The sequence below is a fragment of the Triticum aestivum genome, chromosome 5B (assembly GCF_018294505.1).
Source record: "Triticum aestivum cultivar Chinese Spring chromosome 5B, IWGSC CS RefSeq v2.1, whole genome shotgun sequence".
Taxonomy (NCBI): Eukaryota; Viridiplantae; Streptophyta; class Magnoliopsida; order Poales; family Poaceae; genus Triticum; species Triticum aestivum.
In genome coordinates, this window is record NC_057807.1 from 189131694 (window position 1) to 189203782 (window position 72089).

The following is a 72089-nucleotide window of genomic DNA, read 5'->3' on the forward strand; positions in this document are numbered from 1 at the left end:
ATCATTTGAAGTTGGATTGCTTGTTTCTCTTTACATAGAAAACCGCCATTTGTAGAATGCTCTTTTACTTCACTTATATTTGTTAGAGCATGGGCATATCTTTTGTAGAAAGAATTAAACTCTCTTGCTTCACTTATATCTATTTAGAGGGATGACAGGAATTGGTCATTCACATGGTTAGTCATAAAATCCTACATAAACTTGTAGATCGCTGAATATGATATGTTTGATTCCCTGCAATAGTTTTGCGATATAAAGATGGTGATATTAGAGTCAAGCTAGTGGGTGGTTGTGGATTAGTAGAAATACTTGTGTTGAGGTTTGTGCTTCCCGTAGCATGCACGTATGGTGAACCGCTTTGTGATGAAGTTGGAGCACAATTTTATTTATTGATTGTCATCTTATGAGTGGCGGTCGGGGACGAGCGATGGTCTTTTCCTACCAATCTATCCCCCTAGGAGCATGCGCGTAGTACTTTGTTTTCAATGGCTTGTATATTTTGCAATAAGTATATGAGTTCTTTATGACTAATGTTGAGTCCATGGATTATGCGCACTCTCACCCTTCCATCATTGCTAGCCTCTCTAGTACCGCGCAACTCTCGCCGGTGCATTACACCCACCATATGCCTTCCTCAAAACAGCCACCATACCTACCTATTATGGCATTTCCATAGCCATTCCGAGATATATTGCCATACAACTTCCATCATCATCATATACATGACTTGAGCGTTCATTGTCATATTGCTTTGCATGACCGTAAGATAGCTAGCATGATGTTTTCATGGCTTGTCTGTTTTTTGATGTCATTGCTACGCTAGATCATTGCACATCCCGGTACACCGCCAGAGGCATTCATATAGGGTCATATCTTTGTTCTAGATATTGAGTTGTAAGTAAATAAAAGTGTGATGATCATCATTATTAGAGCATTGCCCCAGTGAGGAAAGGATGATGGAGACTATGATTCCCCCACAAGTCTGGATGAGACTCCGGACTTCATGAAAAATAAAAGAGGCCAAAGAAGCCCAAATAAAAAAAAGAGGCCAAAGAATCCCACCAAAAAAAAGAAAAATAAAATGAGAGAAAAAGAGAGAAGGGGCAATGTTACTATCGTTTTACCACACTTGTGCTTCAGAGTAGCACCATGTTCTTCATAGAGAGAGCCTCCTATGCTTTCATTTTCATATACTAGTGGGAATTTTCATTATAGAACTTGGCTTGTATATTCCGATGATGGGCTTCCTCAAATGCCCGAGGTCTTCATGAGCAAGCAAGTTAGATGCACACCCACTTAGTTTTAGTTTGAGCTTTCATACACTTATAGCTCTAGTGCATCCGTTGCATGGCAATCCCTACTCACTCACATTGATATCTATTGATGGGCATCTCCGTAGCCCATTGATACGCCTAGTCGATGTGAGACTTTCTCCTTTTTGTCTTCTCCACATAACAACCACCATCATATTCTATTCCACCTATAGTGCTATGTCCATGGCTCATGCTCATGTATTGCGTGAAAGTTGAAAAAGTTTGAGATTATTAAAGTATGAAACAATTGCTTGGCTTGTCATCGGGGTTGTGCATGATTAAATACTTTGTGTGATGAAGATAGAGAAACAGCCAGACTATATGATTTTGTAGGGATAACTTTCCTTGGCCATGTTGTTTTGAAAAAGACATGATTGCTTTATTGGTACGCTCGAAGTATTATTGTTTTTATGTCAAATGATAGACTATTGCTTTGAACCACTCGTGTCTTAATATTCATGCCATGATTAGACATATGATCAAGATTATGCTAGGTAGCATTCCACATCAGAAATTATTCTTTTTTATCATTTACCTACTCGAGGACGAGCAGGAATTAAGCTTGGGGATGCTGATACGTCTCCGTTGTATCTATAATTTTTGATTGTTCCATGCCACTATTATTCACTTTTATACACTTTTGGCAACTTTTTATACTATTTTTTGGGACTAACATATTGATCTAGTGCCCAGTGCCAGTTCCTGTCTGTTGCATGTTTTTTGTTTCGCAGAAACCCAATATCAAATGGAGTACAAACGGGATGAAAACGGATGGAGATTTGTTTGGAATATTTATGATTTTTGGGAAGTAAAATCAACGCGAAACGGTGTCCGAGGTGGTCACGAGGTAGGGGGGCGCACCCTACCCACCCAGGCGGGCGCCTGACCCTCGTGGTCCACCCGTAAGGCTGTTGATGCTCTTCTTCTGGCACAAGAAAGCTAATTTTATGAGAAAGATCTGGGCGAAAGATTCACTCCAAACGGAGTTACGGATGTCCGGATATTTAAGAAATGTTGAAGGGGTAGAATCTGAGAACGCAGAAACAGAGAGATAGATCCAATCTCGGAGGGTGTCTCACCCCTCCCAAGCCATGGGAGCCAGGGACCAGAGGGGAAACCCTTCTCCCATCTAGGGAGAAGGTCAAGGAAGAAGAAGAAGAAGAGGGGCTCTCTCCCCCTTGCTTCCGGTGGCGCCGGAACGCTGCCGGGGGTCATCATCATCACCTCGATCTTCACCAACACTGCCGTCATCTTCACCAACATCTCCATCACCTTCCCCCATCTATATACAGTAGTCCACTCTCCCGCAACCCGCTGTACCCTCTACTTGAACATGGTGCTTTATGCTTCATATTATTTTCCAATGATGTGTTTCCATCCTATGATGTCTGATTAGATTTTCATTGTCCTATCGGTGATTGATGAATTGCTATGATTGGTTTGAGTTGCATGTTTTATTATTGGTGCTATCCTATTTGTGCCCTCGTGTCGCGCAAGGGTGATGGATTCCCGCTGTAGGGTGTTGCAATGCGTTCATGATTCACTTATAGTGGGTTGCGTGAGTGACTGAAACACAAACCCGAGTAAGGAGATTGTTGCGTATGGGATAAAGGGGACTTGATGCTTTAATGCTATGGTTCGGTTTTACCTTAATGAATCTTTAGTAGTTGCGGATGCTTTCTAAAGTTCCAATCATAAGTGCATATGATCCAAGTAGACAAAGTATGTTAGCTTATGCCTCTCCCTCAAATAGAGTTGCAATAGTGAATACCGGTCTAGTAACATAGTCAATTGCTTAGGGACAATTCCACAACTCCTACCACCACTTTTCCACACTCGCTATATTTACTTTATTGTTTCTTTACCTTAACAACCCCTAGTTTATGTTTATGTGTTCTTTACTTTCTTGCAAGCTTACCCAGAAACACCTACAAAGTACTTCTAGTTTCATACTTGTTCTAGGTAAAGCGAACGTCAAGCGTGCGTAGAGTCGTATCAGTGGCCGATAGGACTTGAGAGAGTATTTGTTCTACCTTTAACTCCTCGTTGGGTTCGACACTCTTACTTATCGAAAGAGGCTACAACTATCCCCTATACTTGTGGGTTATCAGTAACACTATATTTCTCCCTTCAAAAAATACTATCTTTCTATCCTCACCGCTATCTCTGGCCGAGCACCGGCGCGGGAGGTCCTCCGATCCCTTGGTTGTTGCCCTAGTGTGGGCGGATCCGGCCTCCCGCCGCCCACCTATCCACATCCCGATGACCTTCAGGTATATCTTCCTTTGAAACCGCCTTAGCTCTACTTCCCCAGCTTGCTACGTCGCTGCATGTGCATCATTTTCTACCTCTCAACCCCTCTCGATAGGATGGTCCAATGTCACCTATTTTTCTTATTCTATTGTTAGAGGTAAAGCTACTTTATGGATTCGAATCTTGTACTTGGTTCAAACAAAAAATAGAGTGGGGTGGTGGAATTTAGTATGTACATCGGACTTGGTACAAACAAGAAGGAAAGGGGGTGAAACTAGTACAGACTAGTCATCCAACCGGTCTCTTGGTCGAAAAGGGAAATATAGGGGTAACGTTGTACAAAGTGGTATGACCAGGACTAGATTTGCTATCCACACATAGGAGTAGGTGGCTAGAGTGAAAAAATGGGACCAATCCAGATATGTTTCTTGGATGTTTGTTTCTCGGGGCAACAAACTTTGATCACCACTTTATGCCCCTGTTTAGGTATATGGTGCTGGACTGTTGGTGCACCCACTGTCCCATGCCCTTATACCAAATATTTAGCTATTCTTAATCTAATGCCCTTGGTAAAATGAAGCCATGCCACTGTTATAAGCCATGACAAGTTTAGCCAAATGTTTTTGCCTGTAATTGTCTGACACTTTGATTGTTTCCTCTGTAGCTTTTTGTGCAAACAGGGATATCCGTTTCACCTGGTTGCTGTTGTGACCTTTTGGTGCACTGCACAAAACACTTCTTAAAAGAAGTGTCTTTTGTGCTGTTTAACTGGAATGTCAGAATAGAACAGTTGGTTCATTTCGGTGGAACTGCACAAAGGGAGATCTGCGTTCCAATCCTCATCATCCATACTGGCACCATAACCTTCCTTTAGGTAAGAATGATATTTAATACATGTGTTCATCTCTATTTTGCGACTGCCTTGAGAAAATAATGCTATTTTTTACTAGTACACTTGTACTCCCTCACTGAAAAAACCAATTCTGAAATAGAAGGCCAATCATGTACTTGGTTTCACCAACTGGTGAGGAGAAAGAGAAACAGAGCATGAAGAGGAAGAATAAGAAGAATAAACAGTGCCAAGGTGATCTTGCTGAAGCCAGAGGCCTCAGTCGAGGCCATTCAAGGTCTCCGGCAACGTCTACCTTACATGTGAGATGATCCTCCAGGGAGCCCTTTGACTTCTGTTGTCTCTCCTGCAAGGTGACTTAATTAACTAGGAGTACTTAAGTACCACTAATTTATTGCTGCCTAATTTTCCTGTCGGAGTTAAACAAATCTTTAGTAGCACCCTATGCTGAATCATGTACGTGTGTATATTTGTCTATGGAGGTGAATCATGTGGTGGAGCTGTGGCACCCCGGTTTAGAGCGACCGATTTACCTTGCATTGCGAGCCCAGAGACCTTGTCTTCTAGCAACACACAACAACATGGTACAGAAAACAACCGCTTTATTCATGCTAGCGGAGCATAGTTCATATTACAACAGTTAGCGAGGCCAAGCGGCACACATGGTGCGGCTGAACAATATGTACATTATTTAGTGAACATAAAGGGGCCTCAATCATGACAACTACTCGGCAGCGGAACAACGTAGCGGGACTCCATAGCACAAGGACACCGACGTGGACACGGTCTACTCGGACAACACTCCTTGCCAACGAGACTTTCCTGAAATCTGGCATGCCACAACAGGTCAGTACATTGAATGTACTTGCAAGCTCACAATAAGCATAAACAAGAGGACAGACAATATCATGATCTTTATCCAATTAAACAACAATGCAACCATATATCCAACACTTTGTGGCTATGCTCAACAGTTACTCATTCTCCCGACTTGCTTACCAGATGTGACCAATAAACATGATAGTACCAAAACACACTCGTGATCCTTACGGCGATCACAACCCGACCAACTCGTGGCCCGTGATCCTTACGACGATCACAACCCAACCAACTCGTGGCCCGTGATCCTTACGTCGATCACAACCCGACCAACTCGTGTCTCATGATCCTTACGGCGATCACAACCCGACCAACTCATGGCCAACTCAACACGATGGCCTCACTGCCATCCTTAGTGCAATTTAGTGTGCATATTTATTAAGTGTTGACCCATGGTGTACCCTACTTTCGAGCGTGTCCGTAACCGTGGACTCGGCTATCGATAGATTAAAAACACTCTGCAGAGGTTAGTACACTGTACCCACGCTACAGAACCCATGGCCTCGCACTCCCAATCGGGTGGACCAACAACGTTCCGATGAAACCATTTCATTTTCATGACACTCTCCCGGCCCTTCCGACTCAGACCCCAACGGGCTAGTCCTGGGTGGCCCCGTGTCTACCTCTAGACACCTCGACCACCGTCGTGGCCACGATCTACTCTGGGACCCGGTACCAAAATTAACTTAACAATGGGATCACAAGGTTATGCTTGCCTACCGGGCCAGGGTGCAACACGCCCATAACCTTCCCTAAATGGAGGCACCGACCAGAGGCACAACAATGAAATGCATTAAGGCCATCCCATACCGGCAAATGTGGTTGCACTGGGAAAGACTCATTTCAGCGGCACCACGACCCGGTCAACAACATGTTCAAGTTGAATTATTAATCAGGTTCAACTTAATGTAAAAAAAATAACCGGTGTCATACTGCCATACTATGCATCACTTAACATGTGCATCACATAACCATGCAAATACTACACCAACCACACTCCTACGGAGCCATCATCAACTCATGCTACTATTCTGGTTAAAATCTCACTTTAATTATACCAGAACCATTTCTAGCATTATCATCATTATACATCATGCAAAATAATATTTAAACTACTCATCAAACTCTATGACCATATTATTTATTCATCACTTGCAACTAAGTTCTCCTTATCTTGACAACAATATTTACTTCAAACATTCTGAAGTTCAAGTATTTTAACATAACAAGCATATAACAGAATATATTTATTATATAACTAATTTAAATGCATCAATATTCATAAGTCCAACTATGAAAATCATAAATATTGAAGTGGCACCATGAAAATGTTACTGTGGCTTGCCTTAGTACTGATGAAGTTCACAAAGCTCCTGGTGATCCTCAAGACAAGCTGGCTCTACTGAAAATATTCAAAACCACAAAAAGAAAATATCAAAAAACCTTCTGAAAATTGCCAGAAAATCTAGACAACAAGGATAAATTCCATCTTTTGGGTGCTGTTAGATTTTTGGACATAGAACACGATGCAAAAATAATCACTACATTTGGACTTGTAGATAAAAAGTTCTGGCCATTTGAAGTCTCCTTGAATTTAAATGAATTTGAAATATTAAACAGAGGGGGGGGGGTGACTGATACGTCCATTTTGCATCATGCTTTTATGTCGGTATTTATTGCATTATGGGCTGTTATTTCATGTTATGTCACAATACTTATGGCTATTCTCTCTTATTTTACAAGGTTTACATGAAGAGGGAGAATGCCGGCAGCTGGAATTCTGGGCTGGAAAAGGAGCAAATATTGAAGGACTATTCTGCGCAACTCCAAAAGTCCTGAAACTCAACGGAATATCTTAGAATAAATAAAGAAAAATCGTCACCAAAGATGAAGGCCATGGGGCCCACACCCTGCTCAAGAGGGTGGGGCGCCCCCCCCCCCCCCCCCCCCCCCCGGGCGCGCCCCCTACCTCGTGGGCCCCCTGGCGGCTCTCCGACGCCCATCTTCTCCCATATGAAGTCTTTCGATGAGAAAAAAATAGAGGAGAACCTTTCGGGATGAGACTCCGCCGCCATGAGGCGGAACCTTGGCGGAACCAATCTAGGGCTCCGGCAGAGCTGTTCTGCCGGGGACACTTCCCTCCGGGAGGGGGAATTCATCACCATCGTCATCACCAATGCTCCTCTCATCGGGAGAGGGCAATCTCCATCAACATCTTCACCAGCACCATCTGATCTCCAAACCCTAGTTCATCTCTTGTATCCAATTCTTGTCTCTAAGTCCAGGATTGGTGCTAGTAGGTTGCTAGTAGTGTCGATTACTCCTTGTAGTTGATGCTAGTTGGTTTATTTGGTGGAAGATCATATGTTTAGATCCTTTATGCACAATATTACCCCTATGATTATGAACATGAATATTCTTTGTGAGTAGTTACGTTTGTTCCTGAGGACAAGGGATAAGTCTTGCTATTAGTAGTCATGTGAATTTGGTATTCGTTCGATATTTTGATAAGATGTATGTTGTCTAACCTCTAGTGGTGTTATGTGAACGTCAACTACATAACACTTCACCATTCTTTGGTCCTAGAGGAAGGCATTGGGAAGTAATAAGTAGATGATGGGTTTACCTTAATACTTTTGTTGGAGTTGCAGATGCTTGCAATAGAGGTTAATCATAAGTGGGATGCTTGTCCAAGTAAGGGCAGTACCCAAGCACCGGTCCACCCACATATCAAATTATCAAAGTACCGAACGCAAATCATATGAGCGTGATGAAAATTAGCTTGACGATATTCCCATGTGTCCTTGGTAGCGCTTTTCCCATTATAAGAGTTTGTCCAGGCTTGTCCTTTGCTACAAAAAGGATTGGGCCACCTTGCTGCACTTTATTTACTTTTGTTACTTGTTGCTCATTACCATTTATCTTATCACATAACTATCTGTTACCACTTATTTCTTGCAGAGAATACCTTGCTGAAAACCGCTTATCATTTCCTTCCGCTCCTTGTTGGGTTCGACACTCTTACTTATCGAAAGGACTACGATAGATCCCCTATACTTGTGGGTCATCAAGACTCTTTTCTGGCGCCGTTGCTGGGGAGTGAAGCGGCTTTGGTAGGTTGAATTTGGTAAGGAAAAATTTATTTAGTGTGCTGAAATTTTCTATCACTTGTTACCATGGAAAGTAATTGCTTGAGGGGCTTGTTTGGGGTATCTTCACCCCGTCCAGTTGAGCCAAGAGTTGCTCCTCAACCTACTGAATCTATTGAAAATGAAACTACTTTTCAGATTCCTTCGGGTATGATGGAAAAACTGCTAGCTAACACTTTCGCAGGAGAAGGAACAAAGCATCATGACGAACATCTACGCTTTGTGGATGATATTTGTGGACTATTTAAGCTTGCAGGTATACCCGATGATGCCGTTAAGAGGAAGGCTTTCCCTTTATCTTTGGAGGGAGACGCATTGACATGGTATAGGCTATGTGATGATACGAGATCGTGGAACTATAAAAGATTGAAATTGGAATTTCATCAAAAGTATTACCCTATGCATCTTGTTCATCGTGATCACAATTATATATATAATTTTTGGCCTCGCAATGGAGAAAGCATCGCTCAAGCTAGGGGGAGGCTTAAATCAATGTTATATTCATGCCCCAATCATGAGCTCTCAAAATTTACAATTCTCCAGAATTTTTATGCTCGGCTTTCTGATAATAATCGCACCATGCTCGATACTTCTTGCGCTGGCTCTTTTATGATGAAGTCTATTGAATTTGGATGGAATTTATTGGATAGAATTAAACGCAACTCTGAACACTGGGACCTCGACGAAGGTAAGGAGTTAGGTATGACACCTAAGTTTGATTGTGTTAAATCTTTTATGGATACCGATATTTTCTGTAAGTTTAGCACTAAATATGGACTTGACTCTGAGATAGTAGCTTCTTTCTGTGAATCTTTTGCTACTTATGTTGATCTCCCCAAGGAGAAGTGGTTTAAATATCATGCTCCCATAGAAGTAAAAGTAGCTGCACCTATTAAAGTTGAAGAAAAGATTGTCACTTATAATGATCCTATTGTTCCTACTTATGTTGAGAAACCTCCTTTCCCTGTTAGAATGAAGGATCATGCTAAAGCTTCAACTGTTGTTCGTAAAAGCAATACTAGGACTTATACACCTCCTGAGCAAGTCAAAGTAGAAACCAATATTGCTATTGTTAAAGATCTCTTGTCTGATAATATTGATGGGCATGTTATTCAATTCACTAGTGAAACAACTAGAATTGCTAAACCCTGTGATAGAGATAAACATAGACCTGTGGTAGGCGTGCCTGTTATTTCTGTTAAAATAGGAGATCATTGTTATCATGGCTTGTGTGATATGGGTGCTAGTGCTAGTCTTATACCCATTGACTTATACAAAGAAATTATGCATGATATTGTACCTGCTGAGTTAGAAGATATTAATGTTACAATTAAACTTGCCAATAGAGATACTATATATCCAATGGGAATTGTTAGAGATGTTGAAGTCTTGTCTGGGAAACCAAATATCCCGCTGATTTTCTTGTTCTTGGTTCTCCACAAGATAGCTTTTGTCCCATTATATTTGGTAGACCCTTCTTGCGCACCGTTAATGCTACGATAGATAGCAAAAAGAATGTTGTTACTGTTGGCTTGGATGATATGGTTCATGAGTTTAATTTTTCTAAATTTAGTAAACAACATCGTGAGGAAGAATTTCCTAGTAAGGATGAAATTATAGGTCTTGCTTCTATTGCTGTACCTCCTAGTGATCCTTTAGAACACTATTTGCTAGACCATGAAAACGATATGTTCATGAATGAACGAAGGGAAATGGATGAAGTATTCTTTAAACAGGAACCTATTCTGCAACACAATTTGCCTGTTGAAATCCTAGGGGATCCTCCTCCACCCAAGGGTGATCCCGTGTTTGAACTTAAACCGTTGCCTGATAATCTTAAATATGCTTATCTTGATGAAAAGAAAATATATCCTGTTATTATTAGCGCTAACCTTTCAGAGCATGAAGAAGAAAGATTATTGAAAACTCTGAAGAAGCATCGTGCCGCTATTGGATATACTTTGGATGATCTTAAGGGCATCAGTCCCACTCTATGTTAACATAAAATAAATTTGGAAGCTGATGCCAAACCAGTTTGTGATCCTCAACGTCATTTGAATCCTAAAATGAAAGAAGTGGTAAGAAAAGAAATACTCAAGCTTCTGGAGGCAGGTATAATTTATCCCGTTGCTGGTAGTCAGTGGGTAAGTCCTGTCCATTGTGTCCCTAAGAAGGGAGGTATTACTGTTGTCCCTAATGATAAAGATGACTAGATTCTGCAAAGAATTATTATAGGTTATAGGATGGTAATTGATTTTCGCAAATTAAATAAGGCTACTAAGAAAGATCATTACCCCTTACCTTTTATTGATCAAATGCTAGAAAGATTATCCAAACATACACATTATTGCTTTCTAGATGGTTCTTCTGGTTTTTCTCAAATACCTGTGTCGGCTAAAGATCAATCAAAGACTACTTTTACATGCCCTTTTGTACCTTTGCTTATAGACATATGCCTTTTGGTTTATGTAATGCACCTGCTACCTTTCAAAGATGCATGATGGCTATATTCTCTGACTTTTGCGAGAAAATTTGTGAGGTTTCATGGACGACTTTTCCGTCTATGGTTCCTCTTTTGATGATTGCTTGAGCAATCTTGCTCGAGTTTTGCAGAGATGTGAAGAAACTAATCTTGTCTTGAATTGGGAAAAGTGCCACTTTATGGTTAATGAAGGTATTGTCTTGGGGCACAAAGTTTCTGAAAGAGGTATTGAAGTTGATAAAGCCAAGGTTGATGCTATTGAAAAGATGCCATGTCCCAAGGACATCAAAGGTATAAGAAGTTTCCTTGGTCACGCCGGATTTTATAGGAGGTTCATCAAGGACTTCTCAAAAATCTCTTGGCCTCTGACTAATTTATTACAAAAAGATGTACCATTTGTCTTTGATGATGATTGTGTAGAAGCATTTGAAATACTTAAGAAAGCATTAGTCTCTGCACCTGTTGTTCAGCCACCTAATTGGAATTTACCCTTTGAAATTATGTGTGATGCTAGTGATTATGCTGTAGGTGCTGTTCTAGGGCAAAGAGTTGATAAGAAATTGAATGTTATCCATTATGCTAGTAAGACTCTAGACAATGCTTAAAGAAATTATGCTACTACCGAAAAGGAACTTTTAGCGGTTGTATTTGCTTGTGATAAATTCAGATCCTATATTGTTGATTCTAAAGTAACTATTCACACAGATCATGCTGCTATTAAATATATTATGGAAAAGAAAGATGCAAAGCCTAGACTCATTAGATGGGTTCTCTTGCTTCAAGTATTTGATTTACATATTGTTGATAGAAAAGGAGCTAAGAACCCCGTTGCAGAAAACTTGTCTAGGCTAGAGAATGTTCTTGATGACCCACTACCTATTGATGATAGCTTTCATGATGAGCAATTAAATGTCATAAGTACTTCTCGTAGCACTCCTTGGTATGCTGATATTGCTAATTATATTGTTGCTAAATTTATACCGCCTAGCTTCACATACCAACAAAAGAAAAAGTTTTCCTATGACTTGCGACATTACTTTTGGGATGACCCACATCTTTATAAAGCAGTAGATGGTGTTATTAGACGTTGTGTACCTGAGCATGAACAGGAACATATCCTATGCAAGTGTCACTCCGAAGCTTATGGAGGACATCACGCTAGAGATAGAACTGCACATAAGGTATTACAATCCGGGTTTTATTGGCCTACTCTCATCAAGGATGCCCGTAAGTTTGTTTTGCCTTGTGATGAATGTCAAAGAATTGGTAATATCAGTAGACATCAAGAAATGCCTATGAATTATTCACTTGTTATTGAGCCATTTGATGTTTGGGGCTTTGATTATATGGGATCTTTTCCTGCCTCTAATGGTTACACTCATATTCTAGTTGCTGTTGATTACGTTACTAAGTGGGTAGAAGCTATTCCAACTAGTAGTGCTGATCATAACACTTCTATTAAAATGCTTAAGGAAGTTATTCTTCCGAGGTTTGGAGTCCCTAGATACTTAATGACCGATGGTGGTTCACACTTTATTCATGGTGCTTTCCATAAGATGCTTGCTAAATATGACGTTAATCATAGAATGGCATCTCCATATCACCCGCAGTCTAGTGGCTAGGTTGAATTGAGCAATAGAGAGCTCAAATTAATTTTGCAGAAGATTGTCAATAGGTCGAGAAAGAATTGGTCCAAAAAACTGGATGATGCATTATGGGCCTATAGAACCGCATATAAAAATCCTATGGGTATGTCTCCGTATAAAATAGTTTATGGAAAAGCATGACATTTACCTCACGAACTAGAACATAAGGCATATTGGGCTATTAAGGAGCTCAACTATGATTTCAAACTTGCCGGTGAGAAGAGGTTATTTGATATTAGTTCACTTGATGAATGGAGAACCCAAGCTTATGAAAATGCCAAGCTTTTTAAAGAAAAGGTTAAAAGGTGGCATCACAAAAGGATACAAAAGCGTGAGTTTAATGTAGGTGATTATGTATTGCTATACAACTCTCGTTTAAGATTTTTTGCAGGAAAACTTCTCTCCAAATGGGAAGGTCCTTACGTTATTGAGGAGGTCTATCGTTCCGGTGCCATAAAAATCAACAACTTCGCAGGCACAAATCCAAAGGTGGTGAATGGTCAAAGAATCAAACACTATATCTCAGGTAATCCTATAAATGTTGAAACTAATGTTATTGAAACCGTAACCCCGGAGGAATACATAAGGGACACTTTCTAGAACGTTCCAGACTCCGAAAAGGAATAGGCATGTGGTACGGTAAGTAAACCGACTCAAGCACATCCAAGCCCAAATCTATGATCTGCAAAACCAAAACTGTGAGTATGAATATAGATTCAAAAGCATGAGTTTGGCTGCAGATTTGAGGATTCCGGAGACTCAATCATCCTTCTATGATGGTGAGTGTCGGTGTCAAAACCGGCGGATCTCGGGTAGGGGGTCCCGAACTGTGCGTCTAGGCGGATGGTAACAAGAGACAAGGGACACGATGTTTTACCCAGGTTCGGGCCCTCTTGATGGTGGTAAAACCCTACGTCCTGCTTGATTGATATTGATATTGTGGATGTTTACAAGAGTGGATCTACCACGAGATCAAGGAGGCTAAACCCTAGAAGCTAGCCTATGGTGTGATTGTTTTAATGTATGTCCTACGGACTAGGGCCATCCGGTTTATATAGACACCGGAGAGGGCTAGGGTTACATTGAGTCGGTTACAATGGTAGGAGATCTACATATCCGTATCACCAAGCTTGCCTTCCACGCTAAGGAAAGTACCCTCCGGACACGGGACGAAGTCTTCAATCTTGTATCTTCATAGTCTTGGAGTCCGGTCGATGATGATAGTCCGGCAGATGATAGTTCGGCTGATGATGGTAATCCGGCTATCCGGACACCCCCCAATCCAGGACTCCCTCAGTGAGCCTATGCCATGGAAGGTGGACGACAAGCTTGCATCATCATCAACACCTCCACCGCAAGGAAGGAGACATAATCACATGGGTATGGGCACTCCCCTTGGCAACTACTAATCTTGGGGGAGGTGCCCTGGTATCGTATCACCATCACAACTCCTATCTTTACCGTTTTTCTTAGTTCGATCCTATTAGTATTATCTTGATTTAGTAGAATAAAGTCATGGCATGATCTAGTTTTTAGTTTTGCTTTATGGTCCTTCTTTGTAATCAAGTCTGTGGGCTATATAATAAAGATTAGTGTTGAGTCAAGGGCTTGAGTATTTTTCCATGATCTTGGGTGATTAGAAGAAAAAAGAATAAAAAGAATCAAGAGTTCATATTGATCTTATTGAAGGTAATGACTTCACATAGAAAGAGTATGATGATTTAAAGTTGTTGGGAGTTGGAAAATATAGCTTTGGTCATCATTGCAATTAATAGGAAGTAATAAGGAAAGAGAGGTATCACATATAGATATATTATCATTGACATCTTTTATGATTGGGAGCACTCATTAAAATATGACATGCTAAAGAGTTGATGTTGGACAAGGAAGACAACATAATGAGTTATGTTCTCTTACATCTTCGATAAAGTATGTTGTCATGGTTCCTCTACCGTGTTGAGTTTGCCTTTCCCCCTCATGCTAGCCATTCTTCAGCACTAAGTAGAAATACTACTTGTGCTTCCAAATACCCTTAAACCAGTTTTTCCATGAGAGTCCACCATATCTAACTATGGATTGAGTAAGATCCTTCAAGTAAGTTGTCATCGGTGCAAGCAAAAAAATTGCTCTCTAAATATGCATGACTTATTAGTGCAGAGAAATAAGCTTTGTACGAACTTGTTGTGGATGCAATAAAAGTGATGGACTGCATAATAAAGGTTCACATGCAAGGGGCAATATAAAGTGATGTTCTTTTGCATTAAGATTTTGTGCATCAACCCTAAACGCACATGACAACCTCTGCTTCCCTCTGCGAAGGGCCTATATTTTATTATTATCCTCTACCCTATGCAAGAGTCACGGTGATCTTCACCCTTCCTTTTTCATTTTATCCTTTGGCAAGCTCAACATGTTGGAAAGAACATGATATATATATCTAATTGGATGTGGGGGAGCGTGAATTATTATTGTTGATATTACCCTTGAGGTAAAAGGTTGTGGGGCAAAAACTATAAGCCCCTATCTTTCTCTGTGTCCGATTAAAACTCTGTAACCACAAGTATCGCGTGAGTGTTAGCAATTATGAAGGACTAAGTGATAGTTTTATATGTGGACTTGCTTTTAAGCTCTAACATAGACTCTTTCCGATGTTATTATAAATTGCAATTGCTTCAGTGACTGAGATTATAATTTTTGGTGCCCAATAAAGTTTCTGATTCCTATTTTGGCTTTGTGAAAAGATCATCACTAGAACATAAGTAATCATATGACAAAATTTATATATGTTGCTGTTATGAAGTAATCATGATGCCTTCATGTCCATATTTTATTTTTTATCGACGCCTCTACCTCTAAACATGAGGACATATTTATTTGTTATCGGCTTTTCGCTTGAGGACAAGCAAGGTATAAGCATGGGGGAGTTGATACGTCCATTTTGCATCATGCTTTTATGTCGATATTTATTGCATTATGGGCTGTTATTTCACGTTATGTCACAATAATTATGGCTATTTTCTCTTATTTTACAATGTTGGCAGCTGGAATTTTGGGCTGGAAAAGGAGCAAATATTGAAGGACTATTCTGCGCAACTCCAAAAGTCCTGAAACTCCACGGAATACCTTAGAATAAATAAAGAAAAATCTTCGCCAAAGATGAAGGCAGGGGGGCCCACACGCTGCTCACGAGGGTGCCCCCCCTGGGCGTGCCCCCCAACCTCGTTGGCCCCCTGGTGGCTTTCCGACGCCCATCTTCTCCCATATGAAGTCTTTCGATGAGAAAAAAATAGAGGAGAACTTTTCGGGACGAGACTCCGCCGCCACGAGGCGGAACCTTGGCGGAACCAATCTAGGGCTCCGGCAGAACTGTTCTGCCGGGGACACTTCCCTCTGGGAGGGGGAATTCATCACCATCGTCATCACCAACGCTCCTCTCATCGGGAGAGGGCAATCTCCATCAACATCTTCACCAGCACCATCTCATCTCCAAATCCTAGTTCATCTCTTGTATCCAATTCTTGTCTCTAAGTCCTAGATTGGTGCTAGTAGGTTGCTAGTAGTGTCGATTACTCCTTGTAGTTGATGCTAGTTGGTTTATTTGGTGGAAGATCATATGTTCAGATCCTTTATGCACAATATTACCCCTCTGATTATGAAAATGAATATGCTTTGTGAGTAGTTACATTTGTTCCTGAGGACAAGGGAGAAGTCTTGCTATTAGTAGTCATGTCAATTTGGTATTCGTTCGATATTTTGATAAGATGTATGTTGTCTAACCTCTAGTGGTGTTATGTGAACGTCGACTACATAACACTTCACCATTCTTTGGGCCTAGAGGAAGGCATTGGGAAGTAATAAGTAGATGATGGGTTGCTAGAGTGATAGAAGCTAAAACCCTAGTTTATGCGTTGCTTCGTAAGGGGCTGATTTGGATCCATATGTTTCATGCTATGGTTAGGTTTACCTTAATACTTTTGTTGTAGTTGCGGATTCTTGCAATAAAGGTTAATCATAAGTGGGATGCTTGTCCAAGTAAGGGCAGTACCCAAGCACCGGTCCACCCACATATCAAATTATCAAAGTACCGAACACGAATCATATGAGCGTGATGAAAACTAGCTTGACGATATTCCCATGTGTCCTCGGGAGCGCTTTTCCCATTATAAGAGTTTGTCCAGGCTTGTCCTTTGCTACAAAAAGGATTGGGCCACCTTGCTGCACTTTATTTACTTTTGTTACTTGTCGCTCGTTACCATTTATCTTATCACAAAACTATCAGTTACCACTTATTTCAGTACTTGCAGAGAATACCTTGCTGAAAACCGCTTACCATTTCCTTCCGCTCCTCGTTGGGTTCGACACTCTTACTTACCGAAAGGACTACGATAGATCCCCTATACTTGTGGGTCATCAGTTACGTCGAAGGCGTAATCTCTTAGGGCGCCACCACTCATACCGCTTCGCGTGCGTAATGAGTGGCTGACTAGCGGGCCCCGCTAGTCAGGCCGGAGGGAGGGGAGAGGGAAACAGAGGAGTGCGGTGCTTCGCCAAAGCTCACGCCGGTGATGAGACTTCTTGGAGGCAAACTAGAGGGAGGGATCGATGGAGAAGGCGATTGCGCACCTGCCCATACCCGTAGCATGGCTAACAGTGGTCGGACGGCGTCAGATTTGACCTCTCCAGCGGCGACAGAAGGCAGAGGTTGCCAGAGTTGAGGAAGAAGGCGGCTTGGGGAGGCTCCAGGGGCTCTAGCTAGGTGTGTTGTCTTCACGGAGGAGAGGCAGGGTCGCCTTGGCTTGCGAGAGGCCGGAGCTGCGGGAACGATCTAGAGGGGATCGCCTGCGAGCTTGGCTCTGGGACGGAAGCCTGCGGCCTGCCCGGCCGGGCTGCGGCTTCTAATGGCTCTAGGAGGGAGTGGGAGTGGGTTACGATGCTCCAGGAGGCTGCGGAGGGGGGCTTTTATAGGCGGGGCGGCGAGGAGGGCTCGGGCTCCGCCAGAGGACACCTGTCCCCGGCGCCCGGCGACGAACGGTGCCAGAGAGCGACGGAGAAGGCGACGGAGGTCACACAGCCACTGTACGCGGGCGTGGACGAGCACAGGAACGAGGGGGAAAGAGACGAACAAAGTGCGCGCGCACTGTGCCGTTGGCCGGACCATGCCCGTGCTCACTGCAGCGAGCTCCGGGGTAGGCGAGCGGCAGGGTGGAGTTATGGAGGTGGAGTTATGGAGGGTGGAGTTATGGAGGGCAAAAACCAGGCTGTCACAGGAGCAGGGAGGGGATATTATTAGTGTCATGACATAATAGTGCTATTATTTTGCATGTCTATTTATTGCCATTGGTTCAATGAGGCAATGTTTTGCATATTGTCCATCATGAATTTGATGCTACTGTTAGAGTAATATGCTAATGTTTTTCTACCCTTTCTCACTAAGCTAATGAAGCTTTCACCTTGTTCCTACTTGTGCAAACAAGGATCATGTTGTGCCAATCATACATTTTAGTGGAACTACACAAGACAATACAATGAACTGTATCCCAGCCAGTGCTTTAACTCTGCTGGAAGTTCTTGATAATCTTTCGATATAATATCAGCACTGGTAAACAAGAGTGATTTCAACCATACATTTGAAGTGCACAAAAATATATACTATTGAGTGATTCCAGTGAGTGCATTATCATATCTTATGGGACTACATGAATAAGCTTTTTTGCTCAGGTTGGTACCAGTCTAAGGCCGTCATCCATATTAGTTTGCTGTCATCTCTATTTGTATCGTGCTACTGTCATGAGAGACTCCTTTATCTTTGCACGTTAAAGTTTTGCAACCTATGATAATGGCAATGCTTTGAGTGTTGAGCTAATTGGCACTGATTAAATAAACTAATACCTCTCTTTAAGCAAGACTACTATGTTGCTAACTTTACCCATTAGGATAATGAGGGCGCTTCTATTTGTTACTGTATGTTTCATCAACTAGTCCCACTATTACAGTAATCTCACTCTCTCAATATATGTGCCAAAAGGGATGCTTGATTTTGGTGGAACTGCACAAAAACTTGGGTGCTTCATTGCCTCGATAGTTTCCTTCCTTTCCTGTCAGTCACTAATCTAGGCTTGCTTTCTTCCTTTGCTGTCAGTCGCTTCGCTTATCTCGGCTTCGAGTCAAAGGAAATAATAATTGATATGCTACCTCACACAGGTTGGTACTAGTCTTTATCCTGATTATTGTTCTTGTCATATGTATTGGTAATTTAGTATTGTGCTACTGTTTGCCAATTTTATAAAGGAGTAACTTGGAGCCTGAACTCACAGGCAAAATCATTACATTGTGTGATTTCAGTAGAACTTCACAAAAAGATCAGATGGACAGATACTTATGCTGCTACTATGTACTCCAAAGTTCACTCAGACAAGCATCAATGTTGACAAGAATAAGTGCCTATATTCATTCGAGTATCAACTGGCATCAACCAGTTGTCAAACTCCAAGTATTAGGAGAGTGAACGCCAAAAATATTGCTTGGTGCATAGCCTAGAAAAACACAGTCCAGTCTTTGGTCCCAACTTGTGCCTTTTGGTTATCGACACATATGGTAGTGAACTGTATGGCATGGAGGCTAAAGATTCTAGACAAGTTGGTTGACGTGTATATTCATCTGGCATTTAATCAGTCTGCATTCTAGGGATGCTCCATTTCAGTTGAAGTGCACACAAAAATTGGGTGGTTCATTTTCTCAACCGCCTCCTTTCTTGTTTGCAATGTAGAATTTTGGCGAGCTACAGGACCAAGATGAGCCAGTAAACTAGTTGGATGAAAGTAGTGGCCAAGTTGCTCATACCTCCCTCGGCACGAGGCCACTATTTGAGGATAAATCTAGAAGCAAAGTTCAGATTGTCTGTGCTGCCTCTTATGTACTTGAAAGTTTACTCGTACAAGCATTAATTTTAGCAAGAAGTACCTCCGACTGAACACCATTTACCAGTCTGTACCCCAGGTAATTAAAGTTCGTCCATGGATGATATTGGCTGTGATCTCAATCATTTGGTTGCATAATCATACTAAACATGTGTATATCTGAATCTTTTTGTGAATTATCTATGAATATTGTCGTGTGATCTATCAATCATTTGGATGCATAGACATGTTGAACTTGTGTATATATGAATCTTTTGAGTTGTTGATTGTGAAGGTTGGCTATGAATTTGAACGTGTCCTGTGAATCCGACTTTGATACAAATGTTTACCTTTTCTATTGTACTTCTGTGTGAACTTGTTAGTATGCCTACCGTGGGATTTCTGACGTGTGGGTGTCAACGGCACACCTTCTTCCCGAGAAGAATTGCACCTGCTTTGTTAGGGTAGCAACGGTGCATCAGCTCTTTTTAATCGTTTTGCTCTGTCTTTCCCCCTCCCCTGCTAAACCCCAGTCGTACTGTTTTCAGCCTCAAAACAAACATAGTACCGCGTTGTTTTTGGGGCTTGATGAAAAATTGGGTGCTGGTTTCTGTAGGTTGGCCCACCCAACAAATGGGCTGCTGGTCCACCACAGACTGGATGGCTAAAATTATAAGTTGTATGGTGGAGAGGCAAGTAAAAAAACATGAGAGCCATCCACTGAATAAAAAAATCGCTCCTGATGCGCTTCTTCAGACGTGCCGCCGGCCCCCTCTTTAATCCAGTCTGCTCGGGGATCTAGCTGGTATCATTTTTTTCCAGAGGGCGAACTAGTATCAGCTAGGCCTAGGTTTGGTTTTTTAACATGCGTCCCGACGACATACGGAGACAGTGGTTTCAAATTATTTTTTAGGTCCATACCGGCCTATGGGCTTTTTCTTAAAGATCGGCAACCCAATGTACTTTTTTTAATAAAACACAAATCTCTGTTCTATTTATCTATATATAAGAATAATAATGATGTGTCCAATTTATGTTTTCCCTTCTAACCACATTATATATATTTATATTATTACTATTATCGTATATTTTATAGAGACTTATATATGCATTATAAAAACAACCCACATGTTATTAACTTATAAAAGTAAATGTTTAACAGAAGTTGGCAAGCAAAATCCTGGTTCTTTTTGACTCACAGGCAAGGAAAATCTTAGTGATTGCGTACAAAAGCTTGCGAAGATTTTAAGGACCAATGTAATAATAACGCGCTCATTTTTATTTTGAGAAATAACTCGCTAATTTGTTAATTTTATATATAAAAAATGTGTCACTCCAGTTTATTTTTTGATTTAATTTCTCCTTTAACCTAACGTTATATATCGAACGAGCCTAGCTAATTCGTGTACTTCAAGAAAGTGCAAATGGGCTAGGATTTCTTAGAAAATATAATGGGCCGCATTGACGTGAAATTATTTGTTCACCCAGCCCAGCAAATGGACTGTACATTCTAGAAAACATGGGTTAAATATATGGCACATTTTTGCAGGCTGACATGTGGGCCAATAGGTCGAAGCCTACGCGGGGCGTTGTCAACTTGGTCAACAAATGATTATGACATCCACAACCATTGGATTTATATCCAATGGTCGGCATGCACCTTCAATCTCTCGTCTTCTTCCTCCAGCGTCGCCGCGACCGCCTGGTCCAGCCTCCGGCGGCTAGCGGCCATTCTTAGCACGCATCACTACGAAGCGCTACACCACCGCCAGCCAGGCTATCCCTCCACCCCTCCACACCTCCTGGTGTTCTCCACCGACTGGAGCCCCAAGCAGCACCAGAACCAGTTATAACCCTTCTCCTCCTCTCAATCTGTGACTCCACTGCCGAGTCTTCCCATATCCGGGCCGTTCCCGTCTGGGGCCTTGCCATCGTCCACCATGTCACTACACTCGGTGCGGCACGGTTAACAAATGAGAGTCATCGTAAGAGGACTGTACATGGAGAGCCTGACGACTGGGACCCACGAGGTCCATGGTCGCACACAAGGAAAGTTCCTCCTTATTAAGCTGAAAAAATGTTTCCTCCCCCTAGCAGCTGGGACCCACCGACTGTATCTTCGCATGGAAGGAAGTGCCTCCTTGTTATGCAAAAAAAATTATTCCTCCCTGAGGGAGTCCTGGACTAGGGGGTGTCCGGATAGCCGAACTATCATCTTTGGCCGGACTCCTAGACTATGAAGATACAAGATTGAAGACTTCGTCCCGTGTCCGGATGCGACTTTCCTTGGCGTGGAAGGCAAGTTTGGCGATGCGGATATGTAGATCACCTACCATTGTAACCGACTCTGTGTAACCCTAGCCCTCTCCGGTGTCTATATAAACCGGAGGGTTTTAGTCCGTAGGACGAACAACATTCGTACCATAGGCTAGCTTCTGGGGTTTAGCCTCTTTGATCTCGTGGTGGATCTACTCTTGTACTACCCATATCATCAATATTAATCAAGCAGGAGTAGGGTTTTACCTCCACCGAGAGGGCCCGAACCTGGGTAAAAACATCGTGTCCCTTGTCTCCTGTTACCATCCGCCTAGACGCACAGTTCGGGACCCCCTACCTGAGATCCGCCGGTTTTGACACTGACATTGGTGCTTTCATTGAGAGTTCCTCTGTATCGTCACCTTCAGGCCCGATGGCTCCTTCGATCATCAACAACGACGCGGTCCAGGGTGAGACTTTTCTCCCTGGACAGATCGTCGTATTCGGTGGCTTTGCACTGCGGGCCAACTCGCTTGGCCAACTGGAGCAGATTGAAAGCTACGCCCCTGGCCATCAGGTCAAATTTGGAAGTTTGAACTATATGGCCGATGTCCGCGGAGACTTGATCTTCGACGGGTTCGAGCCACAGCCAAGCGCGTCGCACTGTCACGATTGGCATGATCTAGCTCTGCTGCCGGACAGTGCCCTGGAGGCCCCACAAGCGTCCGCTCCGGCCCTTAGCTCAGAGCTGACTGCGTCGATCGAGGACGGGTGGCTGGACACCGCCTCGGGGGCCGCTACCTGTATGGCGATAGAGCCGAATACCAACCTTGTCCTTTGTGAAGCTCGTGATTCCAAGGTACCGGACTCCTCTCCGGACTCCGAACCTTCCGCGCCCCTGCCAATCAAATCCGATTGGGTGCCGATTATGGAGTTCACCGCTGCGGACATCTTTCAGTACTCGCCCTTTGGCGACATCCTGAATTCACTAAAGTCTCTCTCTTTATCAGGAGAGCCCTGGCCAGACTATGGTTAGGAAGGTTGGGATGCGAACGACGAATAAATTCAACGCCCCCCACCACCCATTTTGTAGCCACTGTCGATGATTTAACCGACATGCTCGACTTTGACTCCGAAGACATCGAGGGTATGGACAACGATGCCGGAGACGACCAAGAACCAGCGCCTACAGGGCACTGGAAAGCCACCTCAACTCATGATGTATATATGGTGGATACAGCTAAAGGAAGCGATAACGAGGAACAACGGGACGCTGCGAAGGATAATTGCCTCGAAAAGCAGTCAAAACGGCGACTTAAGCGCCGCTCAAAGTCCCGCCTCGATAAAGACAGGACCCATACAGACCCAGCCATAGAGCAGGGCGAACCGGTGGACGACGAACATGCCCTCGAGCAACCGTCCGAACAGGATAACTTGGATAAACAATCCGTCCCCGGCGAAGATAACAGTGCGGATGATCTCACGCCGGACACATCGTTGGAGCAGAAGAACCTCCACAAAAGGCTCGTCGCCACTGCACGTAGCCTGAAGAAGCAGAAGCGGAAGCTCAAAACAGCGGAAGACACACTCAGAATGAGATGCAGCAAAGTACTCAACACCGCAGACAAATACAGCGATAGTCGCCAAACAAAAGCTACCCGAAGCGCAAACTACTGCCCGAATTTGACGAGGAGGCCGTAGATCCCCCACAATCAAAGAACAAAGAGGCCGCCCGGTCGGATAGACGACCACATGGCAAACATAGAGTGGCAAGCGGCGCCGCACACAAGCCGGCACGCGATCCACATAAGGATCCGCACCAAAAGGATGGCCCAGTCAGGTCTATCTATGGGCCAAGAAAGCAAGCTCTAGAAAGCAATGCAACACGTCGAGTATTCGAACATCACGGCACACCCAAATACAGGGGCGCCACACACCCCCTATATTTCACCGATGAGGTGCTGGATCATGAATTCCCATCGGGATTCAAGCCCGTAAACATAGAGGCATATGACGGAACAACAGACCCTGGGGTCTGGATTGAGGATTACATCCTACACATACACATGGCTAGAGGAGATGACCTCCATGCCATAAAATATATACCCCTCAAGCTCAAAGGGCCAGCCCGGCATTGGCTCAAAAGCCTCCCAGAAAATACCATTGGAAGTTGGGAAGAGCTCGAGGATGCGTTTCGGGCAAATTTTCAGGGGACTTATGTCCGCCCTTCGGATGCAGACGATTTAAGTCACATAACTCAACAGCTCAGAGAGTCAGCCCACAAATTCTGGAACAGGTTCCTCACCAAAAAGAACCAAATAGTCGACTGTCCGGACGCCGAAGCCTTAGCAGCTTTCAAACACAACGTCCGAGACGAATGGCTCGCCAGACACCTTGGCCAAGAAAAGCCAAGGACAATGGCCGCACTAACAAGCCTCATGACCCACTTTTGCGCGGGAGAGGATAGCAGGCTGGCAAGATGCAGCACCAGCGACCCAAGTACATCCGAGGTCAGGGATGGAAATGGGAACCACGACGCAGCAAGGACCAGCGCTGGACCAAGGGAAACAGTCCGAAGAGCACGGCAGTCAACGCCGGATTCAAAAGCTCTTGGCAGGAGAACAAAAAACTGCCTCTTAAGGACAACAGCGACGAGCTATCCAACCTAAACAAAATCTTGGACAAGATATGCCAAATGCCCAGTACTCCCGAGAAGCCTGCAAACCATACCCATAGAGATTGTTGGGTCTTCAAACAGTCCAGCCGACTTAACGCCGAACACAAGGGGCTCGACACACCAAGTAAGGACGATGACGAACCCCACAAGCAGAGCACCGGAAAACAAAAGAATTTCCCACAAGAGGTCAAAACAGTAAACTCACTTCAAGTGACAGCAGGGAAAAATAGAGCGGCGCCCATTGAAATACGCGCCGCACGGTCCACCCCAGCGGAGTCCTGACACTGGATGTCAAAACCAATCACCATTGACCATCAAGATTACTCCGGAAGTATCCGGAACACAAGATGGACTGCCTTGATATTAGATCCTATAATCGACGGACTTCAATTTACACAAGTCCTAATGGACGGCGGTAGTGATCTAAACCTGCTATATCAGGACACAATCCGCAGAATAGGGATAGACCCAACGAAAATTCGCCATAGCAACACTTCCTTTAAAGGAGTGATGCCAGGCCCATATGCCCATTGTACGGGCTCTCTACTACTAGAAGTTGTGTTCGGCTCATCCGACAACTTCCGTCGCGAAAAGTTAGCCTTCCGCATTGCCCCATTTAAAAGTAGCTATCAAGCACTATTGGGACGCGAAGCTTTCCCCCGCTTTAACGCAATACCGCATTATGCATCTCTTACACCACGCGGCATCATCTCATTAAAGGGAAACTTCGAATATTCCCCGAATACGGAAGAATGTGAGACTGCCTTGACAGCCACACACTAACCCGGCTTTGCTGATCAAAGCACCTAAACAGGTCATTCAGACCCCGGACACGGTTAGACAAGTTCGGTATAAATAAACAAGAGGCTTACTAGCCGCGTACCCCCTTACAAGGGGCTCCACGCATGTACAACAAGAGACAATAAAGCTCCATTTTATCCATTTTTTGAATCATACTCTATTTATATTACAATACATTTTTCGCATGATCCTTTTTTTCCCAGCTAAGTTCTTCTCTTTTACAGATGAACATCGTGCTACACCCATCCAGGATACGGCACAACAGAGACACAGGCGCAGACGTGTAGTACGGACCCGTTGCAAGGATTCTTTTCAGATTAAGACCCTGCGTAAACCTTTTGTACTGTCTCTTGTTGATACACATCCCGGTTTCTTGGTATAACCGAGGAGGAGGCTGGCGTTTTGGCATCGGCCGCGTCAGAAATTTTTGCGTGTACCTGGACACTAGGGGCTTAGGGCATTGTTCTGCCCGTTTTCATAAAGACCAAATACCTTAGGGAGTGTTCGGCGTCTTGAATTAGGCCTTATATGCATCAGCTCTGAATCATGTCTTTGGTCAAATGTTCGGTTTGCCCGGCTCCTGTGTTTTGCTGCCTTACGTTCCGCTCTATCGGCTAACGCGGCACTAGGAGAACTACTGCGATTGTGCCCCGGTTCGGCCGGGTGAGCACCTTAGTAGAGAAAGCCGAAAACTGACTGTCATGATATAGCATGAGACTGGTCAACCACTCGATGAACCACCGGAATGTTTAGAATTCCTCCGCTTTAACGAAGGACCGTTTCCCGGTCAGGCACATACGCGCCTCAAATTCGGAGAACGCGGTGCCCCTAGGGGCTATATAGTAGCCCCACCATCGAACTTCTATGGCTAAGTGAAAGTGATAAAGCATTATAGTCCGGTTGCCTAGTTTGCTACGCTATCACCTCCTTCACAGGACCAAGACGTTGGATTAAGTGTGAAAATGCGCTTTTTTTTGCAAACACCCCCACACTATGTGCGTGTGGGCTGAAGCCGAAGACTACCATCTTTCAGGTTATATACAAATATACATTAACGGCCGCACAGGAGGTATTTCAATACTTGAACGCACAAGTATAAAAAGCTCTTACATTATATTGAAACATCGTTTCACAAATCATACATGTCATTTGAACGTAATATCCTTCGAGCACTGTGTCTCTATTAAATGAGCGCCCTGCAGGACTTCCTCAAAATAGTGCTCGACAGGTACTCGGCTTCTGTCCGAATCCTGGGATGCAACGTCGGTGGCCTTCATCTCCGCCCAGCATGTCTTGACACGGGCAAGAGCCATCCGCGCACCCTCTATGCATGCTGACCGCTTCATTGCATCGATATGCGGCACCGCATCAAGGAACTGCCCGCACCAAGCCAAAATAACTCTTTGGCTCGGGCCTTTTCGGCCACAAATGAGTCACGACATCCTTCATGGCAAGTCCGGACAACCTATTCAGCTCAGCCCATTCGGCTAACTGATCGGTTAAGGGAAGTGTACGCTCTGGACTATGGAACTGCGACCAAAAAAGCTCTTCCATTCCGTGATCCTTTTGGCCTCGGAAGTGTGCGACCGCGTCCGCAGCACTCGCCGCCAAATCCAGATAAGCATCCTTCGCACTCCACAGCTGGCCCAACTGAGCATACTTCGGATCCGTGAACTTCCTCCGCAGTAGAAAGGGCTTTCCAGCAGCGATATCCCCGGCTTGACGTAGCTCCTCCTTTATTGCTCTCATCGCGGAGCGGGCATCCTTGGCTTTGGCGGTGGCCTTCTTCAGGTCCTCTTGCTCCGCTCGGCATTCTTTTTCAAGAAACTTGCAGCGGTCGGTAGCATTCTTCAATTTCTCGGCCATCTTGGCCATTTCCTCCCTGCTTCGGCAGTGAACAGCCTGTTCGGCTTTTAGCTCCTCGGCCGCCCTCAAGGCAGCCGCATCACTCCTTCTGGCTTGCTCCTTGACTCGGGCTAGCTCCGCCCGAAGGTTCTCCATAGCAGCGGCACCATCTGCATAAAGCATAAATGTTGTAAGGCATGGGCATCAAGCTCCCTTACCAGGTGTCCGCAGAGAAGTTGCATACCTTGTGACTCGTCAAGCCGCTTATTGATAAGCGCGATGTCCGCATCCGCCACATCAAATTGCTGCTTCAGTTTGGCAAATTGATCAGTCCGGCTGGCCACCGGACGCTCCGCCACCTATATAGGACAGGCAACATCTTACAACTGAGATTATGATCCTCGGCGCGCTGTCACTTTCGACAACGTACCGAGTCTCAGGGGCTACTATCCATATAGGGCGCATTCTATATGCAAAACTGTCAGAAGGTATATCATTTTTGCGTACCTCAAACCCCGTCAGTAAACTTCTGACGGCTTCATGCAATCCACTCTTAGCGGATGAAATCCTTTCAATCACCGTACCCATTAACGCACGGTTATCTTCTGAGATAGACGCTCGCCCGAGCAGATCCTTCAGCTCCTCCAACCATACACCAGTTGGTGCCGGACCTTCCGGCCCCGCCGGACTCGGGGAAACCCTCCGAGACGACACCTCAGGGTCGTCCGCCCCGCATGACGGTGCGGTAGATGGAGGCGTTTCGCTCTCCATCATCTCCGGACGAAGATCCCCCGAAGATGAGCTCTGCTGAGAAGGGCTGAGATCTAAACTATAAGGTAAAACTTCGGTTATATTCAGAAATAAAAACAGGGATGTCCCTTATTACAAAACTCCCCTTTCTACTTACAGCTTGCTGGAGGGCTGATTCCCTTGGGGAAATAGTGCGGCCGGGGCTTCTCCTGGCGCAGGACCCTCTGGTGAAGATTTCTTCCCCCGCTTTGAGGCCTTGGCCTCCGGATCTTCAGAAGCGGTCCTCTTCTCCCCCTGGAGGGAGGGATTCTCGATCCCCCCTTCCTTGAAAGCCTCCTTCGCGGAGGCAGTAATTTCCTTGTTCCCCCCTTTGCCCTCTTCCAAAGGCGCAGCCTCCAGCATCTTGGTTAACACAAGATCCAGCGTGGTCTTAGGGAGGGGGGCCGGACACCTTATTAGTTTTGCTTTCGCTATCCACTCCTGTTCAAGGGACAACTCTTTAAAGGGCAATTTTATGATAAATGTACAGATAACATGTCTGGGCATAGGACTACTTACTGGAGTATCCGGGCGATTGCAGCTCAGACCTGCGTCCTCGGTCAAGTCCGGACACATCTCTTGTGATCTGAAGAACAGTTTATACATCTCCACGGGCGTCGCGCCCATGAAGTGTTGGAGAGCTTGTGGTCCCTCCGGATTAAATTCCCACAGACGTAGGGGGCGACATTTGCAGGGTAGAAGGCGCCAAATCAGCATGACCTGCGCCACTACGACCAGATTGATCTCTCTCTCTTGGAGTTCTCGAATACAGCCCTGCAGCAAAGGAACGTCCTTGGACGGCCCCCAGTCGAGCCCTTTGTTGACCCATGACGCCAGCTGTTGTGGAGGACCCGAGCAAAAGGCAGGTGGCGCCACCCATTTGGTGCCCCTGGGAGCGGTGATATAAAACCACTCATGTTGCCACAAACCAAGCTCCTCTTGAAAAGAGCCCTCGGGCCATGGAGCGTCAGCATTTTTGCTTATAACAGCCCCTCGGCACTCTGTCTGCTACCCCTTGATCATCTTTGGCTCCACTTTGAAGGTCTTAAGCCACAATCCAAAGTGAGGGGTAATATGGAGGAAGGCTTCGCATACGACAATGAATGATGAGATGTGGAGGATGGACTCCGGATCCAAGTCGTGGAATTCCAGCCCATAATAGAACATGAGCCCCCTCATGAAGGGGTCCGTCGGGAAGCCTAAACCCCGAAGGAAGTGAGACATGAACACCATGCTCTCACCAGGCTCGGGAGTAGGAATAACCTGCCCTTGGGCAGGCAGCCTATGCGAAATTTCACCAGTCAGATACCTGGCGTCTCTCAGCTTTAGCACGTCTTCTTCCGTGATGGAAGAAGGCATCCACCGGCCTTGCAGGTCGGAGCCGGACATCATCAAAGGTCCGAAGCGCCTGAATCTGGAGCTTTGGGTGTTGGAAATCGAGGCGAAGGGCGGACTCGATTGAGATCGAAAGAAAGGAGCAGGCCTTGGTCTCGTTATAAAGAGGTTGAATACCAAGAGCCCTCCCCGTGGCCGTTTGGGACTCGCCTTCGATAGAGGGGGCGTGCCAGTGGGCACGGTTGGGTTACCCACACCCATATTGATGAGGATCCCGGAATAAGGGGACACGATCTCTGCTTTGACAAGACATGCCAAGGAAACCACTTCGCTAAATGCGCTGAGGTGGAACAATAAAAACTATTCGAATAAAGGCTTGGCCGTGGTGTGATGTCACGCCACGAAATACGTCAGCAGATTGAACTTGTGTAAATATTATTCTCTCTACGGTGGTATGTGGAACTTATTTTGTAGAGCCGGACACTATCCTGGTGGTCAAAATCTTCTATGAAGTATTCGGAGGAGGAACCCGCCTTGCAATGCCGAAGACAATATGCGCGCCGGACTCGTCGTCATTGAAGTCTGGTTCAGGGGCTACTGAGGGAGTCCTGGACTAGGGGGTGTCCGGATAGCCGAACTATCATCTTTGGCCGGACTCCTAGACTATGAAGATACAAGATTGAAGACTTCGTCCCGTGTCCGGATGGGACTTTCCTTGGCGTGGAAGGAAAGTTTGGCGATGCGGATATGTAGATCTCCTACCATTGTAACCGACTCTGTGTAACCCTAGCCCTCTCCGGTGTCTATATAAACCGGAGGGTTTTAGTCCGTAGGACGAACAACAATCATACCATAGGCTAGCTTCTAGGGTTTAGCCTATTTGATCTCGTGGTAGATCTACTCTTGTACTACCCATATCATCAATATTAATCAACCAGGAGTAGGGTTTTACCTCCACCGAGAGGGCCCGAACCTGGGTAAAAACATCGTGTCCCTTGTCTCCTGTTACCATCCGCCTAGACGCACAGTTCAGGACCCCCTACCCGAGATCCGCCGCTTTTGACACCGACACTCCCATTGACAGATTGGAACCGTCAGATTTGGTGGCTGGCTTGTGGGCCAACTAAGAGGACGTGTACGCAGGGCTTTGTCAACTTAATCAACAAATGATTCTAGCAGCTGGACCATTGGATGTTAATCCAATAGTCGTGCTCCTTATTCAACCTCTGTTCTTGCTCATGTCTCCCGCAGGCGGCACCACGGCAGTAGTGCCGTGCACCAGAACCAGTCAAGTTTCCCACTCCTCTCCATCTTCGACTCCACTGCCGCGTCTTCCCCATCTCCGGGTCGTTCTAGTCTGGGGCCTCGCCTCGTCCACCGGCCTTGGTGCGCTCGGCATGGTGTGGCCAACATAGTCAACAACCAAGAGTCATCGAAAGATGACTGGACGTGAGAGGCTGACAGTGGGGACGAACCACGCCCATGGACGCATGCATGCAACTGCCTCCTTTTTACCCTAAAAAATAATGTTTTCTCCCCCTGACTGCTGGGACCCACTAGCTACATCTTCGCACGCAAGGAAGTGCGTCCATATTATGGGCAAAAAAAATGATTCGCCCCCTGACTGCTGGGACTCACCAGCTACATCTTCGCACGCAAGGAAGTGCCTGATAGTCGAGACCCATCTGGTCGAAGCGTACATAGCATTGTCATTCTGGTCATGAATGTGTACATACATACTGGTCGATCAGTCTGTCAGCAGGCTGCAGCGATGAACCGTGGCCATGCAAGGAAGGAAGGGCACGTGTCGTAGTAGAGGCACGCATGTGTCGTAGTAGAGGCGCGCACGTGTCGTAGTAGAGGCGCGCACGTAGCATGTACACGTACGTACAGCAGCCAGGATGCAAGAAAGTAAATACGGCCACGTATGTACATACGGGTGGGGTCTATAACTCCTACTCGCGCATACATATGGCCAGGGCTCGTGTACATGGATGGGCCAGAACGGAGAGACTGCGTGATCGTCGTGTTCATGGGGAGGCAACAAAATGCATCGTGTTCATCGGGTAGCAATGGAACGCATGTTGTTCATCGGGAGCCAACCGTCTTGGACGGAACAGCCTATGGAAACAAGGCCTGGCATACCGCAGAATGGAGGAAACAACCTTGTGTTCGACCGGCCACGGTCGAAACGGGATCATGTTCAGCGGGAGGGGTGTGGCGTACCACAAACCGGAGGAAACGGACTTCTGTTGGACCTCCTACGGTCGAAACGGGGTTCTATTGATCGGGAGGGGTGTGGCGTACCACAAAACGGAGGAAACCGAGTTGCGTTAGAGAGCTATGGTCGAAATGGGGGTCCTGTTCATCGGGAGGGGTGTGGCGTACCACAAAATGGGACTCCACGGGATATTGTTCATCTCCACCGTCGACCTCCTCCAGCCTCCGCGGGCTACTGTTCATCCACCATCGACCTCCTCCAGCCTCCACCTGCGATTGTTCATCCACAGGCTCCAGTTCATCCAGCCTCCACCGCTCCTCCATCGGCTACTATTCAACCAGCCTACTCCACGGGGTCCTGTTCAACCACCCCTCCACGGGATACTGTTCATCCAGCCCTCCACTAGCTACTATTCAACCAGCCCTCCACCGGCTACTATTCAACCTTACCTCCACGGGATCCTGTTCATCCATCCCTCCATGGGGTCCTGTTCATCCACGCCCAACCGGCTCGATCGATCGGGTCCTATTCATCTAGCGGCAACACCACGGGGTCCTATTCATCCAACCCCCCACCGAGAACTGTTCATCCACCCCCCCAACAACTCTCACTGTTCATCCGGAGGCAGCATCGATTGGCTTTAGTTAGCAGCAGTAGCGAAGGAATCGCTCGATCGCTCGGGTTCAGTAACGCGTAGCCTGTAGTGCAATCCCTCGGGTTCATTTAGGCGAACGCCTCGCTCGGGTTCAGTTAGAGCCCAACGCCGCGCATCCACGCGCATACGTGTATGAGAGAAACGCGCGTCGCTCAGCCCTCGACCACCCACCGGAACCGGGAACTCCCCGATATTATCCCCGGCCTCGCTTCTACCATGGTTTTTCCGTCATGGACGGACCAAAGAATGTCATGCAGCTGTATCTCTGGCCCGCCCAGGATGAAAAGCCCATTTTCTGTCATGATTTGTTTTTCATAGAAGTAGGAGCCCACCACATCTATGATGATACCGGGTTTTGTCACAATTATCGTCATAGAAGTGTCATAAGCATGACAGAATTTTTTTCGTTTGGCCCTAAATGTCATGGATGTGTCTTTTTTTTGTAGTGCTGGCGTTCACGCGCGGGCGCAGCATCGTGCGCTTCAAGTTCTTCGGCGAGGTGATGTGCGCCATGAACCATCTTGGTGGAGAGCTGGCCGACGTCGACACCCGGCTCGAGGCAGAGGACCGCCGGTTGGCACGCGAATGGCACTAGCTGAAGGTCGCCATCAACCTTGGGCGGCTTCGGCGCATGTGTCGGCCTCCCTCGCAACTTCTCACGAGGCTTGCACCCGCACCCTGGAGGAGGCCAAAGCCACCAACCGCCATCGTGAGGTAGCTGAGGAGCGAGAGTGGGAGCTCCTGTCTTCAAATGTCGCCCTTGAGCAGGAGATCGAGGCGCGGCGTGCCGTTCTGGCCGCGTCGTTGGGCGAAGCACCTCTCGGCGAGGCAGAGCTTCTGAGGCGCCAAGATGACCTGGCACTGGAGGCTATGGAGCATAGCCTGGTGTCGGAGCGGTTGGAGGTGAGGGAGCACTAGGCTACAGTGGCTGAGGACGCCATCGCCGCCGAAGAAGCTCGGGTCTAGCTGGAGATTGAGGAGAAGGTGGTGAAGGTGCGTGCGGACGTGGCTGACCGATGCGTCTCCAACGTATCTATAATTTTTGATTGTTCCATGCTATTATATTATCTGTTTTGGATGTTTAATGGGCCTTACTATGCACTTTTATATTATTTTTGGGACTAACCTATTAACCGGAGGCCAGTCCAAATTGCTGTTTTTTTTGCCTATTTTAGTGTTATGCAGAAAAGGAATATCAAACGGAATCCAAACGGAATGAAACCTTCGGTAGAGTTATTTTTGGAACAAACATGATCCAGAGGACTTGGATTGGACGTCAAGAAAGAAGCGAGGAGGCCACGAGGCAGGAGGGTGTGCCTGGCGGGTAGGCGTGCCCCCACCCTCATGGGCCCCTCGTAGCTCCACTGACCTACTTCTTCCTCCTATATATACTCATATACCATGAAAACATCCAAGAGCACCACAAAACCCTATTTCCACCGACACAACCTTCTGTACCCGTGACATCCCATCTTGGGGCCTTTTCCGGCGCTCCGCCGGAGGGGGAATCGATCATGGCGGGATGCTACATCAATACCATAGCCTCTCTGATGAAGTGTGAGTAGTTTACCTCAGACCTTCGGGTCCATAGTTATTATCTAGATGGCTTCTTCTCTCTCTTTGGATGTCAATACAAAGTTCTCCTCGATCTTCTTGGTGATCTATTCGATGTAATTCTTTTTGCGTTGTGTTTGTCGAGATCCGATGAATTGTGGGTTTATGATCAAGATTATCTATGAACAATATTTGAATCTCCTCTGAATTCTTTTATGAATGATTTGTTATCTTTGCAAGTCTCTTCGAATTATCAGTTTGGTTTGGCCTACTAGATTGATCTTTCTTGCAATGGGAGAAGCGCTTAGCTTTGGGTTCAATCTTGCGGTGTCCTTACCAAGTGACAGCAGGGGTTGCAAGGCACGTATTGTATTGTTGCCATCGAGGATAAAAAGATGGGGTTTATATCATATTTCTTGAGTTTATCCCTCTACATCATGCCATCTTTCTTAATGCGTTACTCTGTTCTTATGAACTTAATACTCTAGATGCATGCTGGATAGCGGTCGATGTGTGGAGTAATAGAAGTAGATGCAGGCAGGACTCGGTCTACTTGTGACGGACGTGATGCCTATATACATGATCATGCCTAGATAATCTCATAATTATTCGCTTTTCTATCAATTATTGGACAATAATTTGTTCACCCACCGTAATACTTATGCTATCTTGAGAGAAGCCACTAGTGAAACCTATGGCCCCCGGGTCTATCTTTTGTCATATAAGCTTTCAATCTACTTTTATTTGCATCTATATTATAAAATACCAAAAAGTAAATTTATCTTACCATACTATCTCTATCAGATCTCACTTTCGCAAGTGGTCGTGAAGGGATTGGCAACCCCTTTATTGCGTTGGATGCGAGTTCCTTGTTTGTTTGTGTAGGTGCGTGGGACTTTTGAGGAGCCTCCTACTGGATTGATACCTTAGTTCTCAAAAACTGAGGGAAATACTTACGCTACTATTGCTGCATCACCCTTTCCTCTTCAGGGAAAACCAACGCAAGCTCAAGACGTAGAAAGAAGGATTTCTGGCGCAGTTGCCGGGGAGGTCTTCGCTCAAGTCAAGACATACGAAGTACCCATCACAAACTCATCTCCCTCGCATTTAAATTATTTTCCATTTGCCTCTCGTTTTCCTATCCCCCACTTCACCCTTGCCGTTTTATTCACCCTCTCTTTCCCAATCTTCTCCTCTATTTTTCGCTTGCCTTTTTCTGTTTGCTTCTTTGTTGAGTCTTGTGAAATCAATACTGCTTTGCTGAATCTTGTTATGAAAGATCAATTCACCGGCCTTCCTAGTGAAGATGCCGCTACTCATCTAAACAACTTTGTTGATTTGTTTGATATGCAAAAGAAGAAAGATACGGATAATGATATTGCTAAATTGAAGTTATTTCCGTTTTCACTTAGAGATCGTGCTAAAGTTTGGTTTTTGTCTTTGCCTAAAAATAGTATTGATTCTTGGAACAAGTGCAAAGATGCTTTTATCTCTAAGTATTTTCCTCCCGCTAAAATTATCACTCTTAGGAACGATATTATGAATTTTAAACAACTTTATCATGATCATGTTGCCCAATCTTGGGAAAGAATGAAACTGATAATTCGCAATTGCCCTACTCATGGTTTGAATTTATGGATGATCTTACAAAATTTTTATGCTGGTTTGAACTTTGCTGAAATCTTTTAGATTCGGCCGCGGGAGGCACGTTTACGAAAATCACTTTAGGAGATGCTACAAAACTTCTTGATAATATTATGGCTAATTATTCTCAATGGCACACCAAAAGATCTTCTAGTAAAAAAGTGCATGCTATAGAAGAAATTAATGTTTTGAGTGGAAAGATGGATGAACTTATGAAGTTGTTTGCTACTAAAAATACTCCTCTTGATCCCAATGATATGCCTTTGTCTACTTTGATTGAGAATAATAATGAATCTATGGATGTGAATTTTGTTGGTAGGAATAGTTTTGGAAACAATGCTTATAGAGGAAACTTTAATCCTAGACCGTTCCCTAGTAATTCCTCTAATAATTATGGAAATTCCAACAATAATTCTTGTGGTAATTTTAATAAGATGCCCTCTGATTTTGAGAATAGTGTGAAAGAATTTATGATCTCTCAAAAGAATTTTAATGCTTTGCTTGAAGAAATATTGCTCAAAGTTGATGATTTGGCTAGGAACGTTGATAGACTTTCGCTTGATGTTGATTCTCTTAAACTTAGATCTACTCCTCATAAGCATGATATCAATGAGTCTCTCAAATCCATGAGAATTTCCATTGATGAGTGCAAGGAAAGAACCGCTAGATTGTGTGCTAAGAAAGATTGCTTTGTAAAGGCGTGTTCTTCTAGTTTCAAAGAAAATAATGATGAAGATCTTAAAGTTATTGATGTGTCTCCTATTAGATCTTTGTTTTTCAATATTAATCTTAATAATGGGACTAGAGATGAGTCAACTTTAGTTAGAAGGCATCCCAATAATTTGGAGTTTTTAGATCTTGATGCTAAATTTGGTAAAAGTGGGATTGGTGAGGTCATGACTTTAAATAGCATTGAACCCACTATCTCGGATTTCAAGGAATTTGATTATGATAATTGTTCTTTAGAAGGTTGTATTTCCTTGTTGCAATCCATTGTTAATTCTCCTCATGCTTATAGTCAAAATAAAGCTTTTACCAAACATATCGTTGATGTCTTGATGCAATCTTATGATGAAAAACTTAATTTAGAAGTTTCTATACCTAGAAAACTTAATGATGAGTGGGAACTTACCATAAAGATTAAAATTAAAGATCATGAGTGTTTTGCTTTGTGTGATTTGGGTGCTAGTGCTTCCACGATTCCGAAAACTTTATGTGATATTCTAGGTTTCCATGATCTTGATGATTGCTCTTTAAATTTACACCTTGCGGATTCCACCATTAATAAGACAATGGGAAGGATCAATGATGTTCTCATTATTGCAAAAAGAAATTTGGTGCCTGTAGATTTTATCGTTCTTGATATAGATTGCAATCTTTCTTGCCCTATTATTCTTGGTAGACCTTTCCTTAGAACGATTGGCGCGATTATTGATATGAAGGAAGGGAATATTAGAGTCCAATTTCCATTGAGGAAAGGCATGGAGCACTTTCCAAGAAAGAAAGTCAAATTACCTTATGAATCTATCATGCGAGCTACTTATGAATTGAGTGCCAAAGATGGCACTACTTAGATCTATCCTCGCTTTTATGCCTAGCTAGGGACGTCAAGCGATAGGGCTAGTTGGGAGGCAACCCAATTTTATTTGTGTTTTTTTTGTTTTTGTTTCTGCTTAGTAATAAAGTTTGCATCTACCTTCTGTTTACATGTGTTTTTATGTTTTAATTAGTGTTTGTGCCAAGTAGAACCTATAGGATAACCTACGGTGATAGTTAATTTGATTCTGCTGAAAAACAGAAACTTTGCACGCACGAAATTAGTTTTGTTAAATCACAGAAAAGTGCTTTTGCATTTATTATTTTTTCTTATGATAAATAGACAAATTGTCCAGGACTTCCCATTTTGGTAGTATTTTTAGAGTTCCAGAAGTTTGCGTTAGTTACAGATTGCTACAGATTGTTCTGTTTTTGACAGATTCTGTTTTTCGTGTGTTCTTTGCTTATTTTGATGCATCTATGGCTAGTATTAAGTAGTATGAACCATATAAAACTTGGAATACAGTAGGTTTAACACCAAAATAAATAAAGAATGAGTTCATTACAGTACCTTATGTGGTGGTTTTGTTTTCTTTCACTAACAGAGCTTATGAGATTTCCTGTTGAGTTTTGTGTTGTGAAGTTTTCAAGTTTTGGGTAAAGATTTGATGGACTATGGAATAAGGAGTGGCAAAAGCCTAAGGTTGGGGATGCCCATGGCACCCCAATATATTCAAGAGTAGACAAAAGCCTAAGCTAGGGGATGCCCCGGGAAGGCATACCCTCTTTTGTCTTCGTTCATTGGTAACTTTACTTGGAGCTATATTTTTATTCGCCACATGATATCTGTTTTGCTTGGAGCGTCGTGTATGATATTAGTATTTTCTTTTTAGTTTACCACAATCATCCTTGCTGTACACACCTTTTGGGAAGAAGCTTACTTGATTGAAATTTATTAGAATACTCTATGTGCTTCACTTATATCTTTTGAGCTTGATAGTTTTGCTCTAGTGCTTCACTTATATCTTTTAGAGCACGGCGGTGGCTTAATTTTGTAGAAATTGCTAGTCTCTCATGCTTCACTTATATTATTTTGAGAGTCTTTTAGAACAGAATGGTATTTGCTATGGTTATAAAATTGGTCCTAGAATGGCAGGCATCCAAGTTGGGTATAATAAAAACTATCATAGGAAGTGAATTGGATGCTATGATCAATTTGATACTTGATAATTGTTTTGAGATATGGAGGTAGTGATATTAAAGTCATGCTAGTTGGGTGATTATGAATTAATAGAATGCTTGTGTTGAAGTTAGCAAGTCCCGTAGCATGCGCGTATGGTTAAAGTTGTGTAACAAATTTGAAACATGAAAGTACTTGAATTGTGTATCCTTATGAGTGGCGGTTGGGGACGAGCGATGGTCTTTTCCTACCAATCTATCCCTCTAGGAGCATGCGCGTAGTGCTTGGTTTTTGATGACTTCTAAATTTTTGCAATAAGTATATGAGTTCTTTTGACTAATGTTGCGTCCATGGATTATACGCACATTTACCTTTCCACCATTGTTAGCCTCTTCGGTACCGTGCATTGCCCTTTCTCACCTTGGGAGTTGGTGCAAACTTCGCCGGTGCATCCAAACCCCGTGATATGATACGCTCTATCACACATAAACCTCCTTATATCTTCCTCAAAACAGCCACCATACCTACCTATTATGGCATTTCCATAGCCATTCCGAGATATATTGCCATGCAACTTTCCACCGTTCCATTTATCATCATGACATACATTTTGTCATATTGCCATTGCATGATCATGTAGTTGACATCGTATTTGTGGCAAACCCACCATGCATAATTTTTCATACATGTCACTCTCGATTCATTGCACCATCCTGGTACACCGCCGAAGGCATTCATATAGAGTCATATCTTGTTCTAGTTTTGGGTTGTAACTCATATGTTGTAATCAATAAAAGTGTGATGATCATCATTATTAGAGCATTGTCCCAAAGGAAAAAAGAAAAAAAAGAAAGGCCAAAAAAAGGCCAAAGAAAAAAAGAAAAAAAAGAAAAAAAAGGCGCAATGTTACTATCTCTTTTTCCATACTTGTGCTTCAAAGTAGCACCATGTTCTTCATATAGCGAGTCTCATATATTGTGCTTCAAAGTAGCACCATGTTCTTCATATAGAGAGTCTCATATGTTTTCACTTTCATATACTAGTGGGAATTTTTCATTATAGAACTTGGCTTGTATATTCCTACGATGGGCTTCCTCAAATGCCCTAGGTCTTCGTGAGCAAGCAAGTTGGATGCACACCCACTAGTTTCTTGTGTTGAGCTTTCATTCATTTATAGCTCTAGTGCATCCGTTGCATGGCAATCCCTACTCCTCTTGTTGACATCAATTGATGGGCATCTCCATAGCCCGTTGATTATCCACATCAATGTGAGACCTTCTCTTTTTTGTCTTCTCCACACAATCCCCATCATCATATTCTATTCCACCCATAGTGCTATATCCATGGTTCACGCTCATGTATTGCGTGAAAGTTGAAAAAGTTTGAGATTATTTAAGTACGAAACAATTGCTTGGCTTGTCATCGCGGGTGTAGAATTTGGGAACATTTTTGTGTGACGAAAATGAAGCATAGCCTAACTATATGATTTTGTAGGGATGAACTTTCTTTAGCCATGTTATTTTGAGAAGACATGATTGCTTTGATTAGTATGCTTGAAGTGTTACTATTTCTTATGTCAATATGAACTTTTATTTTGAATCATTTGGATCTGAACATTCATGCCACAATAAAGAAAATTACATTGAGAATTATGCTAGGTAGCATTCCACATCAAAAATTCTGTTTTTATCATTTGCCTACTCGAGGACGAGCATGAATTAAGCTTGGCGATGCTTGATACGTCTCCAACGTATCTATAATTTTTGATTGTTCCATGCTATTATATTACCCCTTTTGGATGTTTAATGGGCTTTACTATGGACTTTTATATTATTTTTGGGACCAACCTATTAACCGGAGGCCCATTCCAAATTGTTGTTTTTTGCCTATTTCGGCATTTTGCAGAAAAGGAATATCAAACGGAATCCAAACGGAATGAAACCTTCGGGAGAGTTATTTTTGGAACAAACGTGATCCAGAGGACTTGGAGTGGACGTCAAGAAAGAAGCGAGGAGGCCACGAGGCAGGAGGACGCGCCCAGGGGGGTAGGTGCGCCCCCACCCTTGTGGGCCCCTTACATCTCCACCGACCTACTTCTTCCTCCTATATATACTCATATACCCTGAAAACATCCAGGAGCACCACGAAACCCTATTTCCACCGACGCAACCTTCTGTACCTGTGAGATCCCATCTTGGGGCCTTTTCGGGCGCACCACCGGAGGGGGAATCGATCACGGAGGGCTTCTACATCAACACCATAGCCTCTCCGATGAAGTGTGAGTAGTTTACCTCAGACCTTCAGGTCCATAGGTATTAGCTAGATGGCTTCTTCTCTCTCTTTGGATCTCAATACAAAGTTCTCCTCGATCTTCTTGGAGATCTATTCGATGTAATTATTTTTGCGGTGTGTTTGTCGAGATCCGATGAATTTTGGGTTTATGATCAAGATTATCTATGAACAATATTTGAATCTCCTCTAAATTCTTTTATGTATGATTTGTTATCTTTGCAAGTCTCTTCGAATTATTAGTTTGGTTTGGCCTACTAGATTGATCTTTCTTGCAATGGGAGAAGTGCTTAGCTTTGGGTTCAATCTTGCGGTGTCCTTTCCTAGTGACAGCAGGGGCAGCAAGGCACGTACTGTATTGTTGCCATCGAGGATAAAAAGATGGGGTTTATATCATATTGCTTGAATTTATCCCTCTACATCATGTCATCATGCCTAATGCGTTACTCTGTTCTTATGAACTTAATACTCTAGATGCATGCTGGATAGCGGTGGATGTGTGGAGTAATAGTAGTAGATGTAGAATTGTTTCGATCTACTTGTCGCGGACCTCATGCCTATATACATGATCATGCCTAGATATTCTCATAACTACGCACTTTTCTATCAATTGTTCAATAGTAATTTGTTCACCCACCGTAATACTCATGCTATCTTGAGAGAAGCCACTAGTGAAACCTATGGCCCTCGGGTCTATTTTCCATCATATAAGTTTTTGATCTACTTTATTTTGCAATCTTTACTTTCCAATCTATATCATAAAAATACCAAAAATATTTATCTTATTATCTCGACAGATCTCACTTTTGCAAGTGGCTATGAAGGAATTGACAACCCCTCTTTCGCGTTGGTTGCAAGGTTCTTATTAGTTTGTGTAGGTACGGGGGATTTGAGTGTAGCCTCCTACTGGATTGATACCTTGGTTCTCAAAAACTGAGGGAAATACATAAAGTACTTTGCTGCATCACCCTTTCCTCTTCAAGGGAAAACCAGCGCATGCTCTAGCACTGCTTAAAGCCGAGCTTGAGGGCAGGACCACCGCACTGTAGGCAAAGCTGGAATCTGCAGAACGGCGTGAGAATGCCGCTAGGGAGGCTCTAGCTTCTTCCGAATCCGGCTTGGCCTATGCCCGCGCCGAGTTATCCTCCCTTCAGCAGCAAGACAAGGTCACCGCATCCCTTGGGGAAAGGGCTGCGAATGAAGTGAACCGTCGCCTGACGCTGCAGCGCGAGCACGGCTCGATGCTCCAGGATCTCTGAGCCAGAGCTAATCGCGCCTTGGGCACCATTTGCGATGAGGGCGCTCCTCATCCGCATGATAACGACCACGCCAGCCACCTGAACTTCTTCATCAACATTGTGACCCGCCTGGAGGATCAGGCAATGAAGGCTCGCAAGCTTGTTGGGGAGAGGAGCCGGGGCCTTCTTGGGCATGTGTTCTCGCGTGTCTCAGCAACCTCCTCGGTCATGATTCCCACATGGACTTCAATGCTGTGCTAGGCCCCGTGCCCGCAGCTACCCAGGATAGACTACCCAGGTGGGTGGATGAACATGTGGACGCCCAGGTGGAAGAGTTTTCTCCTGAGGATGACACGGTCGTGCTTGCGGCCGGAGCAAGTGGCACAGGCGGCGATGATGAAGAGAATGGCGGCAACGGCGCAGGTAGTGCAAGCGGCGCGAATGGAGGTGATGAAGAGGGCACACCTAGCTAGGCCCGCACTTCTTTTTGCTTTAACCTGTATGACCAAAACTTGAACGCTTCCTCATGAGAGCATTTTGAAAGCGGGGGGGCTTGTGATCTATATGATTAAGAAATGCTTTCAAAGTAGCGCCTATGGTGCGACCCTTCAGGTCTGTAGCCTCAGGCATGGTGGTTGTTATGACTTATTTTTGGTTTCGCGAGCCTCGTGTGAGCTCTGATGTCGCAGCAACGCTTGTCTCCTCGCAACGAGCCTGCTGTAGGATCGCGAGGGTCCAGTCCTCCCGAGGGGCCTAATGAACTGTCCCGGAGTGCTTCACGAGGGACTACTGTCGGACCATGGCTAGGTACGAGTGTGGTGGCCGCATCCCTAGTCCCCGGGGGGAAGCCTTTGCATGCTCGGGGCTGGCCTGATCATGCTCGACGTGCATGCACCGCACCGCTCGCGAGGCACTTGGGAGAGGGGCAGCAGACACGAGCCCCGCTCAAAAACACGAAACTAGAAAACAGGAGAACGGCGCAAGACAAGAAAATTTCCCCCCATTTTATCTTTTGATAAACACACAAGAGCCAAGTTCATTCCAGAAAGCCAGCAAATTGGGTACGAAAAGAGAGGCGAAAACAAACGGCCGCGTCCGGCGCCTAGCTAGTCTTCAGGTCTTCTCACCAGTGCGGAGCTAAGTGCTTCCACCGGGTGTGGGCATTGTCATTGGGGGACAGTGTCGACAGCTAGTGAGGGAGTCCTGGATTAGGGGGTATCCGGATAGCCAGACTATATACATCGTCCGGACTATTGAAGCGTGAAGATACAAGACTCAAGACTTCGGCCCCTGTCCGGATGGGACTCTCCTTTGCGTGGAAGACAAGCTTGGCGATCCGGATATTGAGTTTCCTTCCTTGTAACCGACTCCATGTAAACCCTAGCCCCCTCTGGTGTCTATATAAACCAGACAGTTGGTCCTTAGAAGGCCGATCACAATTACAATCATACCATCATAGGCTAGCTTCTAGGGTTTAGCCTCTACGATCTCTTGGTAGATTTACTCTTGTACTACCCATATCTTCAATATTAATCAAGTAGGAAGTAGGGTTTTACCTCCATAGAGAGGGCCCAAACCTGGGTAAACATTGTGTCCCTTGCTTCCTCTTACCATCAGCCCAGACGCACAGATCGGGACCCCCCCTACCCGAGATCCACTGGTTTTGACACCGACATTGCTGCTTTCATTGAGAGTTCCTACATGTCGTCGCTGCAGGGCTTGATGGCGCGTTCAATCGTCAACAACACGGTCCAGGGGGATACTTTTCTCCCCGGACAGATTGTCGTGTTCGGCGGCTTCGCACTGCGGGCCAATTCGCTTGGCCATCTGGAGCAGATCTGCAGCTACGCCCCTGGCCACCAGGTCACGTTTGGAAACTTGAACTACATGGCGGATATTCGCAGAGACTTGATCTTCGATGGATTTGGGCCTGTGCTAGGAGCACCGAACAGTTGCGATTGGCACGGCTTAGACCTGCTGTCGGACGATGCACGGGATATAACCCCTGCAGTAGCCCTGGATCTAAATCCGGAGCAGGTTGCATTGCCTAAGGACGGAGGCGTGGACCCTGCCCCGTAGGCCGCACACTCATCGGCGGTGGAGCCGAATACAGGTCTCACCCCTGTGGAAGCCTGTAACCTCGGGCCCCCGGACTCATATCCGGTTGTTGGTTCCGGTCCGCATACCCTTGAGCCAGCCGAGCCAGGCTGGGCTCCGGTAATGGAGTTTACCACTGCGGACATCTTCTAGCACTCGCCCTTTGGGGACATGCCGAACTCATTAAAGTCTCTCTCTTTGTCAGGAGGCTCTAGGCCGAACTATGTCCGGCTTGAGTGGGAAGCAGACGACGAAGGAATTCGCTGCCCACCCACCACCCACTTCATTGCCACGGTCGATGATTTAACCGACGTGCTTGACTTCGACTCCGAAGACATCGACGGTATGGACGACGATGCAGGAGAATTACAGGAGCCACCGCTCACAGGGCGGTGGACGGCCACCTCCTCATACGATATATACATGGTGGACACTCCGAAGGAAACCAATGGCGACGAGGCAACAGAGGATAACCCCTCAGCGAGAAAAGCAAAGCATGGGCATCGTCGGCGTCGCTGCAAGCCCCGCCACAGCAATACCGGCCCCGAAGAGGAAAGCAATTCAGATGGTGCCGAAGATGAATACAACCCTGACCGGCCCGCTTTCGAGCAGGCCGAACAGGAGGATGAGCAGGTGATCCCAGACGAACAGGCGACTGGCGGAAACCCGGAGGAGGACAACTATATGCCCCCCTCCGAAGACGAGATTAGCCTCGGCAACGACGAGTTCGGCGTGCCTGAGGATCCCGTGGAGCAGGAGTGCTTCAAGCGTCGGCTTAGTGCCACTGCAAGGAGCCTAAAGAAGAAGCAGCAGCAACTCGAGGCTGATCAAAACCTGCTCACAGATAGATGGACTGAAGTCCTGGCAGCCGAGGAATACGGACTCGAGCGCCAAACGACTGACTAGCCACCCCGTGGCCGGGATAAAACGGGATATCAGCCCGAATACCAGCCCGCAACCCCACGCCAAGGCCCGGGGCAACAGGAAAGACCTGCAAGATATTCTGGAAAACAAAGAAGGACAGCCAAGATCGATCTACGGATCACGGGGGCACGCCCTAGCGCGCGACGATGCCCGTCGCGTCGGATACATCATCAACAAGTCCGGCCGGGCCGAACACAGCAACCCAGACCAATTCGAACTGCGTAGCCACATAGCTCGGCACAGAGGCGCCGTAAACCCCCTCTGCTTCACTGATGAAGTGATGGATCATGAATTCCAAGAAGGGTTCAAACCCGTAAACATCGAATCATACGATGGCACAACAGACCCTGCAGTATGGATCGAGGATTTCCTTCTCCACATCCACATGCCCCGCCGAGACGATCTACACGCCATCAAGTATCTTCCCCTTAAGCTCAAAGGACCAGCCTGGCACTGCTAAAAAGCCTGCCAGCAAATTCCATTGGCAGTTGGGAAACCCTGGAAGATGCATTCCTTGAAAACTTCCAGGGCACATATGTGCGACCACCGGATGCTGAGGACCCGAGCCACATTACTCAATAGCCCTGAGAGTCAGCCATGAAATTCTGGACTTGGTTCCTAACTAAAAAGAACCAAATAGTCGACTGTCCGGACGTTGAAGCCCTGGCGGCTTTTCAGCATAATATCCGTGACGAGTGGCTTGCTCGACACCTCGGCCAGGAAAAACCCAAGTCCATGGCAGCTCTCACAACACTAATGACCCACTTTTGCGCGGGCTAGGACAACTGGTTGGCTCGCAGTGGCACCACGCCACATTCCGGCACTTTGGATGTCCGCGACAACAATGGCAAGCCACGACGCAACAGACATAAGCGACGGAACAACGGCGACAACATTGAAGACATGGCAGTCAACGCCGGATTCAGTGGATCCAAATCCGGTCAGCGAAAGAAGCCGTTCAAAAGAAACAATCAAGGACCGTCCAGTCTGGACCGCATACTGGAAAGCTCGTGCCAAATTCATGGCACCCCAGACAAGCCAGCCAACCACACTAATAGAGACTGCTGGGTGTTCAAACAGGTCGGTAAAATAAATGCCGAAAACAAGGACAAGGGGCTACACAGCAACGATGACGAGGAGCCCCGGCGTCCGAACACGGGGGGACAAAAGAAATCCCCCCCGGTGAAAATGGTCAACATGATCTACGCCACTCACATTCCCAAATGGGAATGAAAGCGAGCACTACGTGACGTCTATGCGATGGAGCCAGTCGCCCCCAAATTTAACCCATGGTGAGCTTGCCCGATCACCTTTGATCGTAGGGATCACCCTACCAGCATCCGTCACGACGGCTCAACCACATTGGTCCTAGACCCAATCATCGACGGATTCCACCTCACGCGAGTCCTTATGGACGGTGGCAGCAGCCTGAACCTGCTTTATCAGGACACGGTGCACAAAATAGGCATTGACCCTTCAAGGATCAAGCCCACCAAAAACCACCTTTAAAGGCATGATTCCTGTGAGTAGAGGCCCGTTGCACGGGCTCTATAACATTGGAAGTGGTCTTCGGATCTCCGGATAACTTCCGAAGCGAAGAGTTAATCTTCGATATCGTCACTTTCCATAGTGGTTACCACACACTGCTCGGACGAACCGCATTTGCTAGATTCAATGCGGTACCACACTACGCATACCTCAAGCTCAAGATGCCAGGACCACGCGGGGTCATAACAGTCAACAGAAACATGGACCGCTCTCTCCGAACAGAGGAGCATACTGCAGCCCTCGCAGCGGAAGTAGAATGCGGCCTACTCCGACAAACCAATCCGGCAACAACAACTTCGAGCACCGTCAAGAGAGTCCGAAGCACCCCGCAACAGGATCATCAAGCACACCAAGAACGCGACTAGCAGTCTGGCCTCCGCTCAAGCCCCATCAAATCAGCATTCATGCCACGCATACACAATTACGCACTCAAGATACCATGGGCGTAGGCGGAGGCACAACAAGGACTCAGTCAACAGTGCGGGTAATTGCTACATACCTTCATAAATCTCCCCTTTTATTTTTTAGGACATTGCTTTAGGGCATCCCCTTTAGAAGAGCCGGATCGTCGGACTTATATAGGGGAGAAAACCAAGGAGGCAACAGGCTTCGCGCACAGAAGGAAATACCCAGGTGGAATCTATTTACGATTGTTATACCTGTTTTATCTATTTGTACGCGGCCTGCCCCTGGATAGAACATGTCAAATAGTCCTATTTATCTCCGCTTAATGCATTCATTGTAAATATACGCTTAAACATATTATTCATCAATGGGAGATCATATACAGTGTGAGCTTATTATTCTTATTTGAGCATTTTTTTCTTACAAATGTTTCCTCAATATTGCATCCGTACACCTTGGTACGGTTCGTTTGCCAGGGGCTTCTTATGGCGCCCCGTACTACGGCAAATAAAGTCCGAACACTTTAAACAGTGCGGCACCCCGAACTTATAGCACTATATGCATCAGCTCCGAATCATGTCTTGGGTCCACAGTTGGGTTAGCCCGGCTCCCTTGTTTTGGTACCTTACGTTCCATCATATCGGCTAAGGTAGCGCAGGGAGAACTACTGCGATTGTGTCTCGATTCTTCCGGACGAGCACCTCAGTAAAGAAAGCCAAAAACTGACCGACATGATGTGGCGAGAGCTGTTCGCTATTCGAGAGGTCTTAAAATCCTTAAAGATTTTTCCGCTTTAGGCGATAAATCAGCTTCATCCGATCTAGGCGTATATAGCGCCCCAATTTGGCCTTCCGGATTCTAGGGGCTTCGCCTAAATTTAAAATTGTAGACATCTATGGCTAAGTGAAAGTTATAAAGCCGCATAGTCTGATTGCCTTGTTCGCTGCACCGGATACCTGTTTAAGGGACCAAACATTTGGATAAAGAGCATCCGGGTTTTTCCAGGAACACCCCGGTACTAGTTGCGTGGGGGCGGAAGCCGACGACTGGACTACTTTCAGTATTTTATAAACAGCCGCACAGAAGGTAATATTTTAAATCAAACAAGTGCTACATAGCACAAGTAACTTCGTCTTTAAATTACAACAGCGGCAGAGGTACATTCAATCAAAGATCTTGTCCTTGGTACATTCATCGGCCACGAGATGAGCGCCCTTCATAATGCCATCATAATACTTCTCGGGATGGCGATGCGCCTTGCCCTCCGGCGGCCTGTCCTTCACCAGCTTCTCCGCATCCAGCTTGCCCCAATGCACCTTCACATGGGCAAAGGACCGGCGGGCACCCTCGATGCAAACGGATCACTTGATTACTTCAAGCCGCGGACAGGCATTCACCATCCGCTTGATCAGGCCAAAGTAGCTAGTGGGCAGGGGCTCACCAGGCCACATCCGGACTATGAAATCTTTCATAGCCACTTCGGCCGCCCTGTGGAGTTGGACCAACTGCTTCAGTTGGTCACTTAGAGGCATGTGACGCCCGGATAATTAAGCTACTGTAAACGTTTACTAATGATGCCACGTCACCTCGGTTACTGTTGATAAACTCGCGTTAGTTCAAAACGATTCAAATTCAAATTTAAAATATAGGTAAACTACAAAAGTTTCAAACTTTAAAACTAAAATATTCAAGTTGTAGAAAATAAATCATAAATAATATTGATACAGAAACCACATTTTTGCAAAGTGTTTAAATGCACTAAGGTAATTAAAGCAGCAACAAAACATTTAATTTAATACCTTTTTCAATTATAAAATATTAAACTATTTTATTTAGCTGTCCAAATTAATGTGGCAGTGTTGTATTCCTAAATACTAATTTAGGTGTTGCAATTAAATTTTACAAAAACTAAAATAAATTAATTATTAAAAGAAACAGAAAAGAAAATTATGAAAATACAAAAGGAGAAAGCAAAACAAAAAAAAACAAAAAAAAGGAAACCCCCCTGGGCCGTGGCCCAACTGGGCCAAACCCCCCAGGCCCAGCCGGCCGGCCCATCCCGCGCTCCTTAACCCCCCACTCCTCACCCGGTCCATCCACCGACACCCACACCCTCCTCGAAAATATCTCGACCCCTCCCCTCTCTCCCCGATTGGATCGGGATCGAGAGGAGGACGACCCCGACGCTGCGCCCTGTCGCCGTCCGTCGCCGCCAGGACCGCGCTGCCGCCCGGAGCTCGCCGCCCCACGCCAGGACGCCGCCACCTCGCCGTCCTTCCTCCACTCTGTCGCTCGTCCCCGTCGGCCTCCCCAAACTTCCCCGAGCCTGCTGCCCGTTCCCTACTCCCCCCTGTGAGCACCTCCCCTCCTCTCTGTCCCGCACTCCGTCCCGCCTGCGATCACCGCCCCGTTCATGCCCGATGCGTGCTCGCCGCGCATGCACGCTCCCCTCTTCCCCCTTCCCGCACCCCTGTCCGCCTTGGCCGGCGCTCTCCTCCGTCCCGACCGGTGCCCGGGGCCAACCGGGGGATCACCCGCGCCCACCTCCCCTGCTCTTGCACTCGTCGCCCGGGGCCGTGCCTCGCGCGCCCGCCTCTGGCTGCCACCGCCACCGCGCCTCGCCCGTCCGCCTACACCGCGTTGTCGCTCGCCGGCACACGCGCGCCCATGGCTCCGGTCCCCGCCGAGCCCAGCCCCGCCTGCTTCCCGCCGTGGCCGCCGGCCAACTCCCGGTTCTGCCGGAGCAGTCGGGCCTCTAGCCCCCCCCCCCGCTGCGTGGCCTCCCCACATGCGCCACCCGCTTCCCCCGGCCTCCCGCACGGCCTGCTGACCCTGGCCGTCGGCGCCTCGCCGGGTCACAGCCTCGCCCCCCCACGCCCGAGCGAACTACGCTCCGTTGGGTCAGCCCCGACGGGCGCCCGCGCCCGATAACCCCCGTCGCCCTGCCGGGCTACGCCCGCACCCCGTACCCAGCACCCGCTAGGCCCTCTGGGGCCAATGACATGGGGGCCCCCAGCCCCAGAACGATTATAAAAAAAAAGAATTAAAAAAAATATATAATAAATAAATAAATAATAAAATTAATTAATTAATTAATTAATTAACTAATTAATTAACTAATTAATTAACTTATCTAATCTTGTTTAGTTTAACTAATTAAGATTAATTAACCTAATAAATAGTTACCCTAATTGTTAATTAGCTAAACAATCCCTAACAGGTGGGACCCACCTGTCAGGTTGACCAAGTAAACTGCTGACGTCATGCTGACATCATGATGACGTCAGCAGACACTATTCTGGATAATGTTGATTAAATTAATTAAATAAATTCTAAAAATGATTTAAACTTTAGAAAATCAATATAAAATAAACCGTAGCCCGGATGGAAAAACTTTATACATGAAAGTTGCTCAGAACGACAAGACGATTCCGGATACACAGTCCGTTCGTCCGCCACACACCCCTAACCTATCGAACTCGCAACTTTCCCCCTCCGGCTCCTCTGCCCGAAAACACGAAACACCGGGAATACTTTCCCGGATGTTTTCCCCCCTTCACCGGTATCACCTACTACCGCGTTAGGGCACACCGAACACCGCGTATTGCCTTGATATATTTTTGTGGTGCTTTGTTTGCTCTGTATTCATTATTTCTTCCCCCTCTTCTCTTCGGTAGACTACGAGACCGACGCTGCTGCTGACCAGTTCGACTACGGAGTTGACGACCCCTCCTTCTTGCCAGAGCAACCAGGCAAGCCCCCCCTTTGATCACCAGATATCGCCTACTCTTCTCTATACTGCGTGCATTAGAGTAGTGTAGCATGTTACTGCTTTCCTTTAATCCTATTCTGATGCATAGCCTCTCATTGCTGCTACAGTCATTGATACCTTACCCGCAATCCTAAATGCTTAGTATAGGATGCTAGTGTTCCATCAGTGACCCTACACTCTTGTCCGTCTGCCATGCTATACTACTGGGCTGTGATCACTTCGGGAGGTGATCACGGGCATATACTATATACTTTACACTGTTACATTACTGGTGATACTGTTTGGAGATGGGGGCTGAAGGGGCAGGTGGCTCCATCCCGGTAGAGGTGGGCCTGGGTTCCCGACGGCCCCCGACTGTTACTTGGTGGCGGAGCGACAGGGCAGGTTGAGACCACCTAGGAGACAGGTGGGCCTGGTCCTGTTCGGCGTTCGCGGATACTTAACACGCTTAACGAGATCTTGGTATTTGATCTGAGTCTGGCTACGAGCCTATACGCACTAACCATCTATGTGGGAGTAGTTATGGGTATCCCGACGTCGTGGTATCAGCCGAAGCCCTTCAGACGTCAGCGACGGAGCGGCGCGCGCCGGATTGGAACGTAAGCCTGCTCTTGTATTAAGGGGGCTAGTTCTGCTTTCAGCCGCGTACGCAACGTGCAGGTGTGCTATGGGCGATGGGCCCAGACCCCTGTGCGCTTAGGTTTAGACCGGTGTGCTGGCCTCTCTGTTGAGCCTAGGTGGGGCTGCGACGTGTTGATCTTCCGAGGCCGGGCATGACCCAGGAAAGTGTGTCCGGCCAAATGGGATCGAGCGTGTTGGGTTATGTGGTGCACCCCTGCAGGGAAGTTAATCTATTCGAATAGCCATGATCTTCGGTAACAGGACAACTTGGAGTTGTACCTTGACCTTATGACAACTAGAACCGGATACTTAATAAAACACACCCTTCCAAGAGCCAGATACAACCGGTGGTCGCTCTCCCTCAGGGATACGAGGGGAGGATCGCCGGGTAGGATATGCTATGCGATGCTACTTGGAGGACTTCGACCTACCCTCTTCTGCCTGTTGCAAGACGAAGGTGACCAGAAGCGTAGTCTTCGACAGGATTAGCTATCCCCCTCTTATTCTGGCATTCTGCAGTTCAGTCCACTGATATGGCCTCCCTACACATATACCCATGCATATGTAGTGTAGTTCCTTGCTTGCGAGTACTTTGGATGAGTACTCACGGTTGCTTTCTCCCCCCCTTTTCCCCTTTCCTTTCCTTCTGGTTGTCGCAACCAGATGCTGGAGTCCAGGAGCCAGACGCCACCGTCGACGACGACCCCTACTACACCGAAGGTGCCTACTACTACGTGCTGCCCGCTGACGACGACGTGGAGTAGTTTAGGAGGATCCCAGGCAGGAGGCCTGCGCCTCTTTCGATCTGTATCCCAGTTTGTGCTAGCCTTCTTAAGGCCAACTTGTTTAACTTATGTCTGTACTCAGATATTGTTGCTTCAGCTGACTCGTCTATGATCGAGCACTTGTATTCGAGCCCTCGAGGCCCCTGGCTTGTATTGTGATGCTTGTATGACTTATTTTATTTGTAGAGTTGTGTTGTGATATCTTCCCATGAGTCCCTGATCTTGATCGTACACATTTGCGTGCATGATTAGTGTACGGTCAAATCGGGGGTGTCACAAGGCATTGGGTGTTCGGCCCCAGTATACTGGGACCAGAACAACTTGTCCATTGAGCTCCCCTCCTGGGCACGGTAGAACTCCGTGGCATCTGATACGTTGCGTGGGAGATCTGCGAATGCCCCTGGAGAGCTCCGAATTCGGGTAAGTAAAAGAAACGCCTCCTCCACATGTTTGATTTGCATAAATAATTTCTTACGCATTGCTATCCTTTTGGCCTCCTGGATTTCCTGCTGTGCCTTCTCGGCTTCGGCCTTGGCGTCTTTCATATTCAAAAGGGCCTTCGCAAGCTCGGCCTCTTCATGCTCCACGGTCCCGGAGCTCTTGCTGTACCTCGCCCACTCTAGCACTTTGCTTTTCGCGCTCCTTGAATTCCAAGGCCACCTTGTCTTCGGCCTCGGACAACGCTTTCTTCAGGGACGCCACTTTGGCGGTGGCCCCTGTTACACAGTCACGATGCTTTGGCGTTAGGCTAACCAATTTTGTCTATCCCTAAATACATAAGAGCGGGGAATAACTTACCCTTGTTCTCTTCGAGCTGCCTCTTCGTGAGGTCGAGATCTCCCTGCGCCTGCTCCAGGTCCAGCTTTAGTTCGGCAACCTCAGTTGTGCGGGCAGCAGCGGCTAGCAGCATAGCCTGCTTGTTCACATTCACACTTACTATTAGACTCCTGTGGATTATAATTGACCCTCCGTTTGGCTTTTCTTTCCGAACACCAAACAGAGTATCAGGGGCTACTACCTATCGGGTGGTAATTATCTCTTACCTCAAAGCCTGTTAGGAGGCTGGAGCAAGCTTCGCTTAGTCCGCTCTTGGTAGACGAAACCTTCTGAATCACCACACTTATAAGAGTACGGTGCTCTTCATCCATGGAAGCGCCACGAAGCGCTTCCAGCAGATAGTCCGGCGCCTCGGGCGCAACGGAAGTCCTCGACACAGACGGCTCGCCCTCCCTAACGAGGGGCTGCCCGCCTGAGTCCAGAACCATTGATGGTTCCGGAATAGTGTTCGGCTGAGATCCCGGCCTACTGTGGCTCTCACCTACACGATCCGCGGGGACCTTGAACCCCGCGTGTCCGAGATCTGGGATTCTGCCTTGGTGCGTCTCCAGAATCACCTCCCCCCGCTCTAGGAGCCTACGGGACAACACCTCCGTGTCATCCGCGGGTTGAGGAGTGGTGGCCATCGGGAGCAAGTTCATCTCTGAATCGCTCAGGGATCCGTCCGAAGAACATACCTCGGGATGAGCCCTGGCCGGACTACATATATGTTCAGCATTATAAAAACAAAAACTATGAAGTAAAGTCGTGATAGAGTGCGGATACTTACGATCGCGCCAGGGGTTTCCCCCTGGGCAGCCACCCCTCCTCGCTGTGAGCGGCCGTGGTGGAGTAGTCCGGAAGGGACACCTTTCCCTTCTTGGACGTCCCAGCCTCCCCCTTCGGGGCGGCTTTCCTATTTTCTCCTCCCCAGTGTGGGGATGTAGAGTTTCTTCTTGCTTCCCCTGCCTCCGCGGGAGGAATCTGTCTCGTCGTTGTCAGACGACGTGGGTATGACAGCCTTGCGCCGAGGGCCTTTCCCGGCCCCCTGGACCGCCTTCTCAGGCCCCTCACCCTCTCCTGGTGGGGTGGTCCCTTCTTCTTCTTCTTCTTCTTCTTCTTCTTCTTCTTCTTCTTCCTCCCCTTTGGGGGAGGAGTGTGCCTCGTCATCTTCGAACGACGCTTCCGGCACAACCTTATGCCGGAGACCCTTTCGGATCCCCAGGGCTTTCTTTTCGGCCTTCTTCTCCGGCACCTTATAGGGCGCCGGGACTAGCATCTCCGTCAGGAGAGCATCAGTTAGGCCTTCTGGCAGCGGAGCCGGACAGTCAATCTGCTCCCCTGTCTCCACATAATCCTGAAAAAATATGCACAATTACTTAAGGCTCCCCCATGAATATATTGGGAAGAACCAAATCCGGTGGTAGCCTGAAAACTCACCTGACTAGGAGGTCGAGCGGCGTGGAGCCCATGGTCCTCGGATGTGGGAGGAGGTACTTCGGAGGCTTTGAACAACGCCTTCCATGTGTCTTTGTGCATCATGCCATAGAGCCTTCGAAGCATCTCGTGTTCGGCTAGGACGAACTCCCACACATTAAATGCCCGCCTTTGGCACGGGAGAATCCGGCGAACAAGCATGACCTGGATCACATTGACAATCTTGATGTTCTTGTCCTTCATGCTCTTGATGCAGGTCTGGAGTTCGGTCAGCTCTCTAGATTCGCCCTACGACAGGCCCTTCTTTTCCCAAGAGGTGAGCCGCATGGGGGTTCCGGATCGGAACTCAAGGGCCGCCGCCCAGTTGGCGCCGCGTGGCTCGGTGATGTAGAACCACCCCGATTGCCACCCCTTCACGGTTTCTGCAAAGGAGCCGTCAAGCCAGGTGACGTTAGGCATCTTTCCCACCATGGCCCCTCCGCACTCCGCTTGCTGGCCACTCACGATCTTCGGCTTCATGCAGAAGGTTTGCAGCCACAGGCCAAAGTGAGGCTTGATGCGGAGGAAGGCCTCGCACACGACGATAAACGCCGAGATGTTGAGGACGAAATTCGGGGCTAGATCATGGAAATCTAGACCATAGTAGAACATGAGCCCGCGAACGAAGGGATGAAGTGGAAACCCCAGTCCATAGATGAAGTGGGCGAGAAACACGACCCTCTCGTGGGGTCCCGGGGTCGGGATGACCTGCCCGTCGTCTGGTAACCGGTGCGCTATGTCCGCGGCCAAGTATCCGGCCGCCTTAAGATTTGTGATGTGCTTCTCCTTCATGGTGGAAGCAACCCACTTGCCTCCTGCTCCGGACATGTTTAGCTGTGCGAAGAAGACTTGGGCTAGGGCGCTGGAGCTCGAGGGGGCAAGAGTGGGCAAAGGAGGAAGAAGGCGTGGGTAAAAATGGGGAACTCTTATCCCTTTATAGAGGCGACGGAAGCGGTGCGCCTCCCCACTTTCCCATTGGGAATCGCTCACCTCCCAAGCGCCACGATTGATGGCATGGTGGGATTACCCATACCCGTACTGATGAGAATTCCGTGATTAGGGGACATGATCTCTGCTTTGACAAGACGTGTCAAGGAAACCTCTTCACAATATGCGATGTGGCTGCTTGTAGGAAAACAGCTCGAATAATGACCTGACCTTGATGGCATGTCACGTTATCCAAAAATTGTCAGTAGATTGAATTTGCGAAATATCATTCTCTCTACAGTGATATGTAAAGATCATTTTGCAGTTCGGACACGGTCTACGTGTTCGATAATTACTTTGGAGTATTCGGAGAAGGAACCCGCCCTGCAATGCCGAAGACAAGACTTTGCACCGGACTCATCGTCATTGAAGCCTGGTTTAGGGGCTACTAAGGGAGTCCTGGATTAGGGGGTATCCGGACAGCCGGACTATATACATCGTTCGGACTATTGAAGCTTGAAGATACAGGACTCAAGACTTCGGCCCGTGTCCGGATGGGACTCTCCTTTGCGTGGAAGACAAGCTTGGTGATCCGGATATTGAGTTTCCTTCCTTGTAACCGACTCCATGTAAACCATAGCCCCCTCCGGTGTCTATATAAACCGGAGAGGTTGGTCCTTAGAAGGCCGATCACAATTACGATCATACCTTCATAGGCTAGCTTCTAGGGTTTAGCCTCTACGATCTCGTGGTAGATCTACTATTGTACTACCCATATCTTCAATATTAATCAAGCAGGAAGTAGGGTTTTACCTCCATCGAGAGGGACCAAACCTGGGTAAACATTGTGTCCCTTGCATCCTGTATCAACAGCTAGCATGGAGCATGGTGCTTCCACTTGGACGTGTGTGGGAGCCCCCGTGAGGCCCTAGGGCGGCACTCAGGAGACTTTGGGGCGTGTACATCCCTACTCATTATTACGTGAGAGTGTGACGAGCGGAGACCTTCATAGGCCGGAGCCTTGATTCATGTCACCCGACGAGGGCCTAGCCCTGCGCCGCCCCCGACCACCGTTGGGGAGTCCGGAAACAAGGACGAGACCAAGGGGCAAGGGGGACACTGGCGGTGCCCTCGGCGACCATAGGCCCTCCGCTGGGGGGAAGGGCTTGCCGGCGCCTTCCCCGGCGGGGGACCTACCTCAGAGCAGCGTATTGCTCCATGCAGCGTGGGGGAGGCCCTGGCCCCAGGCTCCCCCCTTGCCGCTCCCAAGGCCCTTCGTGTTCCTGCGGCTGGGCCGCCGCCCTGGGAGCCCTAGCGGTGGCTGCGCCCTGGTTCACCTGCGATCCATGGTTAGCGTAAGCGTGCTCCTGAAGCGTTAGCTGTACCCAGTGGTTGTTGCTATCGAAGATGTTGGTGGAGCCCTATAGCAGCTCGCAAAGAGTCTCGGCTTCATGCACCTCCAGCGCCCAGTCTGGCGTGGGAGATCAGCTGGGGCCTTCTCCCAGCACGTACCTCGGGTCCACTACGACGGGCATGTAGGCTTCAAGGCCTGCCACGCCTGAGTTGCTGCTCGGTTGCCTCACGCTTCCTCCCTCTTCAGTCGTCATCGGGTCCAGGTGGCCGAGGGCCGGTGCCCCAGCGTGGCCAGGGGAGGTTGCTCGGAGTCGCTCTGCCCCGAGGTGGCATGGTCGAAGCAGTGCAGACCATGCTGTGAGGTAGGCCGATGTCGAGAGGCTCTTCAAGAGCCCTAGGAGGGGGCGCACGGGTGTGGCGAGGGTGAGCGCGCACCCCCGCCACGACTTGCGACATGGTCAGGGTGGAGAATGGTGTTGCGCCCCTGCAGGCTGCATCCAGCAGCTCGGCAACTCGCTCCAGCAGGGCGTCACGACCACTTTCCGCCAGCCTGCACCTCAGCAGTTCTAGAGCCACAATGACCGCGGCTCGCATGTTCGCCTTCTCCCGGCGAGTGTGTGGTGCTGTTGCCGCAACGTAGCTTGATGATTGCGCGGTGGCACGGTTATGGCGTCAAGCTAGAGGTGGGCGCTGTGGCCTGCGCCTCCCACGGCCGGCGGCCCTAGGCGGAGCGCAGGCCGCTAGCAGAGTGGAGTGGAGGTCTTCCTCATTGGCAGGTGCTGTTGAGGAGGCACAGACAAACCAGTGTTCAACGTGGGCTCTCGGGGAGTCGGCCATGGTGTCGGTGGAGTGGCGGCGTACTGGTCAGTGGAAGAGAAGATCCGACACACCCCTACCTTGCGCGCCAAATGTCGGATTCCGGGTTCCACAAACCCTTGATAGGTTGAAACTCGGGGGTGCGTGCAGAGATATCAACCTACCCAGCCTGCCTACTCACGATTCCTCAAAGCCTAGCGTGTCAAGGTCAAAGGGAAAGAGAGACACTGATACGTATCCAACGTATCTATAATTTATGAAGCATTCATGCTATTTTATTATCTGTTTTGAATGTTTATGTGCTTTATTATACACTTCTACATTACTTTTGGGACTAACCTATTAACCGGAGGCCCAGCCCATATTGTTGTTTTATTGCCTGTTTCAGTATTTCGAAGAAAAGGAATATCAAACCGAGTCCAAACGGAATGAAACCTTCGGGAGCGTTATTTTTGGAACGAACATGATCCGGGGGACTTGGAGTACAAGCCAGGGAACCTTCGAGGAGGCCAGGTGATAGGAGGGCGCGCCCACCCCCCTGGGCGCGCCCCCTATCTCATGGGCCCCTCGAGGCTCCCCCGACCGACTTCTTTCGCCTATATATTCCCATATACCCTAAAACCATCGAATACGAAGATTGATCGGGAGTTCCGCCACCGCAAGCCTCTGTATCCACCAAAAACCTCCCGGGAGCCCATTCCGGCGCCCTGCCGGAGGGGGAATCCCTCACCGGTGGCCAACTTCATCATCCCGGTGCTCTCTATGACGAGGAGGGAGTAGTTCACCCTCGGGGCTAAGGGTATATACCAGTAGCTATGTGTTTGATCTCTCTCGTCTTCTTGACTTTGCACGATCTTGATGTATCGCGAGCTTTGCTATTATAGTTGGATCTTATGATGTTTCTCCCCCTCTACTCTCTTGTAATGGATTGAGTTTTCCCTTTGAAGTTATCTTATCGGATTGTGTCTTTAAGGATTTGAGAACACTTGATGTATGTCTTGTCGTGTTTATCTGTGGTGACAATGGGATATCACGTGATCCACTTGATGTATGCCTTGATGATCAACTTGCGGGTTCCGCCCATGAACCTATGCACAGGGGTTGGCACAGGTTTTCGTCATGACTCTCCGGTAGAAACTTTGGGGCACTCTTTGAAGTACTTTGTGTTGGTTGAATATGTGTGATGCATATCGTATAATCATGCCCACGGATACTTGAGGTGACAATGGATTTTCTAGGTGACATTAGGGTTTTGGTTGATTTGTGTCTTAAGGTGCTATTATTGTATGAACTCTATGATAGATTGAACGGAAAGAATAGCTACATGTTATTTTACTACGGACTCTAGAATAGATAGAACAGAAAGGATAATTTTGAGGTGGTTTCATACCCTACCATAATCTCTTTGTTTGTTCTCCGCTTTTAGTGGCTTTGGAGTGACTATTTATTGCATATTGAGGGATAGTTATATGATCCATTATGTTATTATTGTTCAGAGAACTTGCACTAGTGAAAGTATGAACCCTATTCCTTGTTTCCTACCATTGCAATACCCTTTACGCTCACTTTTACCACTTGTTACCTTGCTGTTTTCATATTTTCAGATTACAAATACCTATATATACTATCCATATTGCACTTGTATCACCATCTCTTCGCCGAACTAGTGCACCTATACAATTTACCATTGTATTGGGTGTGTTGGGGACACAAGAGACTTTTTGTTATTTGGTTGCAAGGTTGTTTGAGAGAGACCATCTTCATCCTACGCCTCCCACGGATTGATAAACCTCAGGTCATCCACTTGACGAAAATTTGCTACTGTCCTACAAACCTGTGCACTTGCAGGCCCAACAACGTCTACAAGAAGAAGGTTGTGTAGTAGACATCAAGATCTTTTCTGGCGCCGTTGCCGGGGAGGCTAGGTAAGCGGCACTCACACCCCGTCAACTAAGCTCATTTCTGGCGCCGTTGCCAGGGAGGTGAGTGCTTGAAGGTATATCTTTAGATCTTGCAATCGAATCTTTTTGTGCTTGTTTTATCACTAGTTTAGTTTATAAAAGAAAACTACAAAAAATGGATTTGAGTTTGTCTCATATGCTTCATCCTTTTAAGATCTTTCGTGAGTATGATGAAAAGGAAAATTTTGCTCAAGTGCTAGAAGAAGAATGCATCCAAATGCTTGGTACTAAATCTTTGAATGATGAGCATGATTGCAAAGTTGTTAGTATGAATTCCTTGAATATCCATGATGCTAATGATATGCAAAGCCACAAGCTTCGGGAAGCTATGTTTGATGAGGATGAAATATTTGAGAATATATTTGCTGCAATTAATGTTTGTCCCAAGCTTGGGATGCTATGTTTAATGAAGATGATATTTTTAGCATCCCATGTTTTGATATGCAAAGTTGTTATGATGATAGCATGCCTCTTACCTATGATGATTATATTGATGAAAGTGGGTTTGGAAGAGTGTCAACTTTAGGAAGTAGTGATCCCACTATTTTTGAGGATATCGAATCTTATTGTGATGAATATGGAAGTGGATTTGGAAGAGTGTCAACTTTATTTAGTGATGATTCCACTATCTTGGAAGAGGTTTCACTCGATTATGATGAGAACAAAGTTGCTACTTATGATGATTATTGTGATGAAACTTATGCTATAAAAAGTAGTGATGATTATATTTGTAAAAATTGCCATGATTATGATTACCCTTTTTCTGAACATTACTCTTTTATTGTGGAAACAGTTTTTAGTATTCAAGTCTCCTATGATACTCCCACTATTCTGAATAAGAAGAATTTTGCTTATGTGGAGAGTAGTAAAATTTCTATGCTTGTAGATCATGAAAAGAATGCTTTAGGTGCTGGTTATATTGTTGAATCATTCATGATGCTACTGGAAATTATTATGAGGGAGGAATGTATGCTTATAGGAATTGCAATAATGTCAAATTTCCTCTCTATGTGCTTAAAGTTTTGAAGTTATGCTTGTTTTGCCTTCCTATGCTTGTTGATTATTGTTCCCATATGTTGTTTGCTCACAAAATCCATATGCATAGGAAGTGGGTTAGACTTAAATGTGCTAGTCATATGCTTCATGAGGCTCCCGTTATGTTTCAATTCTTATCTTTTACGTGAGCATCATTGTCATCATCATGCCTAGCTAGAAAGGCATTAAAGAAAAGCACTTGCTGGTAGACAACCCAATATTTGACCTTACTGTTTTTGTGTGTACACATGATTATTATACTGTAGTAATCATGTTTTATAGGTTTGTTTCAATAAAGTGCCAAGTAAGACCTTTAGGATAACCTATGGTGATAGTTGTGTTGATCCTACTGAGAATCAGAAACTTTTGCACCCAGTAAATTAGTTTTGTTAATTCACTGGAATGTTCTGCTGATCTTATTATTTTTGCTCTGGACTGGTACATAAATTGCTTAGGACTTCCTAATTTGGTAGAATTTTGGACGTACAGAAGTATACGTTTGATACAGATTACTACAGACTGTTCTGTTTTTGACAGATTCTGTTTTCTATATTTGTTTGCTTATTTTGATGAACCTATGAGTAGTATCGGAGGGTATGAACCATAGATAAGTTGGAGTACAGTAGATATTACACTAATATGAATTTAGAATGAGTTCACTACAGTACCTAAGTGGTGGTTTTATTTTCTTATACTAACGGAGCTTACGAGTTTTCTGTTGAGTTTTGTGTTGTGAAGTTTTCATGTTTTGGGTAAAGATTCGATGGACTATGGAATAAATAGTGGCAAGAGCCTAAGCTTGGGGATGCCCAAGGCACCCCAAGGTAATATTCAAGGATGACCAAGAGCCTAAGCTAGGGGATGCCCCGGAAGGCATCCCCTCTTTCATCTTCGTTCATCGGTAACTTTACTTGGAGCTATATTTTTATTCACCACATGATATGTGTTTTGCTTGGAGCATCATGTTATTTTCTTTTGTTAGTATTTGCTTACTGTTATATAGAATAATGTTTTTCATCTTTATTTTCAATAAAAATGTCAAGGATAACCTTTACCATGCTTATTTTGCTAGTATACATGTTGCTGTTTGAAAACAGAAAGTTTACCGCTGTTGCAAAAATTCCCTAGAAAAGTCAGAGAATGGTATAATGTTGAAACTTTCTGCATAATGAGATCTGATAAATATTCTACAGCTTAGTATTTTTCTCATAATTTTTGGAGTTAGGGAAGTATGATGAATCTTGCATTCTTTACAGACTGTACTGTTTTGGCAGATTGCTGTTATGTTTGCATTGTTTGCATATGTTTGCTTGTTTAATGATTCTATTTGAGGATAGGAGTATTAAATATGCAGAGACATTTAGTATGCGATGTTGAATAATAATTTTAGTGATTTGTTACAGTAGAAAATGATAAGGTTTTGCATTGGTTTATACTAACCTATCTCACGAGTTCTTGTTGAGTTTGGTGTGGATGAAGCTTTTGATAAAAAGAGAAACCATGATATGAGGGGAATTAAGGAGACACAAAAGTTCAAGATTGGGGATGGCCAATGCACCCCCAGATAATATTTCAAGAAGTCTCAAGTATATAAGCTTGGGGATGCCCCGGTAGGCATCCCACCTTTCTTCTTCAACAATTATCCGTTAGTATCGGTTGAACCTAAGTTTTTGCTTCTTCACATGAGTTATGCTATCCTTGCAATGTCATTTTATCTTGCTTTGCTTGCTGCTTGAATAAAGTACTTAAGATCTGAATTTCTTAAATGAGAGAGAGTCTTCACATAGTTACATAATTATTTAGCTACTCATTGGTCTTCACTTATATCTGGTTGGAGTAGTTTTTCATTTACTCGTGTGCTTCACTTATATCCTATGAGTAAATGGTTGAATGAGTTGAATGTCATAAATCTGAAATTATATCTGTTTCATTTGCTTATCCCATGGGGAGTAATGACTTCACATCTAAGAAGTAGAGGTTGTAAATTTATTGAAGGTTAGCAAGCATTGTATTGATCATTCGAACAATTCATGAAAGAATATTGAAGGAAGAGAGATTTTGCATATAGATATACTATCTTAGACATATTTTATAATTGTGAGCACTCATTAAGTATGACATGCTAAAGAGTTGATGTTGGACAAGGAACACAACGTAATGGGTTATGTTTTCTGACATCTCAGTTAAAGTATATTGTCATGGATCATTCAAACATGTTGAGCTTGCCTTTCCCCCTCATGCTAGCCAAAATTCCTTGCACCAAGTAGAGATACTACTTGTGCTTCCAAATATCTGTAACCCAGTTTTGCCATGAGAGTCCACTATACCTACCTATGGATTGAGTAAGATCCTTCAAGTAAGTTGTCATCGGTGCAAGAAATAAAAATTGCTCTCTAAATATGTCTGATCTATCAGTGTGAAGAAATTAAGCTTTATACGATCTTGTTATGGAAGCAATAAAAGCGATGGATTGCATAATAAACGTCCATATACAAGTGGCAATATAAAGTGACGTTCTTTTGCATTAAGATTTTTTGCATCCAACCCTAAAAGCGCATGACAACCTCTGCTTCCCTCTGCGAAGGGCCTATCTTTTACTTTATGTCTTTTACTTTATGCAAGAGTCAAGGTGATCTTCACCTTTCCCTTTTTCATTTTATCCTTTGGCAAGCACCTCGTGTTGGAAAGATCCTGATATATATATCCAATTGGATGTAAGTTAGCATGAACTATTATCCTTGACATCAGCCAAAGGTGAATACGTCGGGAGGCAACACTATAAGCCCCCATCTTTCTCAGTGTCCGACTAAAACTCCATAACCATAAGTATTGCATGAGTGTTAGCAATTGTAGAAGACTATATGATAGTTGAGTATGTGGAGTTTGCTAAATCAAAGCTCTGACATAGGCCCTTCCTGAAAATAAGATGAATTGCAATTGTTTGATGATTAAGAATGAAGTTTTCTAGTTTTCAAGAAAGTTTATGGTCTATGCTTTAACAAGTGAATAACTTGTTACTTGATCTTGAGAAGTTTTATGAGATGAACTACTGTTATGACATATAATCATGTTAGGAAAGGTGACTGAAATTATCATTGATCAAACTTGTGCACCTGCTAGCATTCACACTTCATAAATTCTTTCTTTTATCATTTACCTACTCGAGACGAGCAGGAATTAGGCTTGGGGATGCTGATACGTCTCCAATGTATCTATAATTTATGAAGCATTCATGCTATTTTATTATCTATTTTGAATGTTTGTGGGCTTTATTATACACTTTTATATAACTTTTGGGACTAACCTATTAACCGGAGGCCCAACCCATATTGTGGTTTTATTGCCTGTTTTAGTATTTCGAAGAAAAGGAATATCAAACGGAGTCCAAGCGGAATGTAAGCTTCGGGAGCATTATTTTTGGAACGAACATGATCCGGGAGACTTGGAGTACAAGCCAGGGAACCTTCGAGGAGGCCAGGAGATAGGAGGGCGCGCCCACCCCCTGGGCGCACCCCCTGTCTCGTTGGCCCCTCGAGGCTCCCCCGACCGACTTCTTTCTCCTATATATTCCCATATACCCTAAAACCATCGAATACGAAGATAGATCGGGAGTTCCGCCGCCGCAAGCCTCTGTAGCCACCAAAAACCTCTCGGGAGCCCATTCCGGCGCCCTGTCGGAGGGGGAATCCCTCACTTGTGGCCATCCTCATCATCCCGGTGCTCTCCATGACGAGGAGGGAGTATTTCACCCTTGGGGTTGAGGGTATGTACCTGTAGCTATGTGTTTGATCTCTCTCTCTCTCTCTCTCTCTCTCGCTCTCTCTCTCGTGTTCTTGACTTCGCACGATCTTGATGTATCGCGAGCTTTGCTATTATAGTTGGATCTTATGATGTTTCTCCCCCTCTATTCTCTTGTAATGGATTGATTTTTCCCTTTGAAGTTATCTTATCGGATTGAGTCTTTAAGGATTTGAGAACACTTGATGTATGTCTTGCCGTGTTTATCTGTGGTTACAATGGGATATCACGTGATCCACTTGATTTATGTTTTGGAGATCAACTTGCGGGTTCCGCCCATGAACCTATGCATAGGGGTTGCACACGTTTTCGTCTTGACTTTGGGGCACTCTTTGAAGTACTTTGTGTTGGTTGAATAGATGAATCTGAGATTGTGTGATGCATATCGTATAATCATGCCCACGGATACTTTAGGTGACAATGGAGTATCTAGGTGACATTAGGGTTTTGGTTGATTTGTTTCTTAAGGTGTTATTCTAGGATGAACTCTATGATAGATTGAACGAAAAGAATAGCTACATGTTATTTTACTACGGACTCTTGAATAGATAGAATAGAAAGGATAAGTTTGAGGTGGTTTCATACCCTACCATAATCTCTTCATTTGTTCTCCGCTATTAGTGGCTTTGGAGTGACTCTTTGTTGCATATTGAGGGATAGTTATATGGTCCAATTATGTTATTATTGTTGAGAGAACTTGCAGTAGTGAAACCATGAAACCTATGCCTTGTTTCCTACCATTGCAATACCGTTTACGCTCACTTTTACCACTTGTTACCTTGCTGTTTTCATATTTTCATATTACAAATACCTATATCTACTATCCATATTGCACTTGTATCACCATCTCTTCACTGAACTAGTGCACCTATACAATTTACATTGTATTGGGTGTGTTGGGGACACAAGAGACACTTTGTTATTTGGTTGTAGGGTTGTTTGAGAGAGACCATCTTCACCCTACGCCTCACACGGATTGATAAACCTTAGGTCACCAACTTGAGGGAAATTTTCTACTGTCCTACAAACTTGTGCACCTGCAGGCCCAACAACATCTACTAGAAGAAGGTTGTGTAGTAGACATAATACACCATAGTTTACCCTGGTTCGAGCCACCTTGCGGTGTAATACCCTACTCTAGCGTTTTGGTGGATTACCTCGAGGGGCTGTGGATGAACTAGTATAGTGGATGAACAAGCCTCAGGAGGTGAGGTGTTCTTGAGCTCGGGTGAGCTGGTGAGGTGGTCAGAGAGAATGGGCCCGATCCTTGTTCCCCTCTTTCCCTCTTTTCTTGACCGCTCTGTATGGTGGTGGCTAAGTCCTATTTATAGTGGCCTTGGTCCTCTTCCCAAATGTTGGCGGGAAGGGATCCCACAACGTCAAAATTTGAAGGGGGACCACAAGTACATCCATCCTGACTAAAGTGGTCTTTGCCTGCGAAAAGCCTCTGGTCGTGGCACTGCGGTGGGCTCGGTGATGACCCCCGTCCTGCTGTCCTGGTGGTCTTGGTCTTGTCGCACCGGCATGGAAACCTTTGGCTGATTCCTCGGGACTCCGCGCCTGCTGCTTGCCTCCCTTGCACCAAAGAGGAAACTGGTACTCTGCGCCCGCTAGAGCCCGTCTGGCGCCCGCCTGCCCTTCACTACTAGGGAAGAGCCTAGTAGCAGCGCGGGTTTTAGGCCTATCAGTAGCGTGGGCTGGAGCGCTACTAGTACGGCGCTACAGCTAAAGGTTAGCAGTAGCGTGTTGGGGAACGTAGTAATTTCAAAAAAATTCCTACGCACACGCAAGGATCATGGTGATGCATAGCAACGCGAGGGGAGAGTGTTGTCCACGTACCCTCGTAGACCGAAAGCGGAAGCGTTAGAACAATGCGGTTGATGTAGTCGTACGTCTTCACTATCCGACCGATCCAAGTACCGAACGTACGGCACCTCCGAGTTCAGCACACGTTCAGCTCGATGACGATCCCCGGACTCTGATCCAGCAGGGTGTCGGGGATGAGTTCCGTCAGCACGACGGCATGGTGACGGTGATGATGTTCTACCAACGCAGGGCTTCGCCTAAGCACCGCAACGATATGACCGAGGTGGAATATGGTGGAGGGGGGCACCGCACACGGCTAAGGAACGATCACGAAGATCAACTTGTGTGTTATGGGGTGCCCCCCTGCCCCCGTATATAAAGGAGGGAGGGGGGAGGTGTGGCCGGCCCCTAGGGGTGCGCCTGGAGGAGTCCTACTCCCACCGGGAGTAGGACCCCCCCCCCTCTTGCCTTGTTGGAGAAGGAATGGGGAAGGAGGAAAGAGGAAACGGGGGCGCCGCCCCTCCCCTTCCTTGTCCTATTCAGACTAGGGGGGAGGGGGCACGCGGCCAGCCCTGGCCGGCCCTCCTCTTCTCCCTTAGGGCCCATGTAGGCCCATTAACCCCCGGGGGGGTTCCGGTAACCCCCCGGTACTCCGGTAAAATCCCAATTTCACCCGGAACGATTCTGATATCCAAATATAGGCTTCCAATATATCAATCTTTATGTTTCGACCATTTCGAGACTCCTCGTCATGTCTGTGATCACATCCGTGACTCGGAACAACCTTCGGTACATCAAAACTTATAAACTCATAATATAACTGTCATCGTAACGTTAAGCGTGCGGACCCTACGGGTTCGAGAACTGTGTACACATGACCTAGAACTGTTTCTAGGCAATAACCAATAGCGGAACCTGGATGCTCATATTGGCTCCTACATATTCTACGAAGATCTTTATCAGTCAAACCGCATAACAACATACGTTGTTCCCTTTGTCATCGGTATGTTACTTGCCCGAGATTCGATCGTCGGTATCCAATACCTAGTTCAATCTCGTTACCGGCAAGTCTCTTTACTCATTATGTAATGCATCATTCGTAACTAACTCATTAGCTACATTGCTTGCAAGGCTCATAGTGATGTGCATTATCGAGAGGGCCCAGAGATACCTCTCTGACAATTAGAGTGACAAAACCTAATCTCGAAATACACCAACTCAACATGTACCTTTGGAGACACCTGTAGAGCTCCTTTTATAATCACCCAGTTACGTTGTGACGTTTGGTAGCACACAAAGTGTTCCTCCGGTAAACGGGAGTTGCATAATCTCATAGTTGTAGGAACTTTGTATAAGTCATGAAGAAAGCAACAGCAACATACTAAACGATCAAATGCTAAGCTAACGGAATGGGTCAAGTCAATCGCATCATTATTCTAATGATGTGATCCCATAAATCAAATGACAACACATGTCTATGGTTAGGAAACACAACCATCTTTGATTAATGAGCTAGTAAAGTAGAGGCATACTAGTGACGTTAAGTTTGTCTATGTATTCACACATGTATTATGTTTCCGGTTAATACAATTCTAGCATGAATAATAAACATTTATCATGATATGAGGAAATAAATAATAACTTTATTATTGCCTCTAGGGCATATTTCCTTCAGTCTCCCACTTGCACTAGAGTCAATAATCTAGATTACACAGTAATGATTCTAACACCCATGGAGTCTTGGTGCTGATCATGTTTTGCTCGTGGAAGAGGCTTAGTCAACGGGTCTGCAACATTCTGATCTGTATGTATCTTGCAAATCTCTATGTCTCCCACATGGACTTGGTCCCGGATGGAATTGAAGCGTCTCTTGATGTGCTTGGACCTCTTGTGAAATCTGGATTCCTTTGTCAAGGCAAGTGCACCGGTATTGTCACAAAAGATCTTCATTGGTCCCGATGCACTAGGTATGACACCTAGATCGGAAATGAACTCCTTCATCCAGACTCCTTCATTTGCTTCTTCCGAAGCAGCTATGTACTCTGCTTCGCATGTAGATCCCACCACGACGATTTGTTTAGAACTACACCAACTTACAGCTCCACCATTTAATAAAAACACGTATCCGGTTTGCGATTTAGAATCGTCCGGATCAGTGTCAAAGCTTGCATTGACGTAAACATTTACGACTAGCTCTTTGTCACCTCCATAAACGAGAAACATATCCTTAGTCCTTTTCAGGTATTTCAGGATATTCTTGACCGCTGTCTAGTGATCCACTCCTGGACTACTTTGGTACCTACCTGCCAAGCTTATTGCTAAGCATACGTCAGGTCTGGTACACAACATTGCATACATGATAGAGCCTATGGCTGAAGAATAGGGAACATCTTTCACACCTTGTAACACAGGCAAGAACCCTTTCTTTGCCTGATCCATTTTCAACTTTTTCAAACTTTATCAAGGTGTGTGCTTTGTGAAAGTCCAATTAAGCGTCTTGATCTATCTCTATAGATCTTTATGCCCAATATGTAAGCAGCTTCACCGAGGTCTTTCATTGAAAAACTTTTATTCAAGTATCCCTTTATGCTATCCAGAAATTCTATATCATTTCCAATTAACAATATGTCATATACATATAATATCAGAAATGCTACAGAGCTCCCACTCACTTTCTTGTAAATACAGGCTTCTCCAAAAGTCTGTATAAAACCATATGCTTTGATCACACTATCAAAACGTTTATTCTAACTCCGAGAGGCTTGCACCAGTCCATAAATGGAACGCCGAAGCTTGCACACTTTGTTAGCACCTTTTGGATCGACAAAACCTTCCGGTTGCATCATATACAACTCTTCTTCCAGAAATCCATTCAGGAATGCAGTTTTGACATCCATTTGCCAAATTTCATAATCATAAAACGCGGCAATTGCCAACATGATTCGGACAGACTTAAGCATCGCTATGGGTGAGAAAGTCTCATCGTAGTCAACCCCTTGAACTTGTCGAAAACCTTTCGCAACAAGTCGAGCTTTGTAGACAGTTACATTACCATCAGCGTCAGTCTTCTTCTTGAAGATCCATTTATTCTCGTTGGCTTGCCGATCATCAAGCAAGTCAAACAAAGTCCATACTTTGTTCTCATACATGGATCCCATCTCAGATTTCATGGCTTCAAGCTATTTTCCGGAATTTGGGCTCATCATCGCTTCCTCATAGTTCGTAGGTTTGCCATGGTCAAGAAACATGACTTCCAGAATAGGATTACCGTACCACTCTGGCGCGGATCTTCCTCTGGTAGACCTATAAGGTTCAGTAATAACTTGATCTGAAGTTTCATGATCAATATCATTAGCTTCCTCACTGATTGGTGTAGTTGTCACAGGAACCAGTTCTTGTGATGAACTACTTTCCAACAAGGGAGCAGGTACAGTTACCTCATCAAGTTCTACTTTCCTCCCACTCACTTCTTTTGAGAGAAACTCCTTCTCTAGAAAGGATCCGAATTTAGCAACGAAAATCTTGCCCTCAGATCTGTGATAGAAGGTGTACCCAATAGTCTCTTTTGGGTATCCTATGAAGACACATTTCTCCGATTTGGGTTCGAGCTTATCTCGTTGAAGTTTCTTCACATAAGCATCGCAGCCCCAAACTTTAAGAAACGACAACTTTGGTTTCTTGCCAAAGCACAGTTCATAAGGCGTCGTCTCAACGGATTTTGATGGTGCCCTATTTAACGTGAATCCGGCCGTCTCTAAAGCATAACCCCAAAACGATAGCGGTAAATCAGTAAGAGACATCATAGATCGCACCATATCTAGTAAAGTACGATTACGACGTTCGGACACACCATTTCGTTGTGGTGTTCCGGGTGGCGTGAGTTGCGAAACTATTCCGCATTGTTTCAAATGTAAACCAAACTCGTAACTCAAATATTCTCCTCCACGATCAGATCATAGAAATTTTATTTTCTTGTTACGATGATTTTCCACTTCACTCTGAAATTCTTTGAACTTTTCAAATGTTTCAGACTTGTGTTTCATCAAGTAGATATACCCATATCTGCTCAAATCATCTGTGAAGGTGAGAAAATAACGATACCCGCCGCGAGCCTCAATATTCATTGGACCACATACATCAGTATGTATGATTTCCAATAAATCAGTTGCTCGCTCCATAGTTCCGGAGAACGGCGTTTTAGTCATCTTCCCCATGAGGCACGGTTCACAAGTACCAAGTGATTCATAATCAAGTGATTCCAGAAGTCCATCAGTATGGAGTTTCTTCATGCGCTTTACACCGATATGACCTAAACAGGCAGTGCCACAAATAAGTTGCACTATCATTATCAACTCTGCATCTTTTGGCTTCAACATTATGAATATGTGTATCACTACTATCGAGATTCAATAAAAATAGACCACTCTTCAAGGGTGCATGACCATAAAAGATATTACTCATATAAATAGAACAACCATTATTCTCTGATTTAAATGAATAACCGTCTCGCATCAAACAAGATCCAGATATAATGTTCATGCTCAACGCTGGCACCAAATAACAATTATTTAGGTCTAAAACTAATCCCGATGGTAGATGTAGAGGTAGCGTGCCGACCGCGATCACATCGACTTTGGAACCATTTCCCACGCGCATCGTCACCTCGTCCTTAGCCAATCTTCGCTTAATCCGTAGTCCCTGTTTCGAGTTGCAAATATTAGCAACAGAACCAGTATCAAATACCCAGGTGCTACTGCGAGCATTAGTAAGGTACACATCAATAACATGTATATCACATATACCTTTGTTTCACTTTGCCATCCTTCTTATCCGCCAAATACTTGGGGCAGTTCCGCTTCCAGTGTCCAGTCTGCTTGCAATAGAAGCACTCAGTCTCAGGCTTAGGTCCAGACTTGGGTTTCTTCTCTTGAGCAGCAACTTGTTTGCTGTTCTTCTTGAAGTTCCCCTTCTTCTTCCCTTTGCCCTTTTTCTTGAAACTGATGGTCTTATTGACCATCAACACTTGATGATCCTTCTTGATTTCTACCTCCACAACCTTTAGCATTGCGAAGAGCTCGGGAATAGTCTTATCCATCCCTTAAATATTATAGTTCATCACGAAGCTCTTGTAGCTTGGTGGCAGTGATTGAAGAATTCTGTCAATGACACTATCATCAGGAAGATTAACTCCCAGTTGAATCAAGTGATTATTATACCCAGACATTTTGAGTATGTGTTCAGTAACAGAACTATTCTCCTCCATCTTACAGCTATAGAACTTATTAGAGACTTCATATCTCTCAATCCGGGCATTTGCTTGAAATATTAACTTCAACTCCAGGAACATCTCATATGCTCCATGACGTTCAAAACGTCGTTGAAGACCCGGTTCCAAGCCGTAAAGCATGGCACACTGAACTATCGAGTAGTCATCAGCTTTGCTCTACCAGACGTTCTTAACACCGTCAGTTGCATCTGCAGCAGGCCTGGAACCCAGCGGTGCTTCCAGGACGTAATTCTTCTGTGCAGCAATGAGGATAATCCTCAGGTTACGGACCCAGTCCGTGTAGTTGCTACCATCATCTTTCAACTTAGCTTTCTCAAGGAACGCATTAAAATTCAACGGAACAACAGCACGAGCCATCTATCTACAACAAACATAGACAAGCAAAATACTATCAGGTACTAAGTTCATGATAAATTTAAGTTCAATTAATAATATTACTTAAGAACTCCCACTTAGACACACATCTCTCTAGCCATCTAAGTGATCACGTGATCCAAATCAACTAAACCATGTCCGATCATCACGTGAGATGGAGTAGTTTCAATGGTCAACATCACTATGTTGATCATATCTACTATATGATTCATGTTCGACCTTTCGGTCTCCGTGTTCCGAGGCCATATCTGTATATGCTAGGCTCGTCAAGTTTAACCTGAGTATTCCACATGTGCAACTGTTTTGCACCCGTTGTATTTGAACCTAGAGCCTATCACACCCGATCATCACGTGGTGTCTCAGCACGAAGAACTTCCGCAATAGTGCATACTCAGGGAGAACACTTCTTGATAATTTAGTGAGAGATCATCTTACAATGCTACCGTCAATCAAAGCAAGATAAGATGCATAAAGGATAAACATCACATGTAATCAATATAAGTGATATGATATGGCCATCATCATCTTTTGCTTGTGATCTCCATATCCGAAGCACCGTCGTGATCACCATCGTCACCGGTGTGACACCTTGATATCCATTGTAGCATCGTTGTCGTTTACGCCATCTATTGCTTCTACGATTATCGCTACCGCTTAGTGATAAAGTAAAGCAATTACAGGGCATTTGCATTTCATACAATAAAGCGACAACCATATGGCTCCTGCCAGTTGCTGATAACTTCGGTTACAAAACATGATCATCTCATACAATAAAATATAGCATCACGTCTTGACCATA